This window comes from Peromyscus leucopus, chromosome 16_21 (genome assembly GCF_004664715.2).
Source record: "Peromyscus leucopus breed LL Stock chromosome 16_21, UCI_PerLeu_2.1, whole genome shotgun sequence".
Classification (NCBI taxonomy): Eukaryota; Metazoa; Chordata; class Mammalia; order Rodentia; family Cricetidae; genus Peromyscus; species Peromyscus leucopus.
In genome coordinates this window covers 40,403,842-40,475,930 of record NC_051084.1, presented here as the reverse complement: position 1 = coordinate 40,475,930, position 72,089 = coordinate 40,403,842, and the positions used below count along the sequence as shown (strand labels likewise).

The 72,089-nt window shown below is 45.3% G+C and overlaps 1 protein-coding gene across 1 annotated transcript; it reads right to left on the bottom strand.

Moving 5' to 3' along the window:
• Positions 1-44,540: 44,540 nt before the first annotated feature.
• Positions 44,541-54,687, bottom strand: Pdcl3 (phosducin like 3). The gene is made up of 6 exons (XM_028865752.2): positions 54,581-54,687; positions 51,921-52,053; positions 49,876-49,966; positions 49,459-49,602; positions 48,146-48,354; positions 44,541-45,056 (listed from the first exon to the last, which is right to left on the bottom strand). Exons 1-6 carry the CDS (start codon positions 54,584-54,586, stop codon positions 44,914-44,916), a joined length of 726 nt encoding a protein of 241 aa, XP_028721585.1. The 5' UTR covers positions 54,587-54,687; the 3' UTR covers positions 44,541-44,913.
• Between the last annotated feature and the right edge of the window lie 17,402 nt (positions 54,688-72,089).

The following is a 72,089-nucleotide window of genomic DNA, read 5'->3' as shown; positions in this document are numbered from 1 at the left end:
AACAACCATTGGCAAAGTTTGAATTAAAACTTGCAGCAATGATTTAAGCCAACACCTTTGACAACACCAAAAGCTGGCCAGGGTTGGGGGAAGTGGCTCACTCGTGTGCTGCTGGAGGAAGAAGTGAGGTGGGGCAGCCGCGGTGGAGAACGGCAGGGCAGTAGGTCACAAGGCTAAGCGTGCAGTTACCAGGGTTCTGCAATTACACACTCACCTTTCCGCCTGGAGAAGTGAACATTCGTGTTTACACAGAAGCCTGCATGAGCAAGCATATTTTAGCGTAGTTTTGTTTGCCACAGCCCCAAGCAAGATGTCCTTCAACAGGTTAAACAAAGGCTGGGTTCCTGCTGCATCCCATGGAACGATACTGATACAGGGAACAAGCGACCTGAGCACAAGCCTTAGATGAATCTCCATGGTATGCCAAGTGATGGAAAGCAGTTGCTGATGATGGGTGTGGACCCTGTGACTTCCGTTACAAAATGTCCTTGAAATGACAGACTAGTAGAAGGGAAGGACCAATGCATGGAATTAGGATGGATGTTTAAAGCAGGAGGGAGGCGACAACATGAGAGCAAAGATGACCTTCCAAAACAATTTGGAGTCTTGACTGTGGTGGACTTGACCCTGCTGGAGGGTTGAAGGTGAGAGAGGATGCATACTCAGGCAAAGCAGAAGTCTGAGTTTCAGTGGGCTGTAACGATGCCCCATCCTAGATTTGGGCTTGCCTTTGGCTATCACTAGGAAAGCTGGGAAGAGTGTGTAGGAACCAGAGTTCCACAGAACTAATGTTTACTCATGGTGGAGACTAGGATATCTTCCCACTACTCACAAGACATAATGGCACCCACCCTTTCCTATCAGGGATTCCCAGCTAAGCCTGAGCATTGCCCACTGCAGCTGATAAAGTAGATGTTAAAGATTAGTGGGGGGTTTGTAAAATTCTTGGAAGAGTTTCCATCATTTTTGTGTTTACCTTTTCCAACAACAATTTTCTATGAGACAACATTGGAGTATTCTCTCTATGCATGCTCTGCATTACACACACACACACACACACACACACACACACACACACACACATGCACACCTGCAGTGTTACTGCACTATCGCTATGGTACCACAGAAGTCTCAAATGATAGTTCTCATGGCAACCGTAAGAGCCACTTTTCATGAGTACTTGTAAAAATCTCTGGGCGTGATTCATATTCTGATCCAAGTTCTGCCAGAGAGCCCTTCTTTCTTGTGTTTTTCTTTAAGATTATTATCAAACATGTTGTGGTTATAGTTTGACAAATGATCAATGTTATTTTGTCTGAAAAGTCCCTACACACGGGGCCCTCCTATAACTCTAGATGAGAAATAAACACATTCCATTCAATTCAACAGATGATGAGCATTTTCTATCTACAAGGTTTTAAATGAGTTTCTAGAGAAACAAAGATGAATAGCTCATGGCTGCTGCTCTCTGGCAGATGATAATGGCATTTAGAGTCTTTGTACCAATGCTGTAGCAAAAGTCGACTTTGGAATGTACCATTAGTCAGTACTGAAATGGTACCTTAGGAGTATGGAGGGGACTTTCTGGCCAGCAGACACCTTAGTAGGCACTCAGAAGGTTTATTGAAAGAGCTGGAAGTAAGTACAATTGCTAAGAGCATTCTGGGCATGCCAGCACATCCAATCTAAATCCTCCCTTCACCATTTGCCAGCAAGTGATATCGGGCCAGTTCCTCATCTTCAGAATCAGGAAAATACTGTCAACCACTAAGTGACCTACTTCGCACAAAGCCTGGCACATAGTACTTTGTGAATGTTGAGTAACTCTTATTTGAGCTGGCATAACATTTTTTAAAAGATAAATAAACCATGAGGTCTCTTACTGAACCATCTTCAATATCATGAGTGTGAGAGGTACATATTTAGATGGATCTTGGGACAGTGGGATGAGTGCCTTAACAGACCAGAGGTAAGTCTGGACCTGTCTTGGACGATTTTCTATTGCTCAGAGACTGAGCACTGTATAAAGCAGAAGGCTTATTTAGTTCACAGTACTGAAGGAGCTGGAGCTCTAAAACATGGCACAGGTATCATGGCTGTAGTGAGGCAGTCACAATGATGGGAAATTATGAGAAAATAATGAGAAGCCGTGGGAAGAGAGATTCAGGGGAGATGCCACATTTTCTCAAAATGACTAATCAAGTCCCATGATCCCCTCTTTCATCTCCTCTGAGGTTGGCTCTCCATGGCCTAATTACCTTCTACTGTGCCCTGCCTTCTCAAGGTTCTACAGCCTCAACACTGCCACTCTGAAGACCAAGCAACCAACACATGAACCACTGAGGACAAACCATGTCCTAGTGACCTTATACAAGAGACTACAGGAAACCACCACAGGTACCTCTAGGTTATTAAAATGCCTTCCACTGATGCATAGGACAGATTTCATCTACACCATGACTAGTCAAGTACTTAAGCGATGTGTGCTGAGCATACTAATAATCTCAGTTTACTGTACCATGTTCATCTCTGGTAACTAGCCCATGGCCGGACTCTGTGTGCACTACAGAAAATCCCTTATATATAACAGCATTCGCCCTGCCTCCCATGAACCCCACCAAACCCCTGCCTGGAGAAAGACCTACAAGAGCTCCATCAATATCACAGTCCCTTCGTGAATACTCCTACTCTGATTACTTACGATCCTTTAGGGTGTTTCTTATCTCCTACAGTTTCCCCCATTTCCTGTGAGGTTCCTGTGGGGTCCTGGGAGGCAGAGAGATTGCATCTTATACCTCAAAGCATCTTTTCCTGCTTGACTGACCTGAGTCAGCTCTGTGATGCAGAAATGTGCCTTCTGGGGCCCTGGGGTCCAGATGGCTTCTTAGGTACAAACCAGCTTCATGTCCAGTAGCCCCAACTTTGATCCTGGAGATTGGTAGGATGTGGTATGTTTGGCTGTGATGGCCATCACTTGCTCTTTACACAGAGAACATTTGGGCAGGCAACAAATCATAGCTTAACATGGTGGGAAACATTTAAGCTCGTGGGTTTGAAGCCGTGGGAAATTTTCTAAATAATGAAATGTCTTGTTTCTCCTAAGTAATAATGGAGTGGACCTTGAGTGCCATTGACACTTTCTGGACTAATGTCACCTTCCAGGAAACCTGGATAGCAGTAGGGTACAGGGTCTGGGGCCTCTGCACAGCCCACCCATTCCTGTTGGCCGTGGAAGGTATCTGTAAGTAAAGCAGTTGCCATTGTGAGTAAATCAGATTCATTTTTGCAGCCTGAAATCTAGGAGGAGGGGAAGCCATGTAAACAGCAGGCAGAAGGGAAGGGAAATTAACCAGATAGACCCATAAGAAACCTGCCAAAGATGTACAGGTCTGAGGGTGAGGAGTAAATCAATAGGCCAAGACTGCCCAGGGTGGGGGGCTGAGCACAGGGTGGGCCATCTCTGTTTCTCCCAGAAGGTTACAGTATACATCTGTCCTTAGGGCCAGGCAAGTCAGAGCCAAGTCAGTTGTGACATTTGGGCTCTGATCTCTGAGTCAATATCATATGGGAAGAGAGTCCAGAGTCCCATCCTATCCCTAAGCCATTCTCCTCCCACTGTCCCGGGAATGTGTTTCCCACAGCCCCAGGACAGAGACCTGGAGCACGCGTTTGACAGGACAGTCCTAGTTTATAGGCAGTGGCTACTTAGTCAAAGTGCCCAGACCTTGAATTCTAATAAAAAAGCAGCCCCGGAACATGAGGGTGGAAATTCCTGGCAGGCTTGGCATAGGAAAGTGGCCTCCTTGCCTAAGCAGACCTGGGGCCAGGTGTCTCTACCCCTCCTTGGCTTCCTGACACCACCCAGGAGACCGTCCTCTTCTGAGGGATGAGCTCTCTAGCTTCTGGGGACACTGCCAATCTTTCTCACCCTGTCCTGAAAAAAAAAAAATCCTCCAAACTGCTTACATTATTATTCCAGGCTGAACCCCATTCTGGATCTTTCACATGAATTTTCTGTTAAAAGAAAAAAATCCAACCTCTGGCATTGGACAAATATTAACTGGCTAAGGTGATACCCATCTTTGGCAAAGATCTCTCATTGCCCAGGCAAAGACCATGCTTGAGGAACTGAAGGGCTCTACAGTGACCAGGATGGCCATGGGTCCTGCAGGACAGACCACCGGTGCCGCTGAGTAGCGAGAAAACCAAGGAACCAATGTGAGGGAGCGACGTGCAAGTGAGGACTTGGAGCTTCGGCCTGTGTATCTGAAATAGGGCAGAAATAGGACGACAGGTGTCCTGGGGGGCTGGAGAACAAATGGTAAGGTCACCCAAGTGGCTCCAGAGCCCATCCACAGGGCCCCGCCTTCAACCTCTACACAGGAAAACTGCACAAAGCCACAGGCTGGAAAGCCACACTCCGGAAAGTTTGGGGAGGAAAAAGAGATAGAAAGGTTGGATCCACTGTGGGGTGATCAGATCATTTGCAAGCCCCACCCTGCCCTGAGGCTTCAGTGTGACAGACAGACAGCAATGGATGGAGCCTTCCACCTAAGGGTGCTGGAGGCTGGATGTTTAGGTTTCTGCTTGGGACGAAGGTGGGGGGCAACTCCCACCCTGAGCCTCCCAGCTTCTTCACTATGTGCACAGCTGTGCTTCCCATGATCAGCCTTGTTCTTTGCTAAGTTCCTAAGCCGTGTGCATACAGCCTACAGCCATGAGAGGAAGGCTGCCTCGCATTTGAGCTCCTCACTGCTCTGGGTGCACGGACTGGTTGCTGCTTCAGAGTCACAGATGTCCACAATTACAGTGCACAGATGTCCACAATTACAGTGCACAGATGTCCACAATTACAGTGCACAGATGTCCACAGTTGCAGCACACAGATGTCCACAGTTACAGTGCACAGATGTTCACAATTACAGCGCACAGATGTCCACAATTACAGTGCACAGATGTCCACAGTTGCAGTGCACAGATGTCCACAGTTGCAGCACACAGATGTCCACAATTACAGCACACAGATGTCCACAATTACAGTGCACAGATGTCCACAGTTGCAAGGCACAGATGTCCACAATTACAGTGCACAGATGTCCACAATTACAGTGCACAGATGTCCACAATTACAGTGCACAGATGTCCACAATTACAGTGCACAGATGTCCACAGTTACAGCACACAGATGTCCACAATTACAGCACACAGATGTCCACAATTACAGTGCACAGATGTCCACAATTACAGTGCACAGATGTCCACAATTACAGTGCACAGATGTCCACAGTTGCAGTGCACAGATGTCCACAGTTGCAGCACACAGAAGTCCACAATTACAGTGCACAGATGTCCACAGTTGCAGCACACAGAAGTCCACAATTACAGTGCACAGATGTCCACAATTACAGTGCACAGATGTCCACAGTTGCAGTGCACAGATGTCCACAGTTGCAGCACACAGATGTCCACAGTTACAGTGCACAGATGTCCACAATTACAGTGCACAGATGTTCACAATTACAGTGCACAGATGTCCACAGTTGCAGTGCACAGATGTCCACAGTTGCAGTGCACAGATGTTCACAGTTGCAGTGCACAGATGTTCACAATTACAGTGCACAGATGTCCACAGTTGCAGTGCACAGATGTCCACAGTTGCAGTGCACAGATGTTCACAATTACAGTGCACAGATGTCCACAATTACAGTGCACAGATGTCCACAATTACAGTGCACAGATGTCCACAGTTGCAGTGCACAGATGTCCACAATTACAGTGCACAGATGTCCACAATTACAGTGCACAGATGTCCACAATTACAGTGCACAGATGTCCACAGTTACAGTGCACAGATGTCCACAGTTGCAGTGCACAGATGTCCACAGTTGCAGTGCACAGATGTCCACAATTACAGTGCACAGATGTTCACAATTACAGTGCATAGATGTCCACAGCTGCAGTGCACAGATGTCCACAGTTGCAGGGCACAGATGTCCACAGTTGCAGTGCACAGATGTCCACAATTACAGTGCACAGATGTTCACAATTACAGTGCACAGATGTCCACAGTTGCAGTGCACAGATGTCCACAGTTGCAGTGCACAGATGTTCACAGTTGCAGTGCACAGATGTTCACAATTACAGTGCACAGATGTCCACAGTTGCAGTGCACAGATGTCCACAGTTGCAGTGCACAGATGTTCACAATTACAGTGCACAGATGTCCACAATTACAGTGCACAGATGTTCACAGTTGCAGCGCACAGATGTCCACAGTTCCAGTGCAGAGAGATTTTCCTGACCTATCTCACCCTCTGTCCACATCTTCACCTATAGTTAGCTTACTCTGGTTTTGAGGGGCTCTCTTGCTCCCCAGAATGCAGGTTCTTCATATCTGGCTCCTCTTCCAGGAACTCTGTCAGCACTACCCTGGCTCCTGAAGGGCTGGCCCTTGCTGGCATCAGACCGACTCCCTTTGTACACAGGTTTGCGCGGTGACCCACTGACCTACTTTTCGATGGTGCCTGGCATAACTCAGCATCTTCGCAAGGGAAGTGCCCCCCTCCTCGGATCTGTGATCTTCAGATCGGGTGACAGGAAACATGAGGGCGATGGCCCGGATCGTAAGAACACAGAACATGAGGGCATTAACAGCCGTCAGACTGGCTCTGTTTAATTGCACCATCATTCACTGTGAGAGGCATGATGGATTTATCTTTATTTCTCCCAGCTTACAGCTCTTCCTTTCTTACACACGCCCATGAGGTTCACTTGCCCTTATTTTGTTTTTATAATTAAAGAAAAAAAAAAAACTGGTTCATCGACCCTGAGATGTTGAACTTGGCGGAGATTCTGGGCGCGCGCGCGCGCGCGCGCGCGTGTGTGTGTGTGTGTGTGTGTGTGTGTGTGTGTGTGTGTTTCATTCACAGGGTTAGGATATCTGGGTTGAATGGGTCATTCAAACTGAATGAAATTTCCAGAGTGTCTTCAATCACCTCCACAAAACAGAGCCTGAAATGGCCCAGGAGGGAAAGAAAAATGCTGGTTGAGGAAACAACAATACAGACAAAACCAAATCGATGTGGCAGTCCACTGCAGAGTCCCGGCAGCGCGTGTTCTTTATGCCCTCGCAGAGGGCTGCAATTGTGGAATTGCTTTCTCCTGCTGTATGAATGGGTCTGGAGGAAGGAGACAACTACCAGGAAGCAAGGTGACACATGAGCTGATGATAGAGTCGTGCTGAGGGATCGGAACACACTTAGACATGATCGGGGAGGAGGGAGGAAAGGAAGGCCCCTGTCGATAGCAGGGAGGCACTTCCGAGGGGCGGACAGGAAGCAAGGCAAGGGCATCGGACTCCTCTCTTGTAGTAGTTACTTTGCTGTTGCTGTGATAAAACTCGGACAGAAGCAACTTCGAGGAGAAAAGGAATTATTTGGGCTCACAGTTCGAAAGGGATAGACAGAGTCCATCACGCTAGCTGCTGGCTGATCACGTGTCATCTGTACCCATGAGGAGAGGAGCATGAGCAGGAAGTCAGACAGGGCAAAAACAATCCCCAGAGCCCACCTCCAGTAACGTACTTCCTCCAGCAAGCCTCCACTTCCTAGAGGTCCCGTGACCTCCCCAAACAGCGCCACCTAGTGGAGATCAAGTGTTCAAACATAAGAGCCTATTAGGGACATTTCTCATTCAAACCACCAGGTCTCTGGAAGAGAAACGGAAAAGACAAGAGTAAGTAAGGAGAAAGCCCTTTCTCGGCTGGAAACACTATTAGGAAAAAAAAATGTGAGCCAACATCTATTAACCCAGACTGGGCATTGACACAGACCAAAGAAATTCTACTCACGTCCAGCTTTAGGAACCAGTGGGTTTACTGGGGCTGCCTCCGGGAATATGGAGAAGGGGTTACTTACCGGGCGTGGGTAACTCAACGGCACCTGCATCACCCAAAGGTCTACTGCAGCACGAGTGACAGCTCAAGAAACCTGCATCCCTCCGCTCCCTGCACCATGTCCAGGTGCCTCCACGGGTGGGTTCCTCTCCCAGAAACTGCCCAACCATGTCATAATGCTGGGCACAGATCTAGTTGATGTTGTAAATTTTTTTTTGAGATAACCAGGCCTCCTAAGTTGTGTGTAAGCTCACATCTTCCCTCCAGGAAGGAATGGTTGTTTTTTTTTTGTTTGTTTGTTTGTTTTTTTGGTTTTTCGAGACAGGGTTTCTCTGTGTAGCTTTGCACCTTTCCTGGAACTCACTTGGTAGCCCAGGCTGGCCTCAAACTCACAGAGATCCGCCTGGCTCTGCCTCCCGAGTGCTGGGATTAAAGGCATGCGCCACCACCGCCCGGCCGGGAAGGAATGTTTTAACTCAGGAGAAACAACTGCATAAGGCCCCTCCTTTGTTATATATACTGTTACTTTCCAGTTACACCAATAATGTAGACACCGACTTTACCCCACTCCTTAATCCCAGTCTCAGCTCTGTCCTGCCGCCCCCTTCCAGAACTCTCACTTGCAATGTGTCTGTGTTGGCAGCTGCCTTTTCCACAAATGCTGGCTTGAGCATTCATTGGCATGGCTCTCTCCCTTTCCTGGAACTCCGTTTGCATTGGATTTCAGCCCTCCCCCCCACAAACACACACAAAGACATACATATGTACACACATACAATGTCTATCTCCTTTTTTTGTCGTTATTGCATAGTGTTCCACGACATGGGTTATTCATAGCTTATTCAACTCTTACTGATTAAAAAAAAATGAGTTGACCTATTCTCAGTAGTGGGATTAACAGATGAAAGGGAAAAATCAGTAGCCATCTTGAGAGACACTTCCCCCTCCGCTCCTGTAAAGGTATTTATGGACCAGCAGTTTTAGAAGTGATCAGAAATTGAACTTATAAGGCTGGGATAAGAAATCTATGTATCCTGGACTTGACAAAACAAGATATGAGGAGTAATGGGCTCAACTGACCAGAAGCTGACCTTAGAGGAGAGCAGGACTGGAACAATAAATCTGAATGTGTCAACAAAAGCGGGACATAGGGAATAAAAATTTATGTCTCTATAGATACCCTGAATCCTGTTAGCCATCAGTAACCTCATGCTTATAGTTCAGCCAGTAACTTCAAAGAACTACCTCACCCCTAGCCCCCTGGTCCAATCCCAAGCTGCATGTAAACTTTTCCTATATAAACCCCTTAAAGTGAGTGCCCGGGCGGTCCTCCTCCACCCGCTGGGGTGGATGCTGGACTGCGGACCAAGCTTGCTTGTTTTGTTAATAAAAAGCTCTGTGTGCTTGCATCGGATAATGGCTCTGTGGTGGTCTTGCTTGGTGGGTCTTGCGACCTGGGCACAATAACAGACACAAGGGAACTTTAAGGAGTGGACTCTTTTTCTTACACAGGGAGGCCATGAAAGTGTTTCAAGGCGTCTTGGAGCTGCCAAAGTATGGGGCTTCCTAGGTATGTAAGTGCTTAGCTCAAATGAGGAAACTGAGGTACAGGGATAACTAATTATCTCCCTCCAGAGAGGGAGATCGATAATGAAAGGGAAGTTTGAGGGGTTTTTGTAGCTTGTCTGCCACTGAGTCTCTGAAGGCATGTGTATTTGAACACTTGATCCCCTCTTGGTGGCGCTGTTTGGGAGCGGGGGTATGGAATCTTCAGGAAGTGGAGGCTTGCTGGAGGAAATACGTTGCTGGTCATGGGCTCTGAAGGTTTATTATCTCACCCCACTTTCTGTCCTTGCTCTTTGCTTCACTTGTACAGATGAGTGTGATGAGCCAGCTTCTGGCATGATGGATTCCATCGCTCCCTCTGGACCAGTGAGCCCAAATAATTTCCCAAGTCTATCTATCCCTCGGCATCTGACTCATGCCATGCTGGATTCACAGTATAGCATTATCCTTTGCAGATAATCACGACAGCTCTTCAAACTGCCCACTCTAGCCTTCCACATCTAAGCATCAAAACCACCTGCCGTCAAAAAAGCACCTGCCCATACCTGACCTCGGACTGGAAAAACAATACCGATTTCCTGTCCTTCTAAAAGTTGTAAACCTGTTTAAGATAGCTCCTAAGGCTGCAGCCCTTTCTTACAATTCCTCATGTCGTGGTCACTCCCAATCTTAGCATTATTTCATTGCTACTTCATAATTGTAATTTTGCTACTGTTATGAACTGTAATGTAAATATCTGAAATGTGACCCCCCCAAAGGGGTCTCGGCCTACAGGTTGAGAACCGCTGTTGTAGAGCCAAGCCTGAGGTCCTCCTGGTTCTTGGTGAGCTGGCCACCCCACAGGTCATTGGAGCAGGACGCCCTGCCCAGACACTCCCTTGCCAGCCATCCAGGGCTGATTATGGCTGACATATGTGTGGGTGATACATGTTTCTCAAGTTCAAGGTCATGTATCTGTGAGTCATTTCTTGACAGTGATGTCTGTGGTGCTTAAGCATGAGGGATGGGAGGGCGGGGAGACTGGAAGGTTGTAAAAGACATTGTTGCGGTGAGAACCCAGCACAGCCGAAGTGAGGCGTGGACTCAGATCCAGCGGAGCTAAGAAAGGACCCGAACTTCACTCTATCATCTGTGCTCTAGCGGGAGTTTCTTAATTGTTCCACGTGTCAGTTTCCTCAGCTGAAAAATGTCAGGAAGAAAATGCCATGGTGTCCCCCCCCCCCCGCCCCAAGTTTATATATTGAAACCAACACCACAGGATGATGCATTAGGAGGTAAGACTTTGAAAGTGATTAGGCCACTGGAACAGAGCTCCATGCATGGGATTGGTGCCTTCAGAAAGGGACCTCAGAGGCACCCCTGGACTATACTCATCCCTAGCATGAGTATAGTTAGGAGGCCTTCTATGAACCAGGACAACAGACTCTCACTGGATATCAGATCTGCTGTTGTTTAGGGCTCTCCGGTTTCTAGAACTGAGTTTTTAAAGCACAAATGGAGAGTATATTCTTATGGCATCCTGGGCTGACTAATGTAGATAGCACCTCTCAGGGGAGGAAGTGACCAGCTCTTTCCCCTGCTCCATAAGTAGAATTATGGCCTGCCGGGTGCCATCTGTCTTATATTACAATCCCCAGACTCTCCTGCAGTGAAGATGTAATTAGCCCTGAACACAAGTGCAAATCACTTGTCTTATTCCCAGGCCACACTTCATTTTATAATTTTTGGCAGATTCATTTATGGTGGGTTTTTTTTTTTTTATGTACCAGTGTTTGCCTGCATATATGTGTATGTGCCGCGTGTGTGGTTAATACCTGGGGTGGGGGTGGGAGCAGAAGAGGGTCTCAGATCTCCTGGCACTGGAGGGACAGATAGTTGTGAACCACCACACAGGTGCTGGGATCCTAACGTGGGGCCTCTGGGAGGAGTCTGTGCCCTCAGCCACCGAGCGTCTCTCCAGGCCCCTCCAGGCAATGTCTCTTCACTCATGCTCTCTATTTCTGATTGCTTGAGCAGAAGTGGCCAGCGAGAGTTGGGCGCCACGTGCAGACACAACGGCAGAACAGCTACCAGCCTGACCATGTGGGCTTCCATACTGGCTCTCAGATGGCCACTTAGAGAATGGAAATACACAATATAACAGCACATGGAGTTTGGATGGCATCCTTAGTTATGAAGGTTTTCGTGCTGACTAAAATAGTGCGCCCTGCATCGCAATTTCCCAAAGAGTAATTAGCATCTTATGCCAACAAGAAGGGAATGGAAGGGTAATTAGCAGGTGACTTTTCAGTTACCTAGAATTATAAATGAGAAGACGATGGATGCAACGGCCCTTTCCTAAACTTAATTGTGGTATTTATTTGTGTTTTCTGCTTTTCCACTTCGACAATGACACTTTGGTTAAATGGGTCTTCAGAATGTTCTAGGTGTCTGTGACCACTGCAGAGCACATGGCCCTTACAGCTGTCACTCAGGGATCCAGGAGCTTCCCTGGTTGCCTGGTTACAGGAGCAGAGGAGGAGAGCTACATGGAGAGAAAGGCAGGGAGGAGGCAGCCCCAGAGTTGTATCGAGTGGACTTTAGAACGGTGGAGGTGCCAGAAACTTTCCATTTCAGTCAGCGTACAGGTTTTCCCTAGCTTTAGCATGATAGCCCATGCAGAGGCATTTCCTTGGCTTCCTGTCAACTTTGATGAAATGTAATGCCCAGGAAAGATCACTACAGTCATTTGCACTCATCCCTGGACACAAATGAGCCAAGCCTGAACTATTTCTAGCTCCCCTGACTGGAAGTAGCGAGGGCCCATTCTCCAGTTGCTGACTGAACTGAAACCAGAGGGCTAGATCTAACCCAAGGAGAAAGGGAGCCTGCTGTGCCAAGATTGCCTGCAGCAGCCTGAGGCAGGAGACTGCTCACATCATGGAAGTACGTGTGATTCATCTCTAACTGTTGGGCCAGATAAAGGTCTCTGAGAATTGCTTGACTCCCAATCTAACAACGGACGCCAGGACTCTCTATCACCCTGTCACCTCTGTACCAAATCTAGAGTCATCCATAACATTGATGTTTGATAAAGGGCTGAGTGTGTAAACAGCATGTCACAGAAGGGGTCCTAGGCCCAGGCCCTGAGTCCAGATATCTTCATTCTTCTGTTCAGTTCATGGGAAATACAACCTTGCTCTAGCTCTTTCTTTTCTGCCTACATAGTAGAACTCTGAGAAAACAAAGAGAGAGAGAGAGATAAGATAGGCCAAGTGCTTAGCTTAGAGTCGTCCACACTACATGTTCAATAAATAGGATGATAGTCCTATTGGCCCAGCTATATCAATCTGATTCTCATTGTTATGACACGTGCCTGAGAGAAATGAGAAAAAAACATAGAAAGATTGATTTTGATGGAAGGTTTTAGAGTTTGGAGACTATAGCAAGGCAGAAAATCATGTTAGGGAACAGGAGTCGACCATAGGTACTCACCTCACAGTGGCCAGGAGGCAAAGTAAGAAACAAGAAGAGACCAAGATCCCAACACTGCCTTCAACGGTACATCCCAATGACCTACAGTCCTCCCTCCCATTAGGCTCTACCCACTAAGGGTGCTGCTAACTCCTGATAAGTCCAAGGGCCAAACCTTCAGAACATAGGCCTTTGGAGAACATTCTAGGTCAAATCATAACACAGGATTTAGGACACTTAGAAGGACAGCGTTGCAGAGTGTCAGTCTGAGATTTCCCAAGTCCAGCCCCCAAGTCTGCCCACTGTTTGGATTCTGAGCCAGGCTGTGGCTTTCTTAGCAGTCACAGTACCAATATACTCACCATCATTTGTTGAGTGGGCATCATTTGTGGGCACATGCAATGTGATGTGCCCAACTCTGGATTAGATGCTTCATTTGGACTATTTTTTTTTTTTCATTTTACCAGAACTCCAAGATGTGGGTCTATCTGAAAGCAGGTACTGGCCATCTCTACATAGGACCCAGAGGTTTCTGGAATACAGAATGTGCCCCAGGTCAGGGCAACAATTTCACCTGCTCCAAAAACAAACTGAGACAATCTCCCTTTGCCAGGGCAGATCAGTTGTCACAGCATTCAGAGCTTTGAGTGAGTACTAAGAAAAACAAACCACCCTGGTCAATGTGTTCCCTGGCTTCTGTGTGTGTGTGTGTGTGTGTGTGTGTGTGTGTGTGTGTGTGTGTGTGTACATGCATGTGCATGATGTGAGCTTTCAATTTTTATATAGGAAATCACAAAATTTAGGAGTTCATTTTCTTGGGTGTGTGTGTGTGAGTGTGTGTGTACATGCATGTGCATGATGTGAGCTTTGAACTTTTACATAGGAAATCACAAAATTTGGGAGTTCATTTTTCTCTACAGGAGGAAAGCACAGGAACTTACAAGGTGTATAAGTGACTTAATGAGTAAGGAAGAAGTCGTTGCTGGCTTTAGCATTGGGTTGTAAGACGTGGTGAGAATAAAAATGTCCCAATAAGCATCCCAGCACAGACAGAAGTCAGAGTGTGTGTGCTGTGGGGTGAAGTTCATGGTCCCCAGAAAAAGTGGCACAGGAGTGGATGACAGTGTGTTTCCTGTTACTGTCATGAAATACTTGTGCTCAATTGATTTACACAGACCAGAGTCTCTATGGCTCATGTCTGGGGGAAGCCGGGAAGTTGAGCGGTGTGGGATGGCATCTGGAAAGGACCTTCTTGCCGCATGGCAGCCTGGGAGGGAGCAAGGCATGGCGAGACAGAGCAAGTGTCAAGCTCGGGTCTCTCTTCCTTTTCTTGGTAAGTCATTGGTGCCATTGTAGATATGATCTCATCTAAGCCCAATCACCTCTCCAAACCCCACTTCTACATGGAATCACTATGTGAATTTGGGGACTAGGCTTCCAACCGTGACATTTTGGAGACACATCCTGGATCATGAAACACAGACAAGAGCAGGGCAGGGGGAACCTCAGGGGAACAGATGGTACAGGCATGAGTCAGAGCACTACACCAAGTTGCACCATTGGCAGCAAGCAGGAACTTGGTGGAGAAGGACAGGGCCTAAGCCCCCCGGCTCCAGGAGCTCCCCTACGATGTGGATATTCAGAACCAAAGCCTGTGCTGAAGATTCGGGCCAGTGGGCAGCGGAGCACAAGGCTGGAGGAGAATGTTTTTTTGGCATCCTACCCCAGGATCACTGTGTCGGTGTGGATGTGGGGGACATGCAGCAAAGCATTGGCTTAGACACAACTGCTCATGTACAGACTTTTGGAGGGAGCCCAGAGAAGGCAGCTCTTCCGTGCCTCTAACAGCATATCTCAGAATCCTTTGGAAGGATCTTTCGCTCATACTTCCATCAAGAATTCCTTTCTCCAAAAGTAGGTCAGAAGATCCAGAGAAACTTGCAGACTTTGCATTTGACTTTTTTTTTTCATCTTTGAGTTCAAAGAACATGAATAAGTTTGTTGGAAGGAAGAAATCGATTTAAAAAAATAAATCTATAATACTCTTGGCACAATAGAAACTGAGAGCTGATAGAATTTGGGAAAGCCTTGCAGCCCAACAAACATTCCTTGCGAGGTCCCACGTTTTGCTCAGGGATGGTTCTCTGGCTGTGTTAAGGCAGGGTATGGCCTTGATCACAGAGACAATTGGACCAGAAGAGCTTCCTGACCCTCTGTGTTGCCACTTTGCACCTGGCCCCAATTATCACAAACTCTTATCACTGAATCTGCCTTTCTACATTGATCACAGAACAATTTACTTTCTCGGTGAACATCATAAGCCTCCTGTATATTCCACAGTCTCCCTTACTAGAAGAAGGGGTTCCGGGAGAGGTAAGGTGTCACTATTCCAATGTGGTGTAAGAGTGTTAAGAACCAGGGTCACGTGGCATCTTACTCCGTATCTTTGGCAGTTCAGGACCTTGTCCACAGTCGGACCCTGATGAATGGCTGCTGGAAAAATGACCAACTTCAGACTTGGGGTAACAGCAGATAGCTGGGAGGCTTTGGGTGAGAGGTGAGCGATGAATCCCATCCCGCTTCTTCACTGCCTCGGGGGTACCCATTGCCTTGTCCGCCCGCATCCCCACTGCCTTGAGGCATCAGCATCTTTTGCACCGACACACCATCTTTTTCTCATTCTCAACCCATCTGCTGTGGGTGAACTTGAACGGCTCCTGTGGGCAGGTGGCCAAACCTGGGAAAATCTAGTGCACAGAATCTAGCGAATGACTTATCATGTTTTGTATTCTGGAGGCAAAGGACACCTACGTTAGAAAATGATTTTATCCAAATACGCCCAGATGGTGATATTCATAATAAACTGCCTTCAGTGGCCCTGGTCTCTCCTTGAAGAGGATGGCAGATGACTATAGCATAGGTTACCTTGTCCTCAGATGCTGGAGAACATTTATTTGGATGACTAATTGAGAACAAATTAGAGATCTCATCTCAGGTTGGTACAGCTTCCGTGGGAACAAATAGCCCTTTGATCTGACACCTGGACCCAGCTCTGCTGCGGGAGGCTACGTTTCCAAGTTTGCAAAGAGTCAGGATGGAAGTCATAATGCACCCTGAAATCTGAAGCTGCAGGCAAAGCCGAGAAGAAGCACACCCACTGCTTGGCCAGCATGTTGACTTGGGAATGAGACTTTCTCATGGTACCTCTCTGCCTATAAAATCCCTTAACTCATGGTCAGGTCCAAACTTCTGCTTTGGGGAGTGTCAGTAGCTGTGGTGGCTTGGATGAGAATGCTCCACCCATTGGGCTCATATAGGTGCATGCTTAGTCCCCAGTTGATGAGCTGTTGGGAAGGATTAGGAGGTGTGTCCTTGTTGAAGGAGGTGTGTGTTGCTGGTGGTGGGCTCCATTCTCTCTCTCTCTCTCTCTCTCTCTCTCTCTCTCTCTCTCTCTCTCTCTCTCTCTCTCCCTGCCCCCTGCAGATCAGGATGTAACTCTCAATTACTTCTCCAGCACCACGTCTACCATGCTGCCCACCATGATGATAATGGACTAACCCCATGAAACTGTAAGCCAGCCCTCAATTAAATGCTCTCTTGTATAAGAATCGCCTTGGTCATGATGTCTCCCTATAACAATAGAACAGTGACTAATACTGTAGTCAACTTCAATTTCTGCTCAACTAGACATGGCCTCTGTTTGGTTTGGAAGATCCTGATAAATGCCCACAAGGTACTGCTACCGTCTACGCTTGTCTATGATGATCCAAGTCAGGTAGTATCCAATTCTCAGCTCTCTACTTTTGTTCCACAGTGCTTGTATGAGTCATCCAGCCCACCTGAGGATCATATGTGCTCCTCAAGAGAAGGGTTTAAGAAGGATCACCTACTTGGGACTGAGATGTTCTGTACCCCCTTTTTTTTGTTTTGTTTTGTTTTTCAAGACAGGGTTTCTCTTGTGTAGCTTTGTGCCTTTTCCTGGAACTTACTTGGTAGCCCAGGCTGGCCTCGAACTCACAGAGATCCGCCTGTCTCTGCCTCCCGAGTGCTGGGATTAAAGGTGTGCGCCACCACCGCCCGGCTTTGTTCTGTACCCCTTATGTTGGGCCCTGGACAGGGTAAATGAAGAGTGTCCTCAGAACGTCTTTTTCACAGCTGTTGGCTTTATGTGAAGCCTCCATGAAGAGGACTCCATCCTAAGGAGGAAAAGAGGGAGGGGGGGCAAAAGTAGGAAAAGAGGGGGGTGGGCAAGCAGTGGAGGACATAATGGAAACCACTCTCATTCTTCAAGAATGTTTCCCAGACTAATCTGGAGCCTGAGGGGATCTAGTCTCATAGAGAGCTGGACCTTTTGATTTGCCAAACTCAGAGATGATGCAGTGAGCTTTGCCTCAGGAATTCTTTTTTATTCTTTTATTGCACCGGAAGTCTTACCTTACTGTATCTGAAATGGAGAGTGAGAGTACAAATATCATCACTTTAATTATTGATAAAGCAAAATACAGGGAGTATGTGTCAGCTCTACCAGGGGCATGGCCCCATGTCCTGCATGCATACAGGGGATGATGGTGGCAGGACCCTCCCTTTCTCTGGGAGGAAGCTGCAGCCATGAATGCTTATGGTTGTAATTTCAGAGTACTGAGGTTTCCATCCTCTTTGCTTTCATATGAAATGCCCCTTCCCAACAGGACATCTCTCTTCTCCTTGAAGCTTAAAAACAAACAAACAAACAAAAAACCACTTTACTCATGGGAATTCTAGAATCCAGTCAGTCCCAGCTCCTGGGTACCCTTCATCGTTAGCATGTCTTGCGCTCTCTCCTCACGTCTTGCTTTATGAGGGCTGCTTCCATCATTAGCTCTGATCTGCGATTCCACCGACATCATTCGGCTCCTCGATGACCCATGGCTTGTCAGGTGCTGCAGTCTGGCGATGAGTGGCCATGTGACAGGCTGGGGATGATGTTGGGGAGGGGCTTACATGAGCACTGTTCTAGTAGGGGCAGGAGCACCCAGAGGGTCTCACAATGGCTCCTTGTTGCCACGCTTTCAGATGCTGTTACATAGCCATGCACAACCTGCAAAGCCTCCTGACTTTCTCTGAGTGTGCGCAGAACACCCCAGGAGCTCCCGCCTGGCCAGGCCCTCTCCAGGGAAAGGCTTTGTAGGGGATAAAGAGGCAGAGGCTGCTCTGAACATGCCAGTACACTAACTACTCAGTGGCAAGACATCAGGGCCGACGGAGTTCTAATCTATTTCAAATGAGAGGGAAAACTGAGAAGGATGCTATGAGCTGCACTTGGGACATATCCATCTTCATAGTAACCCAGTCAGGAAATCGAATTTTTAACACAATTCTGTGGAAAGAGGGAGCCACAGAGATAAAAAAATGCCCAGGCACAGAAAGCCATCTGAGACCCTGAAAACCAACTACAGAAAATAAAAAAATAGTAGAGAGATGGAAAACCAAAGCATAGACATAGCTATTGCACACACACACACACACACACACACACACACAGTGTTAACTCCTTTTCTGGTGGCTGTGATCAAAGACCTAACCGAAAGCAACTTAAGGAGGATGGGTTTATGTTGGTGGCTCACTGTTCAGAGCAACACAGTCCATCACTGTAGGTCATCACCCAGGAAGCCGAGACAGGGGAAATGCCTGTTCTCAGCTGCCTTCCTACCTTTCCCTCTGTCTTCTGTACCACATTCAGAAAGGTGTTCGCTCAACTCTCTCTGGAGACCTCTCTCTCGAGGCTCACACACAGTAAGGTGTATCTCCTTGGTGCCCCAGGGGAGGCTGGGGAGATGACTCAGTCCATGCACCAGGGACCTGAATTTGATCCTAAAAACCTACTCAAGTCAGGCTTTGAGGCCTGCTCCTAATCCCAGCAAAGGGAAGAAAGGAAAGGCAGGTTCCTGGGACTCACAGGTTAGCCAGCCTATTCTTCTTCTTGGCAAGTTCCAGCCTGGTAAGAGACCACCTCTCAGTCAATCAGTCAATGTAGATGGTACCTGAAGAAGAACACTGAAGTTGTCCTCTGGCTTCCACACACATATGCACACATGAATACACACTACCCCTGACACACACACACACACACACACACACACACACACACACACACACGTAAGTATTTCTTAATCCTATAAAGTTGACAGTTAAAATTAATTACTGTAGTCTCCCCTCCTGTCATGTGTCCATAAAATGTGTGTTTGAAGCAGGGTCAGGACAGCATGTGGCACTGAGGGATATTTACGTGAAGGTACTTATTCCAAGTCCTGTGACCAGAAAAGCCTGTGTGATGCCCCGGAAGACCCCGTGTGTCATTTGACTCACAGTGCCCAGGGACAGTCTGGGATAGAGCGCATGGACTGGTCTTGGTGCTTACACCCTTTCCATCGTGTGTGTGTGTGTGTGTGTGTGTGTGTGTGTGTGTGTGTGTGTGTTCACACCAACTCTGCGCAGGTCAAAGACCTTCCACATCCTCTCTTGGCTGTGAGGGACAGCAAAGCTCACAGGCAAGGACCTGCAGTGTGACACACACAGTAAATGCCACTGCTCTGGCGTGGGGAGAGGAGAGAGTGAGCTCCAGAGCCCAGTGTACAAGGGCAGGGAGGGTCTGAGTGTGCAGGTGAGTGATGTGATGGAGTTCCTATTTCAGAAGCGTCACTCCGTGGCCTGCAGAGGATGGAGTGTGAAGGGAACACAGTGGAAGCAGGATGGCAATTAGAGAAGCAGCAGCAAACCACGGGAACACGGGGATCTAAATGCATCTGGAGGCGTGGTGATTGACAGGCCAGTCACGTGAGCAATGGTGAACTAAGATCACTGAACCCGGAGGTAGGGGTACAGACTCCCTAGATCACAGGAAAAAAGAGAAGGTCAGAGAGAGGCAAGAAGGGGTAGGGAGGAAAATGTAGGCTCTCTGGGTGTGCGTTATTTTAGGGTGCCATAAGACACTTGAGAGAGTGATGGACATAAGAACTGGGGGGGGGGTTACCCATTCCCCACATTACTAAAGGCACCAGAACAAATACGCCGAATTCTGTTCACTTATTGCTTTTTACAGTGTGTTGATATAGATTTGTTGCAGAATGGCTTCCTAGGCCCCTCAACAGAGAGACCATAATAAAAGCCATGGGTGACAGTAGCAGTCTGTGTTTATTGACTGACTTAATGTTTCCGAAACCCCTGTACCAAAGGTCTTAGTCCCCCAGGATCCTCCTCTTCATCCATCTGTCCCCAGTGGGCACCTATAGGGGGTGGCCCTGAGAGTACAGGGTGGCAATCAGGCATCCAATATACTAACCACTTTCGTCACTATGACAGAAGAATACCCAACATAAACTATGTGAAGAAGAAAGGCATATTCCGGCTCATGGTTTCAGGAGTTCCAGCCCATGGTTGGCTGGCTCCGTTGGTATGGCCTGTGGGGAGACAGAATTTCATGGTGATGGGATCACTTGTCAGGAGGCTGCATGCCTGAGAGAATGGATGGGATTCCTGCTTCTTCCTCTCCGGTCCCATGTGGACCTTCACATTCAGGGTTCAGAGTAGGGTCTCCCTTCCTTAATTAATCATCTCTTGAGATGTCCTCACAGACTCCCAGAAGAGGGCTTTGCTAATCTAGGTGTCTCTTAAGCCAACAGTCAAAGTTAACCATCACACAGAGGTAAGGTTGAAAGGAGAGTGGAAGGGAGACCAGGATGTGTGATATTTTGCTTTCTGATCTAACAAAGCTTGCCTGAAGATCAGAGTGCAGAGTTAAGCCGCTAGTTAGCCATAGAGGTCAGGTATTGGTGGCACACACCTTTAATCCCAGCACTCAGAAGGCAGAGGAAGACGGGTCTCTGTGAGTTCAAGGCCACCCTGGGCTACACAAGACTGATCCAGTCTAAAAGAGAAACAGAACCAGGCAGTGGTGGCACACACCTTTGATCCTAGCCCTTGGGATCTCATGCCTTTAATCCCAGCACTAGGGAGGTGGAGACAGGAAGTGATACGGCTGGGTGGAGAGAGAAATTAAAAGATGGGAGTAGACAGGAGCTCAGTCCCTTTCGGCTGAGGACTTGGTGAGATGAGAGGTGGTTGTCGCTTGTTTCTTTGTCTCTCTGATCTTTCAGCATTTACCCCAATATCTGGCTCCAGGCTTTTATTAAGACCAATTAAGATTCATGCTACACCAGGAGTCTTGATTTCTACCCCTGGCTAAACCTTTGTGACCTTGGGAAAGTCACTGACCTGTCTGATGATACAGTGCCCCCCCCCCCACTGTTGGTATATTGAGAGTCCAGGGATGGGGAGAATCTGGGCCTCGGGCATGCACTGGCTTTCCTGGATGTGGAGAAGAACTTATTCTTCATCCTTCACCCTTTCTACAGCCTTCTGGACCAAAGGGGAAAGAGGTTACAGCCAGTCCTGCCTTCAGCTAGGGCCTCCCTTTGCCATGTGGGGCAGCCCTGGATCCTACCCAATATCCCTTTCTAGTATAGCTCGTGTGGTGGATGAAGGTCCAGGGGACATCTCAGTTTCTAAACATCAGTGGGACGATAAGCGTTCCCCTCTCTGCCACCTTTCACACCTCATCAAGCACATAGCCCCACTTCTAAAAGCTGCTATGGAGCTGGGACAAGCATCCCTCGGTCCCCATCCTCACTCACAGACTTGTTAGTACTGTTTAAACAAGGATCCCAACCTTTGACAGCCTGAGCCTCAAGGTCGGGCCCCTGCACTGAGGAGGAGGGATGTGCACACAGGGTGGGTAGTCTCTGGGGCTTGGGAGGCTCAGAATCAGCCACAGCAACCCGAAGAACAAAGTCCTCCCACAGCAGCGATTCCCCGGAGACGTTGCCATGGTAAAGGAGGATGGTGGAGCAGCTGGTGCTCAAAGAACCACTAGCACTAACAGAGGCTCCTGGCGGTGCACACAGATCCACCCAGCTTCACTTCATCCGAATAGCGTGAGGCAGCAAAGGCTTTTTTGCCAAAGGGTTTTGTGTGTGTGTGTGTGTGTGTGTGTGTGTGTGTGTGTGTGTGTGTGTGTAAGAACTCAATCATGCACTCAATCACTGAGCTATACATCCAGCCCCCCGGATGTGTTTTATGATGACCAAGAATCCAAGTTTGGCTTGGATAATTCTGAAGCTTCTTGTTTACTTGTGAACTCAGTGGGCTTTTGAAGAAACCAGCAAAATCAAGTGACTACCGTCACTCAAAACATAAAATTGGATTACCAAGAGGCAAAACAGCAATAGAAGAGATTCTCGCCCCTAGGACCTGTCATCAGGATGAGGAGAGGACAGTGGAGAGCTTCATGGCCAAGTGCCAGGCAGAGGTTTTGAGTGCGGAAGTCCTGAGTGGTCATTTTTTCCACCTGCAACTCCTGCCTGAGGATGAATGAATGCAGAGCCTGCCTCTCCTCATACATCCTCATTGGTGGAAACCTGCATGTCGAGGTTCTGATTGGCGGAAACCTAGATAATGCAGCTTCTGATTGGTAGGAGCCTGCCTAGTTGCGGGATTCTATTGACGAATTCATGTACAGTGCAGATTTTGATCAGTGGGAGAGTTGGAATATCTGGCCTGTTGTTAACTATCTCAAACCATCATGCTGCCTATATATAGACACATCATTTCCATGTACAGGCTTTTACTTTTGGACCACCAACCAGCTCCCAAAGCATGACATGGAGACTTCTTATTAGTTATGAATGCTGGGCCTAGCTTAGGCTCGTTTCTGGCTAGCTCTTTTAACTTAAATTAATCTGTTTCTCTTTACCTACCTTTTGCAGTGGGGCTTTCACCTTTCTTTCTTCTGTGTATCTTACTTTCACTGCGTCTCAGGTCTGGCTGGCCTGCAGCTGCCTGGCTTCTTGCCCCAGGGATATACCTCTCTTTCTCCCTTGTTCTCTTCATTCCTCTCTCTCGAGCCTAGATGTCTCCTCCTATTTATTCTCTCTGTCTTCCAGCCCTACCTATCCCTCTTCTGTCTAGCTACTGGCCATTCATCTTTTTATTAGACCAATCAGATGCCTTAGGCAGGCAAGGTGAAACAAATGCAACACATCCTTACATAACTAAACACACATCCTTACATCATTAAACAAATGCAACATAAACAAATGCAACACACCTTTACACTGTTAAAGTAATATCCCACACCATAAACAAATATAACACATCATTGCATAGTTAAAATAATATTCCACAACATTTCCATATCTCACCAAAGAAGAGAGACATACAGCCAAGGACAGAGCGCTGATTCACACACCCTCTTCATGTTCCTAAGCCTGTGAGAATGGGATGGGTACAAGGCAGATCATCTCAGAAGAGTCATAATTTAATAATCCAATAGGAGGCAAATATTCCAAGCAAGGGGGAAGAAAAGAAAGAAGATTCTGCAAGATTTAAATTCATTGTGAGAAACTGTTTGTAATTCAAGTAACTCTGTGTTCTAAACCTTTGCTACTACAAGTAGCCTAACTTCTCTGAAGTTTGATTCTCCCCTTTGCAAAATGTGGCCTGGTGACTCCAGAGTGACATTGTGCTAAGTGTCATAACAGCCATGAAATCACTTTTAGGGGGCCTACAAGGAACACAGAATAGCATTGTTCAGGAGATTAAGATTATGGTGAGTAATGTGTTATGAGCAATGTGCGTGGGAGATGATGGAGTGGATCCAGAGCTGGGAGAAAGAGGATGCATGAAAAAGCTTGGGTGATGCTGTGCCTCGCCCCCAGCTTCTGTCAAGTGCACTACCGACCTTCTTCAGACAGGTTGCTTCTGGCTGCAGAGACACAAGGCAGAGAGATGGAGAAGGCAGCAGTGGCCTGATGGATCATAATTGTGAGTGTGTGTGTGTGTGTGTGTGTGTGTGTGTGTGTGTGTGTGTGTGTGTTTTCCTGACAGCTCAGCACACAGGTATTGGCCATTAGTGGAAGACGTTGTCTACGCTGGTCCAAGGGGACACATGGTAGGTGATGCCAAGGCTGGAGGAAACCTGCAGCTTGAGGAACCCCATGTGTATCATCCCTGATCTTTGTGCCCTTGTCTATCTTGGTGTCCCCCATTCCTGAAGACTTCCCATCTCCCTACTCCCGGGACATCCCCAGAGATCCCAGGCCTCCAGACTTTCACCACAGCCCCACTGATACTGCATGTGGAAAGACTTTTCTTTCAACCACCGTGTTCCCAGAGTCAGAAGTTATTCATATAAAACTCTTAAAATAATTGTGTTCTTACATTCCGGCAATCAAAGCACTAGGAAGGTGGGAGTAGAAACTCAAGGTCATCCTTGCCTACATACTGAATTCAAGGTTATCCTGTGATAGAGATCCCGGAGGTGGGAGAGGGAAGAAGAGTCAATAGTAAATTGCCCAATAAACCAGCAACAAGAAAAATCTTTTTTTAAAAAAAAAAAATAATAATAATATTTAGGAGAATTCTATTCAATTCCATTCAAAATGCTTCCAAAACCTACCAGAAAAAAAATAGACTTAGGAAAATAAGTAATATTTTGGTAAACATTCAAGACAGTCAATTCAGTATTTTGTTGAACTTCCATATGAAGAAAAGAAACCAAAAAGACAAACAAGGTCTGGTTGAATTTTTTTTTCCTTTTGTTTTAAGCCGGTAGCTTTGGATTTATTCTGATATGACACAATATTTCAAACACACAATAAAGAGGGGTGTGGTGGGTTCGTCAATCAGTGACAACATAGACTCACCTAAGAAGAGAGTCTCAAGGGAGGATGAGCTACATGAGACTGCCCTGTGGGTGTGGCTGTGGGAGATTGTCCTGACTGTACTAACTGATGTGGGAAACCCAGCTCACTGTGGGCAGCACCATTCCATAGGCAGGGGATTAAATGGGAAAAGTGGGCTGCGCAGTAAGCATGCAAGCGTTCATCCCTGTCTGCTTTTGACTGTGGACGTATGACCAGCTGTTTCTACTCCCTGCTTTGACTTCTCCACAGTGACGGGCTGTCGCCTGGAATTGCACACTCAGGTCAGCCCTTTCTCCCCTGTGTGGCTTTAATCCCAGAAACAGAAACAAAATGAGGACAAAGAGTAAATAATCAAACGACCTTATATTTATCTACTACCATCCATCAACAAATATGAACTTGCCCGTGGGTGGAGATGCCTTTTGTTTCTGCTTTGTGATGGGAATTTTCATGATCAAGGGATTGATTAATCCAAGTATACTTGTAGGCAGAACTTCCCCACTGGCTAGACTCCAATTCTTATGCTACTTGAGGAATTTAATGCCTGGCCCGGAACACTCATTTTCTTCTGTTATTTGGTATCCAAGAGGTTCATCTTCCTATCATTCTTATTGTGGGGAAAGAGAAACTCAGTGGCAGAGCCACTACAAATGCAGGTCTGTTGGTTATCAACACCTGGGCATGGAAGATCACTTCTAAAATGCTGTGGGGCCCAGCATGGTGGCATGTGTCTGTAATCCCAGCCCTTGGAAAGTTGAGGCAGGGGGATTATCACAAATCAAGGTCAGTTTGCAATACATAGTAAGATCCTGTCTCCAAAAGGCAAAATAAGCAAACAAGTAAACAACAGACTCTGGAGCTCATAAAAGAGGCCCAGGTCCTTGTTTCAACAAAGTAAAATAAAATAAAAAACCTACTAAAGAATATTCCAAGGCCAACTAGAGACATCTAGTTGTTCCATCATCCCAAGCAAAATGAGAGAAAATTCTTTCTTCCTGATTGGGAACTGTTCCTACCATTAGCCAAAGTGTTTGGGTAAAACATCTTTTAGAAAATAATGGAGCCTGAACCTGGTTTGTTGGTGTCTCTTTATCCCAACCTCAGCCCCTCATAGTGAATCGCACCACTACTATTTGAGCAAACCCAGTAGGTCATGAATCTTAGCCACAAATGAAAAATTATTGTATGAATGAAGTTATGAATATTAGCCACAAAGGAGAGCATTTTGTTCTTCTTTGTGTTGTGATTTGATTTGGAGATAAGGTCTCACTGTGTAGCCTCGGCTTTCCTAGAGTTCACTACGTAGACCAGACTAGCCTGGAACTCACAGAGACCCTACCTGCCTCTGCTGGCATTAAAGGTGTGTGCCACCACACCTGATGAATGAGAGCATTTTTAAGAACTAAAAAGTTGATGGTGATAAAGAGATCATCGTTTTTACAATAACAACTGAAGTTAGGGCAATGATAAGTAAGTTTCTCTAGAGACCTTAGACCTTTAGGCAGCTGCAGGAGCTAAAGCATCCTAAAGGCCTGGTCTAGATTCAAGGCATGGGCACAGAGGCCACAAGATGAGCTGGTCTGACACCCTAGGGTCAGCATACCTGCTGCCATCAGCTACAGCCCCTTCATCAAGTTTGGCTTCATCAGCTGGACACCAATGGATCCAGGGAGGGATTGCATTCACCCGGTGCAGACCAGACATGGAAACCACGCTGTATAATCATTTGAGTAGGGAGAAACACAGCATAAGGATGTGTTAACTATTCCCAAGAGGCTCTCTACTGAGAAGAGGGGACGACTCCAAAGAGTAGCCTAGGCCTCCTAGGAAGGAACAATCATGGCTGGCATTGAAACTCAGATAGAGAAAGCACTCGCTGCTGTGGGGTAACATCCAGGCCTCAGTCAGGGCCCCACCTAGCACGCAGGAGGCATCTCCAGCTAAGAGCCTGAGAGTGCGCACACTCCTCCAGTTTATGTTCCACAGAAGCCGTCAGTGGGTGTGGGAACACTCAGAAGCAGGAACAAAAGCCTGTTCCTTCTGACATGTTCCCCCCCAAGCCCCACCCCCGAGCCTTCTAGTAAGAAATCTGACAAGGGAAGTTTCCAGGGTCCAGCCCCAACACTGCAAAGCAGAACGAAGAAGCATGGATTTCAGAGTTGAGCAGCAAATCGCAGTATTACTTACAGGCTTTCCAAATGGGAGACATCTCAGATGGCCACTTCTAAAACTCAGTGAGTTAGCAGAGGTGACAGGGTTGTGCCTTGGAATAAGAGTGAAAAAGCAGAGTCTTCCAGAATGCATGATCACATGGGTTCAGGGAGAAAGAGTTGCCAACGACTTCAATGTGAGTCCACGTTTACAGAGCTCCAAACCAGCAAACTGACACGAGAGATTGTTTAACTATGCATATATATGATATATAATATGTAATATATCATGTATAATATAGTATATAACTTCTTAAGTGGATAAATTTTAATAGGCCGTTCTTTTAAAAACTTTATTTTATGTGCATGAGTGGTCTGTCTGCATGTCTATATGGGTACCATGTGCATTCCTGGGTTTTTCAGATGTCAGAAGAGGGTGGGAGCCCCTGGAACTGGAGTTATGGATGGTTATGAGCCACCATGCAGGTGCTGGAAACCAAACCTGGATCGTCTGCAAGAGTAGTCAGTACCCTTAACCACTGAGTCATCTTTCCAGCCTCATTAATAAGCAATTCTTAAATGATCAAGGTAATAAAGACGACATCAAGGAAATGGTATCTTCTGGGTGGGATGGGACCAGAGGGGAGAGCACATTAGTACACTAACAATGGTCTAGTTCCCATACTTATGGCAGTTCACGGACCTAGGCCAAATATAACTCAGACTAAAATAAAAGGAACCAAATTATCAAAGATGGTTTGCAGGGTGCCATGGTGGGAAGGTGAAATGGCTGCCTTGTTAGCATAATGTCTTGAAACTTACTGAAGCTGGAGCATGTGTTTGAATTTCTTCCCTTTGAATAAGCTGCTGGGAAAAGCATCATCGAGACTCCTCAAAAAAAAAAAAAAAAAATGAACCACAACATGAACGTATGATCCCACCCTCCTTCTTCCTGGTCCACCCAAAAGAATTGAAATCAGGGATTCTAATAGGCATTTCTTTTTTAAAACACTTAAAAATATTTATCAGTGTGTGTGTGTGTGTGTGTGTGTGTGTACATGTGATACAACATGCATGTGTGAGTGGGTGTGCATGCGTGAGTGTAGGTGCATGCATGTCATAATGCCCCCGTGGAAGTCTGAGGACACCTTTCAGGAGTCAATTGTTTCCTTCCACTGTGGGATCTGAGGATGCCACTCAGGTGGTCAGGCTTGTGTGGCAAGCATATTCACCACACAAATATGGCTCCTCTGACAAATATCTCTATGTGTCATTCATTGCAAATGTTGTTCACAATAAACAAGAGTTGAAACCTACCCAACTGTCTTCCAGTGAATGAAAGGATGGATAGACGATCAACACTATACAAAGGGGGAAATTCAAACATATGCTGCAGCTTGAGTCAGTTTTGGAATAATACGCTAATCAGACAGCCATGGAAGGACAGATCCTGTAGAAGTCTACTTAGCAAGGAGAGTCACACCAACACACAGATGTACAGTCAGCAGGGGGTGCCATGGCTGATAACTGTCCCACAAGATGATGTCACCTAGTGTGACACTGTAGCCATTTTAATGTGTGCAAGTAGAGTCTATGACATCCACACGGAGATGAAATTACCTACATGTTTCTCAGAACTTACCTCCAGTCTTAAACACAACATGATTAAACTCAAGAGTCCTCAAATGCTAAGAAATGGTAAGTACAAGGGTGGTTGTCAGGGCTTGGGAGGAAGGAGGGGTGGGGGTGTTTAAGGAGGACAGACTTTCTGTTTGGGAACATAAAGAAGGCCTGGAGATGGATGGTGGTAACAGCTGCACAAGACTGTGAACGCCACACAATGGTACACTGTTTAGGGTCCACAATGCTAGGGGTGTGACTCTATACTCAGCACTATGAATGAATGAATGGACACTTAAGAATGCAGTGCTGAGTTCTATGCCATATATATTTATATATGTGTATATTTATCTACCATTTAAAAGTGAACACACGGTGCCTACTGGAAGGGCTGAGAAGGTTCATTCAAGGACCCTGAGTTACCTCACTGGGAACAGTTACCTCATTGGGAACACTGGGAGCTCATGAGATCTAGTCCAAATCTTTACTTGGTGAAGAGTTTTCAGAGGGATACAGTACAATGATAGAGTACTTGTCTAACATGTATGACATGCTAGGGTCAATTTATAGTATCACAAAAATTGAAGAAACAATCCCCCCCAAAAAAGCAGTATCTCAATAGAATAGGCGAAGAATAGTCGATTCTTTTCAGTGCCGGGATTGTGCCTAGGGCTTCCCACACAAGGCGAGATCTAACATAAGTTACAACTCAAGCCTCTTCTTACTTTTTTTTTTTTTAATCTTGAGATAGAGACTCATCTTGTTGTCCAAGCTGGCCTTGAACACACTGTGTATCCCAGGCTGTCCTTGAATTTGAGATCCTCCTGCCTCAGCGTTGCAAATGCCTAGGACTACAGACCTGCACCACCAGGCTAGGCTAAGAACAAGCCATTCTTCAAAACATCTCTGACCCCCTCCCCTGACCCCCTGACCCCCTGACCCTCACCCCCATCCCGCTCCCACCAAAGTTTCCTGCCATATTGGAAAAGCTCACTCTGGGGCAAGAGCCATCACTGGACCGGATTTCAGGCTGCCACCCAGAGAGGACGACTGAATGCCCCGCCCATCCTGCTCCTTTACACACACTGCAGAAGGCATCTCCCGCAGGAAGCTTCAGCCTCCTCCGCCATCCTCAGTCCCACCAGGGTCTTGCCTCACTGCCCAGCGCTGTGTTTTCCTTAACCAGCCAGGAGGCTCAGCCAGGACAGGCTCCAGTGGCCCCATATGCTCAACAGGTGCTCCAGAAAAAGGGTGGGGCTGAATGCGTCACATGCCTCTAACTTTTTCCGCCCCAAGGCAGACTTTAACTTGACTCATCATGACACCTAGTGGTGACTTCTCTCCACTTCTCTCCAACAGGATCCATAAGATAAGCGCAGTTTCCCACTTGTAGCAAAGGTCCCTGCTGTGAGCCAGGGACCACTGGATGCCTTGGATGGCCGCTGCCTGACCTCTGTGGGTTTACAGGCCAGTGGCACTCACAGCTCCTCAGGGTCAGCGCAGCACTGACCTTGCCCCGTGGCAGGAAGCGGCCCAGGAACCTGAGGCACTCATGTTTTCAAACTGGCATGGAGAAAGATAGCTGAGCCATGGAAACTGCCTCTACTACATGGCGTTACCAATCCATATCCTGCTTATCGTCCCCTTCGAAGATGACCTGGTCCCACGTTTCAAGGTGATATCCCAATTTTACTCTCCAGCAAATATTCCCAGAAAGATCATAAGCAAAGCCAGGTTGGATTCCTTTATTCCTCCCCCTCGGCAGAGGAGGAATCGAGATACACAAGGGAGGCCCTGTCCTACCCTCAACCTTCTTTTTCTCCAGTGTCTGTTTCCTCCTTACCTCTTTAAGCAAATTTTAAAAACCAAATCTTAGTGAGATAACATTTTGGGAAGCAAAATAGACCTGGGCTCCTCACAGTACAAGCAGGACCAAGCAAATGAAAACTCCAAATGGCAGAGAAAGCCAGGTGATATTTTTACCAGAGCCTGTGGACGTGCTGTGCGGAGGAGGCCTCAGCTTCTAATGGAGTGACATCCCAAAAGCCCACTGTGGGCTGAACATGCATTTGCTGCATCTAACTTGCATCACAGTGTGGCCCAGCCCGCCTTAAACATGCTAGGGCACTTGCATTGGCCTACAGTTGGGCAGCCTTCTAACCCAAAGCCCATTTTGTAACAGCATGTGGAGTATTTCCCCTAATTTAATGAATGCCGCACTGAACCTGAGAATCAGGATGGGTCGATGGCATGGGAAACTAGAGAAATGATTTTGCACAATTGCGAAGTCTAAAAACCAGGAACCACGCATCGTAGGTCCAATCTTACCAGGAGACAGACATACGAGACAATGGAGAAACATTTAACTCCGTATTACTTCCATGTGGCCAAAGTGGAATACAAGAGAAAAAAGAAAAAAGAAAAAAAGAATAAACAAGCTGTGCTGACTAATCCTGGTTGTCAACTTGATTGGATCTGAGATCGGCTAAGGCTTGCACCTGGCCAGGTTTGTGGGGGCATTTCTTTCTAGAAGGATCAGCTAAAAAGGGAAGACGTCCCCAGAGTGGGCAGCACCTTCTGGTCCAGATGTGAGTGGTCTGGGGGGAATCGGTGCTGATTCCTCTGCCCACCTTCGCTCTTTGCTTTGGAGAGCATCCACCCTGCCGTTGCCACTGCTACTGTTATCCTTCGCAGACCACAAAACCCCGTTTCTTTGGCCTTCCAATGTGGAGTGAAAACCAGAGGCTCTCCAAGAATCATCTAGGCTTTTGTTACCAGACTAGGACTGCCGGGGCATCCAGAATTATGAACTAAGTAGCTACCAGATTCTCAGGCTCTCTAACAGGCCATATGCCGAGGGCTAGTACCCTTAATAAGTAAATTATGGCTATAAACTAATAAAAAAAATAAAGGCACACCTCAATAAAATAGGTTTGAAAAAGAAACAGTTCTTCAAAAGACATGCAAATTAGGGTTGGGGTATAGCTAAATGGTAGAGCTTTTATATATACACATAAGACCCTGAGTTTTATACTTGGTACCTCACAAAAAAAGGAGACACAAATCACCAGTTATATGACAATTTAAAATAAAATTATTTGGTATAAGTCAAGACATTGAAGATTTGCAATGTTTAATGTTGACTAAAGTATCTGTAGAGGTGTTAAAGTGGTATGTTTTCAGAGAAAATGTTCATATAAGATGTAAAAACAGTATATGCATTCATCTTTTACCCTGTAAACCACTTCTAGGAATAAACTCTAAGAAAGCAGTTATCAGATAAAGAGACAACCTGCAGAATGGGAGAAAATCTCGATGGACATGACAGGATTAGTATCTAGACTATATAAAGAACTCAAAAACTAAACAAACAGTCAAAGAACTCAGTTGATAAATAGACTAATGAAATCAGTAAGCAGTTTCCAAAAGATGAAATACAAATAATCAATAAGTGTATTTTAAAAAAAAAAACCCTGGAGGCTCACTTGCCATCTGAAAAACACAAAACAGAATTACTTTGAGATTCCGTCTTACCCCAGTCACAACGGCAGTCAATAACAAACAAGTAACCAGAAATGCTGGCGAAGATAGAGGAACCCTTATACACTTCTGATGGGAATGTAAACTTGTCCTGCCACTATGGAAGCTAGTAGGCAGGTTTCTCAGAAAGCTACACAGACCCAAGATATGACCCAGTGATGCCTACCACTCCTAAATACTCACCTGAAGGCCTCTAGGTCACCACATCCCAGAGACACCTGCACACATGTTCACAATAGCCAAGTTATAGAACCAGCCTAGGTGACCAATCATAGGGGAATGGATTCAGGAAGTGTGATATATATACAAGAAGATCTGTTTCAGCTAGAAAGAACAACCAAGTTTTATTGTCTGTAGGAAAATAGACACTGCTGGAGATAATTGGATTAAGCAGAGGAAGCTCGTCTCGGTGATTCCAAGATTGTATACATTAATAGATGCATAAAATTATGAGTGCCGTGAAAGGATGAGCAGAACTGTCTAGGGATGAATCAACAGGAACTAACAGGAGGGGGAAAGTCAGGACAAGGGCAGGTAGGAAGTATGTGTGGGTGTGCTCAACGTACAATATGTACTCCAGTACAAAAACGTCCTTATGTACAATGTTCAATGAAAAACAATAAAGCAACTAAGAGCACAAAGGCGCAACAACATACCATCAAAGCAAAAGCACGCATATGTGTGTGTGTACTTAAATTAATTTGCTTCCCATAGAGTAATAACTCTTATTTATGAAGCCAATAACTTGACTAAATACTGACCTAGCAGATCATTGATCCTGTAGTATCCTATCTCAGTTTCAGATGTGATAATGCAACGCTATGTTTATTAACATAACCCTGCCCCGGAATACGCCGCTGAGCCTTATCAGCTGGGAAAATGGGAGAGTTGTCTGCAAACCCCATACGGACTACACCCATTCACTGCACATTCCCTGTTCAAGCTGCCCACTGAGCTCTCCCTTCCCCTCTACTGTGTCTTTCTTTAGCTCCTTGCCAGAATCCTGAGCCTGCTCGTCCTGACGCCCCGGGCATTCTTACTCTTTCTGAAGGCACCAACCCTGTCTCCACACAGCTGCTTGCAGACCCCCACTGCTGGACCCTAATTCAAAGAGCATTATTTCCTCTCCGTCTTCCCCAGTAGCTACCAAGATTTACAACTTGCTTGCCTTGTTTTTGTTTTTTTTCTCTCAAACTCTAATAAAATAGTTTTTAAGCTTAAAAGAGGGGGAGAGAGGTGGGGGGGCAGCTGGTTTTATCTATGGCTGGATGTAGGATGTTTATTTTCTTCGTAGAGATTTTTAAATCTAGACAACAAGAATGCATTGTTTTAACATGTGAAGATGCAAACTAGCTTCATAAGGACAGAATAAGCCCTATCTTGTCCAACTCAGTTTCGATGCCTGGCAGCTGAGGAACATATAGGGGAACGAGGAACCACAGAGAAGTTGCATTCTGGGACTCAGGGTGCACTCCATGGTTCCTAATTCCCTTTAGGGGAGCATGGTCTTTACAAGGACCTCCTGCCAGGCCCAGGGCACCAGGGCAACACTGCACACCCCATAGGCGATGCTGATTCAGACTGCACAGAGCCGGCAGCAAGTGGCCTTGCTGGGTTTCCTGTGTCACGGGTTTTCCTGCCCAGAATAGCTCCTTCCCTGGGCTCCCATTTACAGTAAATGTAATTACATCTTAATGGCATCCATCTCGATCTGTCACTTTTTCCACGGCTCCTATTTTTAACCCGCACAACGGGAACATTTGTCCTCTCATTCACTGATGAGTTTTCAGGCCACGGCTTGGCTTTTAAGATGACAGTACCCTTAATCTTGTTGTGGATTCTTGAAATAACAGCCTGTAATTAAGACCATGGAGCACAGGCAACCTCATTCGGGAAGCAACGGTAGCTCAGTACCGAGCGCAGGAAACGGGACTCAGCAGCTGGGCTAGAATGGAGGGCATGCCCTGGTGTTTAGAAGCCTTTGGTCAGGCTGCCCAGCTGAAACAGAAAGGCAGCCTGGGCTATTTCCTCCTCAGGACAAGCCCCCGGAAGTAGATCCGCCCCTTGCACAGTGGCATGGGGCTGAAGGGGCAGCTGAGCTCTCTACCAATCCAAGTGCAATGGAGAAGTGCGTTTGCTCTATCTATCCCCTTGGACCTTGACTTGGATCTTGAGAGCTTTAAGCCCTAGAAGGTCACAGAGCCACACAACTTCCACTTGGGACACTCCCTTTTGTAGTCCATGATAGGCAAATCTGTCCAAGAATCCCCATCGTGCATCTAGCCTTCTAACCACCTCAGCCGGGCTCAAGCATTGGAAGGATGATTCAGGCCTGGCCCTTGAGTCCCCAACACCCTCTTGTGTCTTTCCCTTACTGAGGTGCCTACACTGTAGAGCGTGGACAAGCCACACCCACGGCGTCTTGGTCCATGAAATTTATAGCAATGATGGCAGCCATAGAGTTCATGGGTTGTTGGGCACCTGGTCTCCACGCTTGATGTATGACTTTACTAGTACTTTCCTGAACTAGAGACCCTGTTCTAAGCAAGATACAGCATTAGCTTGCAGTATAATGCTAACACATCTTTTTCTCACAGCGCCGTGGAATCCACACAAAGATGTCTGGATTTTTACAGTAGAGTAAATCAGAACTCGGCCAAAGCATGTCATGGGAGATGGAAGCCGGCAACTGAGCCAGGCAGGAGAGAGCCTTAAAATTGAGGGCACAGCGCTCCAGAGCACAAGCCTTCAACCCCTGGACAGTTCATTTGCTCAAACCTTTCTGCCCAAAGCTATTCATGGCCTCAGGGATCTACTCAGCACCCTTTGTTCTTGGTCTTGACTTAGTGGGACAGAGATCTGAGGCCCTGGGGAAATCTACCTATTTTGCATACCTTGACATAAATCTCCCACGTGCCTCACTATTGTCTCCCTGGGAGAGGCCAGCCTCATTATGCATCTTTCAGACCAGCCTCAGGAAGACTCCTGATTCTGACCTGATTTCGTGCAGGCCCGGGGCAAGCAGGCACTAATTTACACCATGCGGCCAATGATACAGCCTTCAGCTGTGAGCCCCTTGGCAGCCATTGTATTTGGGTACACATTTGAGCCGCCCCCCCCCCCCCCCCCGCCCCCATGCTCCATATTCTTGTGTGCTTACTCAGCAGGCCTGCTGTCTCCAAAAGAGGACACTGCCAGAGAGTGGCCATCAAGGACCGCCAGGAGCTCTTAGGAGCTGAATTTCTCTGCTTCCTGAAGCACCTGCACCCCCGCTGGTTCATTCGACCAAGGATAAAGCTTGTAAGCTTCAGTACAACCTCTTTTTCCTAACACTCTTCTGCTGCCTCGAGTTTTTCCCTAGAGTAGGTCCAACCCTGACGGGCGTGCCATTAGATCAAGTTAAAAATCTCTTCCTCTCTGGGTATCAATCAGAAATCAATGACGCCTTCCATCTGGCTGATCCTTTCCAAATGAAAGAAAGTCGGAACAGAAACGGCCTCTTTACACACCTCCAGTGTCCCGTCCCGTCCCGTGTCCCCCCCCCCCCTCCGCCTCTCCCTCTCTCTCTTCTCTTTCTCTTTTTTCCTATGATGTTCCTGTGGGTCTAGGGTTAGGTTAGCAGCGGGTCATACAAGCATAGACAGGGCAAGTCCTAGGAGAACTGCATCTATTTGAAATAAGACATTGTCTTAGGCGGGCGGCGGCGGTGGCGCACACCTTTAATCCCAGCACTTAGGAGGCAGAGCCAGGCGGATCTCTGTGAGTTCAAGGCCAGCCTGATCTACAGAGTGAGATCCAGGACAGGTACCAAAACTACACCGAGAAACCCTGTCTCAAAAAACCAGTATTGTCTTAGGGTTTCTATTGCTGTGATGAAACACCATAACCAAAAACCAAGTTGGGGACGAAAAGGTTTATTTGACTTATACTTACATATTGCTGTTCATCACTGAAGGGAGTCAGGACAGGAACTCAAACAGGGCAGGAACTTGGAGGCAGGAGCTGATGCAGAGGCCATGGACGGTTGCTGCTTACAGGCTTGCTCCTCATAGTTTGCTCAGCCTGCTTTCTTATAGAACCCAGGACCACCAGCTCAGGGATGTGATCACCCATCGTGGGCTGGGCCCTCCCACATCAATCACTAATTAAGAAAATGCCCTACAGCCAGATTTTATGGAGGTGTTTTCTCAATTGAGATTCTCTCCTTTCAGATAACTCTAGCTTGTGTCCAGTTGACATAAAACTAGCCAGCACAGCTGTATAGCTTCCACGCCATGGAAAGGACATCCCTACATGGCTTAGAACTCATTTCAAAGGTATTCTCTCCCAACCCACTGGCACCGATTGCAATGTAAACATATATCCACCAACACTGTAAGTTCATTCTTCCAAGACTAGTCACCAGCAGGAACAGAGGCAGAACAGAGCTTGGGAGAAGGCTTGGGGGATGATGGGAAAAATGGAACGAGAAGCTGTGAGGGTCACTCCCCTACACTACAAAATGTCCCTTCTGCTTCGTGTTCTGCCCATGTCTTCTCTCAAGCCCGTTCTAATGCAAGAAATAGAGAATGCGCCTTGGACCCCAGTGGCCTTCATCCTGCTGAGTGTGAAAACCACATGCCTCTACCGAGGACCCACATCTTGAGGCTGGAGAGATGGTTAAGAGAATCCACACCTTAAAATTCTCCAGAGATAAATGGAAAGTCCAGATGGCCCAACCATGCTCCAACCTCCTGACTCCTATTGATACCATTCCAACCTTCAGAGGCTGAGCCTCCTCACACTGGTGAATGGCTGGGTAAAACTCAAGACAGTGATGCCATGGTGGGTATGAGAAGTCAGTGAGGGAAAAATGATAAAATAGCAATTTCATCGCTTGAAGAATCGTCCTGGAAGTGATGAAGTCAGGTATGACAACTGAAAGGCTTCATGCTTTCTACAGAAAGGCTTCTTCTAGCTCGGACAAGGAAAGCAAAAAAAAAAAAAAAAAAAAAAAAAAAAAAAGCCCTAGAGAGATGAGTACTTCTTAACACACTAAGAAAAACATGGAAGAACACAGGAATAAATACGTTATACGAGAAATACTGTGTGCAATGGCAGCCACATAAGACATAAGGAAAATGGCATGAAGTTTCCTAAGTGAGAAAGTTAAAAGATGCCATTAAGAACTTATCCCCTTAAGTTTTACTGATGTACTTACAAGTTTCCAGGTCATATGAGGCCCAACTGAGCATCAAAAGCAGTAGACCAGGAAGCTAAGTCCACATCGAAAATCTTTCCCGTGCTAACGTCTCAAAATGAAATAAAATAGGATGATGATGATGATGATGATGATGATGATGATGATAACAGCAAGACCATAGGCACCCACCAAACCTACATCTTGACTTAATTCCCACAATGAGGACGCAGGCTGGCTTCTCTGTGTAGACAGGAAACCAAGGCCCAGGAAAGTTATGCTTCCCCTAATAGCACTATGAGAGGCTCACAAGCTCTATGCATGAGACAAAGATAGCCAGGGGGCCATGTATTTCAGGAAGGTTGGTGCCTTTCGAGTTCCCTCAGGTCTCAGCCTGGCATATTCAACAAGATCCTCATTTGGGCGCCCAGTCAATTCTCAGGGAAGGATCTGGACCCAACCAACAGAGCTTCAGACCCACTTATAAACCAGAGAGCCAACGTCCTGTTTCAGAAGGTCCTACATTTCCATCAGGTCAGCTCATGGTTCACTATTTTGTTTTGTTTTATTTTGTTTTCACTGTGCAATTAAACTGAAAGAAATACCGACCCACTTCTTGGGCTGGGCTGGAGCTCAGCAGAAGGGTGCTGTCCTAGTGTGCACAGGGTCCTGAGTTCAGCATCACACTTTGGGGTGGGGGGTTAAGTACTGACAACAGTTCCTTTTATTAAGTATTACAAGAGCCAAGCAACTTAATAAATTTATGACCAAACATGCTTAGCTATTTGAAAATATAGAGATAGATAGATAGATAGATAGATGATAGATAGATGATAGATAGATAGATAGATAGATAGATAGATAGATAGATAGATAGATGAAAACTGGAAGAAAATTAATGTACATGTTCTGCTTCTTATTGACGCCAAGGGAGTGAATGATGAGCACCCACACAATGCCTTCAGCTCGGAGCTGGAGGCTAATGTCACCTCACTTCCTGTCCCACCCAGTTCACAGCTGTACCTGCTATTGACACAGAAAACACAGCTCGTACCTTAAAGCAAATAAGAGATAGTTTATTCTGGAGCCACCTTCAGTAATCAGGCCCTGGGAACACAGATTTAGGCTACCCCCAAATTCCACGCTCCAGTGTGGAATCAGTTTCATGAAGTTTTTATAGATTTTAAGAACAAAGAAGGTCATAAATGAAGGTCAGTTTAAAATACATTGGTGGATACATCAGAGAGGTAGGTAGATGGAGGAAGCTTTTCTATAGGCCTCAGATACTATTTGATCACATTTTTAGCTTTTGGTTTGGTGGAAGCTAATAGTCTGCTAAGCTAATAGATTCCAAGAATTTCTATCTATTAGTCACAGGATGTTAGTTCTGACACAGAGGTGGGCAAGGAATGGCTGGCTACTCAGGGGACCAAAGTTAGCCCAAGATAATGTTATCAGCCTCTGGACCTGTTAACATTCCAACCTCTCCACATCACTCTGAATTCAATCAGCCAGTCTTTGCAGACATAGCTTCTTTTTAGGAATTCTGGTTTACATTACTTATCAAAAGGAAAACAGCCAAGGAACCTGCTTTGGAAAGATGTGACATAGTCCAAAGTGGTACAAACTTGTGTTGAAACTGTTGCCCACCTACATGAAAACATGTAGCATGGCTGCCCTTGAAACCTAGAATGTCTCCAGAAAACTTGCTGCAGGGATTTGGGGCAGTTTGGGAGCCAAACCATTAATTTCTCACATCAGGTTCCCAAGAGCACTGAGACAGAGTCAGTGAAGGAGAGGGCCTGGAGGTGCCGGGTCTACTGACCCTGGTGAGATGCTCTCAAAAGGATATTCAGTACAGGTGCATGCTATGGGTGAGAATAACTTATGCTGTAGACGTCTCAAATGCCACCAGGAAGAAAAAGTTGTGCTGAGACAAACATTTATTTCTGCTAGTCAACTTTTTCCGGCACACGTACATTCATATAATAGATACTGTGGCCGGGTGGTGGTGGCCCATGCCTTTAATCCCAGCACTCGGGAGGCAGAGCCAGGCGGATCTCTGTGAGTTCAAGGCCAGCCTGGGCTACCAAGTGAGTTCTAGGAAAGGCACAAAGCTACACAGAGAAACCCTGTCTCGAAAAACCAAAAAAAAAAAATAGATACTGTGTAATTACTCCATGCATCAGGTGATAATAGAATATCTGCTGCATGGCTCTAATCATTCCAGCCATCAAGAGATCTGATCATTGGCTTCTACCTCTCTTTGATGCATCCCCGTTGTTACGGTGATAGATCTTTATAACTGCAAGAAGCCGTCTCAGAAAGTTACCTACCTAAAGTTAGTTACTCTTTCTTTAGGAGATTGCACTCACTTTAACAAGTACTCAAGGGCTTGTAACAGCATCACTCATATTAGGAAGCTGGTATTCTCAGCAAGTTAAATTTTAATAAAGAAACGTAATAAACAGACATGGAGAGTTGAAGTTTAAAAGCTGGAGTGGTCAAGTTAAACTCAAATAACCTGATACATCTTTACCACTCTGGGCTCAGTCTACATCATCACTCATTCAAAGCACATTCGCTCCTCATTTTTAACATCTGTGAAGTCAGGGTACCTTTAAAAGGTTTCCTTGGCTGTAGCCATTGTGATTAAGTTGTCGGCATGTGCCACCTGCTGGTGGGATCTGGAAAGCACCAGCATCTTAACTGGCGGAATTGGTTCAGAAGTTGGTGTCAGGGATTGGGGGCTGTGATAGGCCTGACCATGTTTTTGTTTAGAGGAATTTTGACTTTGGTACTTTGGGTTATGAAAGCAGTGGAATGTTTTAATTGCTGCTTAATGGGCCTTACTAGTGGGAGCATGAAAGACAGTGGTGCTGAGTTATTTGAAGCGTTGGGGGCTCACTCAAGAAGTTCCAGAGAAAATGTTAGTATGTGGCCTAGAGACTGGTCTTGTAATATTTTGGTGAGGAAACTGGCTGCTTTTTGCTCTTGTCTGAAGAGTCTGCTTTAGGCTAAAGTGAAGAGTTTTGGATTAATTCCATTGGCAGAAGAAATCTCATAACAGCCTAGTATAGACTCTGTCCAGTAGTTATCAGTGGTAACTCTAATGAGGATTTATAATGAAAAAAGAGCAAGCTGAGCAGGGTTAAATTACAAACTGTAAATTTTGAGGAGAAAAGGGGCAGAAGGAAGTGGAATGGAGCTAAGTCCTGTGTTCAAGGAGATAAATGAATTAAAAAACGGAAATAAAGGGAGCGGTGACCTCTGGGCAAGATCCCATCCAGCTAGGTTTCCAACTTGTGGAAAGAAACTAAAGAAACACTTAGATTGGGGTTATGGGGTGCGGTGGGGCACACCTTTAGTACCAGCACTGGGAAGGCTGGCAGATCTCTGAGTTTGAGGCCAACCTGATCTAGAGATCCAGTTTCAGGACAGCCAAGCTTAGGCAGTAAAGGAAACCATGGAAAACAGAAATCTGGTGAAGATATAATTGAACTAGCGGGCCGTGTTCCAGCCCCAGAAAGCAGAACTTGGGAGCTTCAGCCACATGGTTCTGGCTTTAGAGTTAAGGATAAAAGAAATGGGTTATGGAATTTGCCTCCACGCCTAGCCTGATAGAGAGGCCATTGCATGAAGCTGTGAAGTTGAAGCCTGGATTGCCTTGGAGACCCCAAGATGTTGGAGATGCCAGAGCTGTGGGATACCTGCTGAGGAGAGCTGCTAACAGGGAGTGGAACCAGCCCACAAGAAAGAAGTGTGTTGCAGTCAACAAAGCTGAATGGAGTTGGAGATCTGAAGAGCATTTTGACATCAGACATGGAGATGCAGAGTTTGGAGTTTGCCCAGCTGTTTTTCAGTCTTGGTTTGGTCCAGTATTTCTTCCCCATGCTCCCTTCCCTGCATTTTGGAATGGTAAAGTATATCCTGGGCCATTATATGTTGGAAGTATGTGATCTGCCTTTTTATTTTGATTTTTACAGGTGATTACAGTGAAGAGATTGCATGAATCTCAGAAGAGACTGAACTTTGGCATTTTTAAACATTGTTGAGACTGTGATAGACTAGGAGAACATGTGAAGTTGGACTAAATGAATTTTGCATTATGATATTGTTACGAGCTTATGGGGGCCAGGGAGTGGAATGTGGTGGTCTGAATGTAATTGGCCCCCATTATAGGTAGTAACACTATTAGGAGGTGTGGCCTTGTTGGAGTGGGTGTGGCCTTGCTGGAGGAAGTGTGTCACTGTAGGGGAGGGCTTTAAGGTTTCCTATGCTCAGGATACTGCCCAGTGTCTCAGTTGACTTCCTCTTGCCTGAAAGCTGTAGGACTCTCAGCTACCTCTCCAGTATCACATCTACCTGCATGCCACCATGATCCCCACCATGATAATGGACTGAACCTCTGAAACTGTAAGCAAGCCACCCCAATTAAGTTTTCTTTTTTAAGAGCTGCTGTGGTCATAGTGTCTCTTCACAGCAACAAAAACCCTAAGACAGAGCTACTCAATCAAAGGACACTTTAAGAATATTGTACCCAGTTCCTTTCACTTGCTTTCCTTCAAATGTATGCACGAGAAGGATAAACAACAAGAACTCATGCCTGGCTAGCCAAGCAATCTCTTCTAAATGAGGAAAGCAGAACCAGGAGCATGCAAGCTCAGAACCATGTTGACCTACAGCTGTCTTCTCCCAAGGCACGGACACTTGCTCTGCTCTGGAGCAAGCACAGCTCCAGAGAAACGACATCCCCAGAGAGCAGCCCTCACCCATGGGAGCCAGGAATGGGGAACCCCAAACCCAGGCTCCCATCTGTGGGTGGGCTACACTGGAGGGTGTCTGCACTATCCAGTGATTGTCTTTCTTATCCTCCAGCCTGGTCCTCAATCTTCCCCAATCCCACCCTGACTTCCTCTCTCAGCCTTCTCTTCTACAGCCTGGGGATTCCTTCCAATCACAGCTCCCAAGTGCTGGCTCAGGCCCTACCTTTGGGCAGATCAAAACTAAGACTTGGGTAGCCCTCCAGCTACAACATATTCTTACAGACACAGGACAGTCAAGCTTTCCCATGTGAGTTTCCATTTGTGATGTGATTCATGGGCCACCATCTTTTAAAAATAAACTTCTAGTATAGCTTTTTCTTTAACTAGGAAGCTAACAGGGAGCCCTACATCTCCTCTCCAGTTTCTTGACTGATACCATTTCTCAATATTGGCAGTTATAGCTTTTCGGAAGGACCACGGAGGTAAGATGCCCTTTTCGTCACATCATGAAGCAGGCCCCATTGTCACCCTGGCTTGGCATGGATTTTGACCTTTGCCCCTGCAACCTCCCACCTCCACTGCACTTTGGAAACCACCCGTTAAGAGTGCCTTAGGGGTTAAGAAACTACATTAAGCTACTTGGGGGCTCTTCGTGCAGCTCGCTCCCTTCCTCCCCTCTGTACTCAGTCATTTATCAGCATGGTTCACGGGTATGATGTCAGCTTTACTGCATTGCTCCAAAGACCTGTCCAGCAACATATGCCCATCACTGTAGTCTGGGTATTCTTTCCCTGATGTCTAGTGTAATGACAAGACCCTCCAGACTCATCAGCATCTCTTGCTGTGCAATTAGATGAACCCTGTGTTTAAGAAGCAAGTTTCTGGGCTAAGGAGATGGCTCAGTGGTCAACAGGGCTTTCTGCTCTTGCAGAGGACATGGGTTTGGTCCTCAGCACCCACACGGCAGCTCATAACTGCCCGTAACTCCAGTTCCAGAGGATCCAATGACCTCTGTGGGCTCGCTCCTGCACCCCTGTGATGCGCATAAACTCACGCAGGCAGGCACACATACACTTAAGTAAAAAGGGTAAGTTACATTTTTTTTTTTAAATGAAAAACGAACCAAGTCTCTTCACCTCTGTCTCATCTAAACGTAAGAAAGGTGGCAGAGGGGCGTGGCAAATGCCATGGGCACATCCCCCAGAATCAGCTGAACTACAGACACTAGCAGCTCAGGCTCCAATCACAATCCCAGTTTTGGATGATGATGATAATGATGATGATGATGATGCCGGTGTCTGCAGCAAGTGCAGACAGATGCTGAACAGCTGCTTGAGGGCCAGCACCGTGTTAGTAAGCGGAGCTCACTGGCCAAGGCCACAGGCACCAGAGCTGTTGCTGTGTACCAATCCCTGCCACCACTGTATCCATCAGTCAACAAGGTCGTGATCTGGCATGGAGGAGGCAGTGTTCTCATTTAGATCAACGTGATACAGTGACTGTTAGCATTAGGTCCTGCTTGGGCTCCTCAGAAGCGCCAAGCCTGCAGCTCCCCACCACTGCGCACACTGCCTGCGTCTGGGTACAGCCCAGATGTAGTGTAAAAATTAGTGTAAAAAAATTCAGTCTCTAAGGCAGTGGTTCCCAACCCTCCTAATGCTGCGACCCTTTATTACAGTTCCTCATGCTGTGAAGACCCCAACCATAAAATGATTTCATTGCTACTTCATACCTGTAATTTTGCTGTGACGAATCATAATGTAAATATCTGATATGCAGGATATCTGAAATGAGACCCCCCCCCTCAAAGGAGTCGTGACCCACAGGTTGAGAATTCAATCACTATGGAGATCCTAAGGCAGCAGCATTCAGACAAGCCACGCTGGGTCTTTACAAGTGAAAACACTCCTGAGATTGCTCCAACCTTGCCATTAAAACTTCACGAGCACCTCTGCCGCTAACCACCTCAAAAGGTGTGCTTTAATTCAGCAGTGTGGGCTCTCACCTAACAGAAAACAAGACATTCTCACATACAAAGTGGGTCCCTGCTCACTCTCGGCCTTTGAATTACCCACAAAAAATAAAATGTACAATATAATCTGAACAAACTCTGTTCTTAGCCTCTTATCTCTAAGATTGTAAACCTTATTTCCAGAAAGCAAATCTAACCAGGACCTGATAGTCAAAATAAAGCTTCTATCTTTTTAGATATCTTGACTTTGCTTTTATGACAGGGTCTTGGTGGTGTAGCCTTGGCTAGCTTGGAACTTTGTAAACTAGGCTGGTCTTGAACAAGACCTGCTTGCCCCCAGCCCCTCAGTAATGGGGTTAAAGGTGTACGCCACCACCACAAAGAATAGCTGGCATCTTAACAGCCTGAGATACACATTAGCTTAATTAGAAGAAAGACTTCACTGAAAACAAACACAGCAATAAGTTGATATCTGTCAGCTAATTTGATAAAAACAGTATTTGTCTCAAAAATATTTTCAGCCATTTCTTCAAACAGGACACACATTAAGATTTTTCCCCCACTTGGAGATTATTCCTATATATATTTTAGCTGATGGTTCTTTTGCTAGCTTTATAAAATGAAAATAACACAGTATAGCTATAAAGCTTCTCATTTTTTGCAGTTATTCTTTAAACAGTTAATTTATTCATATTATTAACAAACAAACAAAAAAAACCAACTCCATATTCTTTTCTACACAGTTGCATGTCAAAAAATACTAAACAGTTTCATGGTTTGCTGAAATACATGTAGGAAAACAGATATTTGGCATAAAGCTTGTTTAAATTTTTCTTAAAGAAACATTATTAATTTAAAAAGAGTTCCAAGAAATTTAATAAAATTTCCAGCGATGATTTCTGAATGTATAAAATTTAAATAATTATAAAAAGGTTAAAAACCAAAATACGATAAATTTTTGCTTTTTCCTCCTTATTATAAATCCAGACAATACGTCCTATCAAGAAAGTTCAAAAAGGAACAGTGGCTGTTATCTTAGTCGCCCTCGGAATCGCTGTCCCTTCTCATGGGGACAGAGCCTCGCACTGAGGACAGCAAGACATCTTCCACCGGCTTCCTGGGGTTCTCCTCCAGGTCTGTCTTGATTGCTCCTGACTCCGATAGTTTCCACTCCAACTCTGCGAGACAAAGAAAAAGCAAATGGTGTAAGGCACCAGGTCCCCTCAAAGGCGTCCTCACCCAAAGCCCATAAGACAATTTAAATTTTTCCTGAGAGGGTTAAAAAAAAAAAAAGAAGAAAAGACCAGCTGGGCGGTGGTGGTGCACACCTTTAATTCCAGCACTCGGGAGGCAGAGCCAGGCAGATCTCTGTGAGTTCAAGGCCAGCCTGGGCTACCGAGTGAGATCCAGGACAGGCTCCAAAGCTACACAGAGAAACCCTGTCTCAAAAAAAGAAAAAAAAAAAAAAGACCATCAAAATTTGGTGACCATTTTAGTGCTGTCTGAAAGAAGAGAAAGGAGGGGGAAAAATTAAACTCTTAGGAAGGAAAACTTGAAGTGCCTTTTCAAGTGAAGAGCAAACGACATACTGTATAAACTGGAACCTGCGTGAAAATGACAGGACGATACAAAGAACAGCGTGTCGGCCAGTGCTACCGCCTCTCAGCTTCCTCATGGCGCATTCAGAGGAAACACCCCTACAGTGCAGCTGAACCCAGCAGTGAGATCTCATTTTCATTAATAAAAGGACAATTTCCAGCTTCATGGGGTCTGATATCCTATCCATTCAACTCAAAACATGCGTGTAAATCAAAATAGATGCCCACAAACACGTTCCTGTATTATAAACTCCACTCTTACCATCAGTGAAACGCCACACGGCGGGAGACCTGGGGAGCAAAGTCAGGTGCCGTCGAAGACCCCAGGTAGCTCGGCTTTCTTAACTGGACAGTCCCACTACAACCGACAGCCGGCTCTAGTTTATCAAACTTTATTATCTAAAGTCCTCCAGGAAACAGGGTTTGAGGGGTGGCTGCCAGGGGCCGGAGATATAACCAGACGGTCCGATGGTTAAAAAGCCTTCCAATGTAAGATGAAAAACTCTGAGGGCCTAAGGGGCAGCCTGGTGACCACAGCTAATAAGGAACTACATACCTGAAACATGTTTAGAAAGTAGACGTAATGCTGTCACCAGTGGGAGGGGGCAAGGGAGTCAGGTGACAAGTGAGCTCAACTGACTTGCGGTAAACGTGTGGTACCCCTTAATAACCTTAAGCTTTTTTTTTTTTTTAAATGAGCCACACCTCAATAATGCTGGGGGCAGTGTGCACCTCCAAGATGCCTCGAGTATTTTTAGCTCCAGGTATTATGGTTGAATGCTGTGAAAACAGGCCCTTTACGGGGGAAAAAAATAAGGTTTCTGATTCTTGACTCAAGACTGTATTTATTTATACACGCACACACGCACGCACGCACGCACGCCCACTCAACATTACTATTCACTTAGTCATTATATATACAGATGTACTAACCCTCAAAGTAAGAACTTTTCTGGAAATAAAGACAGTAGCACCAACTGTACACTGGTAGTTAGAACTGGTGTGCCTCACTAGGACTGCTAGCTAGACCTGGCATGCCTCACCAGAACTGCTAGTTACACATGGTGTACCTCACTAGAGCTGCTAGTTACACATGGTGTGCCTCACCAGGACTGCTAGTTACACATGACATGCCTCACCAGGACTGCTAGTTACACATGACATGCCTCACCAGGACTGCTAGTTACACATGGCATGCCTCACCAGGACTGCTAGTTACACACAGTGTGCCTTGAGTCACCAGAACTGATGTTGACTTCAGTTGTCCCTACAGTAGTCAGGCGCTGGGGCATTTAAGAGGGACTAATGTCACAGACTACACTGATTCTCAAGAAAGTGGGTTGCAGGTGGCCGTTAATCCCAGAAGTCGGGAGGCAGAGGCAGGCGGATCTCTGTGAATTTAAGGCCAGCCTGGGCTACAGAGAGTTCCAGTATAGCCAGGCACCCAGGGCTACAGAGAAACCCAGTCTCAACAAAACAAAACAAACAAAAAACAAAAAGGCAAAGAAACAGGATGTGACTACACAGCAAGCTTGCCACGCCCTCTCAGTCGCTCCCACACATCCTCCTTCCGCATTGCCTCCCCCTTCTCCACCAGGACACAACACAAGGCCTTCCCCGGAAGCCAACAGAAGTCCACGCTGCGCCTCTGACATCCCAGCCTTCAGAAGCAGAAGCCAAAGTAAACCTCCTTCAGGTGTTTTTTGCTTTCATAAGAGAAAACGGACTAAGGCATAACCTCGTCTCACAGTATAACCACAAGAACACAAAATCAGGTATGTATTAATTCGGAACACCGTATGCCTCTGAACACTGGAACATAACTGACATGTCTTATGTATGTGCCCATGTCTGTACTTTCTAGGCTGAATAACTGAGTTTGAAAGTACATAAAACCATGTTTAAAAAGTATATTTTTGAAGAGAAGTAAAGCAGTTGGATAAATTATATTTCAACAAAGAGATAAAGAATTTCACTTGACAGAGATGCCTCTAGCCTCAGATTCTGAGTCACGTGTCATATATATGGGTAGCAGGTATAAAGGAATACGTTAAAGATAGAATTAAATGAAATTTAAAATTAAAAACTACTGGGGCTGGAGAGATGGCTCAGCGGTTAAGAGCACTGACTGTTCTTCCAAAGGTCCTGAGTTCAATTCCCAGCAACCACATGGTGGCTCACAACCATCTGTAATGAGATCTGGTGCCCTCTTCTGGCCTGCAGGGACACATGTAAGCAGAACACTGTATACATAATAAATAAATAAATCTTAAAAAAAAATTAAAAACTCCTGGGAGTCAACTAAGACTACAGAAAACACAAACACACATATAAGCAAGTGTCATTATCATGTAAGCTAAACTAAAAAAAAAAAAACCTGTAATCTTAAGCTCTACCTGAAAACAACATTCAACCGGATAAGGGAAATATACTTGATGTTAATCTGAAGTAAAGGTGAGTCCAGAGTGCCTCCTCTCACCGAGAACAAGAGAGCCCAGCTCACTGCTCCTGGTGACTCTGCAGGAGTGAGAAATTCAATGCGCTCGGCCATACAGAAGCAGAGGTAAACTGGACAAATCATGACACCTCTCTAGGAAGCTGGCACTCCCTGTCAGGGGGTGTCCCTGCCCACCTCTCACCAGACCCTCAAGCCGTCAAGAGCCCCTCACCATCTCTCGTCAGGTTCATGCCGCCGAACACCAGAGGGCCAATGAACTGGGCCTTGATGTCCCCCTCCAGGTAGACGAACACCGTGGGCAGATTCCTGTCGGGGTAATTGGGGATGCAGGTCGTTGAAATGGCTTTGACAAATTTCACATCGGGAAACTTCCTGGCCAGTCCGCTCAAGTGCTGGTTTATCAAGGAACAGAGGGGAATCCTAGAACGCAAGAAGAGAAAACAGGGCAGCTGTGATCTATGAGCAGACAGGGCAGAGCCAACACAGAAACCCCAGAAGGGCTTCACAGGGTGTTTTCGACAGCAGGATGAACTCACATTTCTAAAAAAAAAAAAATAATAATAATAATATCCATTCTAGTGTGTTCAGGGAAAGTGAGTAATTCCAAATCCAAATTCAATTTAACAATAAGTTTGAGAACACAGCTTTGATAGTTTTGAAGACTGCTATGTCTTTCTGTGAGGGTCATTTAGAAAACACTGGAGAGAACACGTGATGTGTGTCAAACCGGCCAGAGAGCACTTCCTGCCTTGAAGTGATTTCCAAGCGAGCACCCCGGGCACAGACAGGTGAAGGACGAGAGAACACAGGCGGCCACAGCATCTCTGGCAGTTCCCACCTCAAGGTCACCCTGGCCATCTGTAAGTCAGCGGTTTCATAGAATTCTCAGATGCCAATTCCTCTCCAGGGAAGGGTAACCTGAACTGAGCTTTCGTGGGTTTTGTTTTTTAAGATTTGGGTTTTGCCATGTAACCCACGCTGTTCTCGATTCTGTTATGTAGCCCAGGCTAGACTTGAACTCTGTCACAGTCCTCTGGCCTCAGTCTCTCATGCTGGGAGTGCTAGTGTGTACTACCGTACTTGGCAGAATTCTTTTTTTTTTAACAAAAGAAATTTAAGTCCTTGCTCTACGCTTTTAATAGACACACATTACTCACAAATATTAATTTAAACGTCTTGAGATTAAAAACTGAGCACTAAGCCACAAAACAAAGAACACAAGTGCAGGTAAAACACACAAACAAAACATAAAAACCAAACCTCCCGCCGGGCGTTGGTGGCGCACGCCTTTAATCCCAGCACTCGGGAGGCAGAGCCAGGCGGATCTCTGTGAGTTCGAGGCCAGCCTGGGCTACCAAGTGAGTCCCAGGAAAGGCGCAAAGCTACACAGAGAAACCCTGTCTCGAAAAACCAAAAAAAGAAAAAAAAAAAAAAAAAACCAAACCTCCCATATAGGTTAAGCCCCATATGGACTGAACAGAAATTCAACCCAACGCTTTACAGACCCTGTGGAGATCAGCTCACCCTTGCTTGTACAGGTGTAAGATCACCCACAAGCCCTCGCCGGCTCTGGTGACTTCCTGAACGTAGTCCTTTCCTGAGATCTCTAACACTTCTCCAAATTTGTTCTTCAGCTGAGTCGCCTTCCACTCAGCCAGCCTTTGCTGCCTGCACAACAGGGAGACCGCACTTAAGTACACAGCCGGACACTTGTACACAAGCACGCACGCACATCTTTCAGAGGACAATCCCTGTGTTCGGGCTGACGGATTGGCCTCATGATAAAGAACACACATCTCAGTGCCCCCCAAACCCCACGCCGCCCCTATGGATGGCACTAACCGGTAGGTACATCTTGATGGCATGTTCATTCCCGATGTTCAAAGAACACACATCTCAGCACCCCGCAAACCCCACGTCGTCCCCGAAGATGGCACTAACCGGTACATCTCGATGGCACGTTCGTCCTCCTCGTTGAACTCATCCTCATTCTCCTCCAGCTCCTCCAAAGTCATGTCTTCATAAGTTTTCACTGAATTTCGTTTCATTGACAGGAGCATAAAAATGAAAAGCACACACACACACACATCTTCATGTTTTCGCTGTTCTCCTACATATGTGCACACCACTCCTGAAGGCCCAGCCCACTGAGACAAAGACTAAGGTACTGTTTAAAAAGACGGTCCCGGGCTGGAGAGATGGCTCAGTGGTTAAGAGCATTGGCTGCTCTTCCAGAGGTCCTGGGTTCAACTCCCAGCAACCACATGGAGGCTCACAACCATCTATAGTGGGATCTGATGCCCTCTTCTGAAATAAAGGTGTACTCATATACATAAAATAAATAAACCTTTAAAAAATAAAAATAAAAATAAAAATAAAAAAGATGGTCCCACCATCGCCCTTCTTACTGTCACATTACTCTGTGTGAATACAAATGACAAGTTTCCCAGATTCATGAAACAGGAGTCACCTTTGCCTGATGCTGCCTGCTCTCGTCTCCAGGAACACGCTCATGGGCCACATGTCCTAACATTTCTCATGTCACCTACACTGTACGTGACACTGGCAAACTGTCCTGTGCTATGTGAGCTCGCTGAGAGGCTGGCTCTGGAAGTGGGGTTGTCTCCCAGCTTATCTCAGACCCAAGCACCGCGGCCTGGCTCTTTCAGCCTTCTTCACTCATGCCGGGAGCAGACCTCTCTACCCCTCAGACTACTCAAGCCTGGCAGGCTTCCTTGCCTTTTCTCTCTCACACAACACTGGGATCCATCAGCAACTTCTGCCGGCCCTCCTTCACATTATGCCCAGCTCTAACCACTGGTCCTCTCCTCCACCGCCACACCGGTCCAAGCCAACTGTGTCTCTTGCCTGAATGACTGCATTAGACTGCTCTCCCCGCTCCTTGACTTTGCACATCCAGGCACTGTCTATGCTCAGTAAGATGGTGCTGTTAAAATACAGGGCATGCCATTCTGTTTCAACCTCCAGTAACTTGCAAGCTGGGCTCTTTACTAGGCAATTCAGGGTCCAATGGGCAGGCTCCGGGAGGCTTCTGTAAACTTTCTACTGCTTTCCCTGTCATGAAGACCTCCTCATGGATTCTCTAGGATCCCAAGCCAGCTTTCGACTTGAAGTAGCTTACCTCACCTCGCCTCCTTCAGGTCTACTCAAATGTCATCTCAGTGAGGTCCCCTCTGCCCAACTGAAAACCCTATCTATCCCACTGTCCAACCTTCCTAACCCAGCCCAGCCTTATTCCTTTTACTTCTGAAATATAAAGACATATGACTTTTGTCCAGCCTGTGTGCCACTAAATCTCCATTATTCAGAACAGCACTCAACACACAAAAATCATTCAATAAACAAGATTCATCTTACGACATCTTCCTCAAAACAAGCGTTCACATCTGAACAGGGCAAAAGTACCAGCTCTGTCGATCAACATCTCTCAGCTGGGAAGTATCCGAAACCTCCGAAGGCACCTGTCTACCATTCGGATGCCTTGGCCTCACACACACACACATTCTGAATCAGCAGGGATCAGACACCTCTGGCCCAACGCCGGGGGAAGCTGATGCAGGTGGGGAGACCTTTGAGAAATCCCCTCTGTCAGACATCAGGCATCATCTCAAATATCTTCTGCTTCCTCAAGTTAAGTAAGCTACTCTATGTCAATATTCTTAACCAAGCCACGAAGATTAATAAAACACAGCCTCAAAAGAACACAAACACTAAAAAGCTGAACAAATCTCGATGGCATTGTCCAAAGCCACGTGCTCCTGTGAGAGACAAGGGCCGCGGGCCGCAGGGTGGCTCACTCTCTGCTCTGCGGGGTTACCTATCTAGCCATCACTGACAAGGTTGATGCCAGGGCTCCAGCGCTGCCTCCTGGCTGTTGCCCCGAAGGTCCCTTCTACTACAGCGGTTGGTGGCTTGTTTCCAAAGCCAGCCAGCCACAGAGCAAAGGGAGAAATGAGCAAGCTCACCCACTGACTGCTGAAGGAGTCGCTGCTCCTCCTTCTCTGCTTCTTCCTTTTCCAGTTCCTTCAGGCTCTCCTTCGGGGGCAGGATGCCCTTCTTGCGTAAGATGTCATTCCACTCGGTGTCTGCATTGGGGTCCTGGGACAGCAAAGACGAGGACTCGGTGAGGGCAGAGTCCAGGAGAGAAGGCATAATGTGGGGTGAAGTGATACATGGGAAAGATGGAGAACAGGAGGGATTCAAGCTAAATTACTCCGTGGCCTACTCCTGAGAGCATCGAAAGATCTACTGCCCCTGCGGTAGTCTCCCTGAGGAGCCAGCTTTGGGGTAAAACTCAGGAAATGATGCACAGATTGGCATCAAGATTGAAACCCAGGCTTTGATCTACCTTCTGGTTAGTATGTTCATTCATAATTTAAACAAATTTTATTTAAAACTATAATGAATTTCTATGACATTATTCAAAGTGAATCTGACCAAAGATAGGGACTGTGGGGATGCAGGGCGCCTCTGAAGTCTCCTAGTTCTGAGGTCCAGGGAGGTGATGACAGGAGATGCCCCCTGACTTTCTAAGATCTCGCAGTGACGTGATTCCTGCAATAGATTTTAAGTGGCTACTTGGATTGGTTGATGTTTTTGTCCACTTGACACAAACTGGTCATGTGAGAAGAGGGAACCTCAAATGTCACATCAGCCTGGCCTATAGACAAGCCGGGGGGCGGGGCATGTTCTTGATTGATGGCAGATGTGGAAGGGCCCAGTTCACTGTGGGCGGTGCCCCCTCCCCCCCCCCAGAGAAGGCAGTCCTGAAATACATGAGCAAGCGAACTGAGCAAGCCAAGGGGAACAAGCCAGTAAGCAACACTCCTCCAAAGGTCCCTGGCTCCTCAAACCTGCCTCAAGATTCCTGTCTGGGGTCCTGTCATGATGTCTTTTAATGATGAACCTGAGAGTTGTTTTACCACAGCAATAGAAATCTAACAAAGCCACGACAGCAGGCAAATTACTGAACTGGGCGGGAACCAAGAAGGATGTGCAAGTGGCCATGATGGACAGAGGAGCCACTACAGCCAAGGTGAAGAGGTAGGCTGCAAACGAGCACATATGCAAACTACATGCTGTTATGGAAACAAGCTGTGTCAAGTGCGATGATGACAAACAGTTGTTGGTCCACAGCAGTGGTTCTCAACCGGTGGATTGCGACGTACACGCAGACACCCTGCATATCAGATACTTACACTGCAATGTGACAGTAGCACAATTAGTTATGATGTAGCAACAAAATTATTTTATAGTTGGGGGCCACCACAACATGAGGAACTGTATTAAAGGGTCGCAGCATTTAGGAGGGTTGAGGACCACTGGTCTGGAGTTAAAGGGGACCACATTTCACACAACGGGCAAACCCCACCCCGCAAGTCACTCATGATGGCTAATGTTTATTAAAGACTAAATGCTAGGCACTTCCCTTCAGCTGAGCCAACTCTTGCCTCCCAAGTGCAGTGAAGTATGGCACTCAGAAAGACATTGCCATGTCTGACCATACCACCCTGAACCTACCCCATCTTCTCCGGTCGGAAGCTTAGTAGGGTGGGTTTGATTAGTATTTGGATGGGAGTTGATACTGCCACAAGGAACAGTTAGCCAAAGTGACTAGGATCGAAGTGGTCTCAGACCTGGAACTCAGATGCCCCATTATTCTGGGTTGGCACGGTTTAACAGAACACTGATAACAGGGCTCAGAACTTGGTTCATTTTATGAACTCAAAGGAAGGACTGTGGGCCAACCAGGCTCCAACCTCAGTTCTGCGTCACAATCTGGCTGAGACAGATCACAAGAAAGGTGAAGTTTCCTTTTAGCAAATGAAGAGTGACATTTTTAAGCAGGGACCTGAAGAATCAACAATGCAGAGGAGTCCAGAGAAGTTTCTCAACTTTCTCTTTACCTTCCAGGGGTACCTGGCTTGTGGTGGGCTTGCTGGATGAATAGACGGCAAGCCCCTCCAGTCCCCAATGCCGGAGCCCACAACGGTATGCCCCATCTACCCTCCATCTAGACTCTTCAGAATTCTTAAACACAGCGACACAGAAGGGCTAAGTCCTTGGACAGTGACAAATGCGGCCGTCACAGATTTTTGCTCTTAAAAGATTCTTATTTCTATGGCGTTTTCTAGCACTTTCTCTGAACTTTTGTCAAATACTATTAGCAAATTACAGCTCAGAAAGAGAAGAAGAAAAAAAAAAAAACAATAACTCAGAGGTTCTGATTTTCTTCATTTCGGAAATTAACTCTTGTAGTTGGCCCTGGGCTCAGCTCTGGAAACCAGAAAGCGCCCCCAGAAACACTAGCGTTGGGTAAAGAGTCAACTCTAGATGGCAGAAGAGTCGAGGCCTTCATCAGACCTAGAAGAGGACGACCCCAGGCTCAGGGGCCCCCAAAGGACAGAGATTTGCTGGGCGGGACACACCCGAGCAGGAGCACCCAGCCTGGAGTCTAGCGAGACTACACCCGCCCTCTCTCAGTGCGCCTGCGCAGGCTCTTTTTGCGCGGCCTCACCGCAGTCGGCCGAACCGGGGCAATTCGTGTAGACCTGGTTCTAGGTCTGGCGCGAGCCCACCAGACCAAACGACCCTAGCCTTGGGGTCCCGACCACGCCACGCTCACCTGCATCTTGCCTCCAGTCACTTAGATCGGCGCGCCGCGTCCCAGACCCTGGAAGCCTCTCCGCGCAGGCGCAGCACCGCCCTCCCTCCGTCCTTCGCCCCGCCCCCAGGAGCGAGCTGGGTGAAGCCAAGGAGGAAGTGAGGGCTTGGAGTCTGCGCCGGGTCTTCGGGAAACTGGAGCGACTCGTGTGCACCGGTGAATGACAGGACACGCCTCCGGTGGGTGGGACCACGGGGTTGACGTCACCCAGGGCTGATCCCGAGCGCTACCTTGTTAGGGAAAGTGTCTGGTGAATGGGGGCTGGCCTGCGGAGGTACCCGTAGGTCCTGCGACTTCCCGGCAGCCAACCCGAGCCTGTCCAGACGCCTCTTCTCTACCGACTGGTCAGAAGCAGAATTGGCTATCAGTGATCCGATGCTAGATTAAAAATAACACTTGGTCACCTGGAAGTCAGCCACCGCCTTTACTGTGTTGGATGAGGTTTAGTTGCTCATAAGGCTGTTTAGTGAGAGCATATTCTAGCCTATATCTGCGGATACAGCAGTAATCAATGGGTTCCATGCCCATCTGGTTGAACGCCAGAGCTGTATGTCAATGAACAGAAACACAGGCGGTAGGGTCCAGGGCCTGTCCTTATCATTCCAAACTGGAGGTGAGAGCACTAGTCTTCCCTGGTGTTAAAAGATGTATCCTGGGCTGGAGAGACGGCTCAGAGGTTAAGAGCACTGGCTGTTCTTCGAGAGGTCATGAGTTCAATTCCCAGCAACCACATGGTGGCTTACAACCATCCATAATGAGATCTGGTGCCCTCTTCTGACATGCAGGTGTATATGCAGACAGAAGACTGTACACATAATAAATAAATAAATCCTACACATCTGGACTGACTTATTGCCTCTGGCTTCAAGAAGACTCTAAGCACATCGCGTGGCTCCCTATTTTAGAGTTATGCTTTGTAATTACCCAAGAGCCTTCAAAACAGCAGCTCACATCTATAATCCCAATGCTCAGGAGACTGAGGCAAGAGGATCACTGAATTCATCAGTTTTGGATGATTTACCTAGGGGTGAATTTGATCTTAAGCTTCTCTCCATCCTGTACATCCTGTACAGTCTGCTTTAGGTCACAGTGGGGTTTTTTGTTTTTATTTGTTTGTTTTGGTTTTTCAAGACAGGGTTTCTCTGTGTAGTTTTGCACCTTTCCTGGAACTCACTCTGTAGCCCAGGCTGGCCTCGAAATCACAAAGATCCGCCTGGCTCTGCCTCCCGAGTGCTGGGATTAAAGGCGTGCGCCGCCGCCGCCGCCGCCGCCGCCGCCGCCGCCGCCGCCGCCGCCACCACCACCACCACCACCACCACCCCCCAGCAAGGTCACAGTATTTTACCACAGCAACAGAAACCCCAATTAAGACACACAAAAACAGCAGAGAACCACACATATCTCCAATAGCAACGATACCCCCAATTCATCTTTCCTTTAGCACCCCCCCACACACCGACTGATTAATCATTCATAATGTATTTACATTTTTCTTCCTTTTGAGGAAAGCTTTGGAATGGCTTTCACCAGCTTTCCCCTCACTCTTCTTAGTTCTGCAAGTGTGTATAATAAGGCCAAGTTCTCATAAAAATATTTTGATGTGTGTATGTGTGGTATGTATGTGTATATATGTATATTCACATATGTGAATATGTGTGTACAAGTGTGCAGAGGCCTGAAGTTCATCTTGAGTGTTTTTCTTGATAGCTTTCCACTGTATTAATTTAGAGAAGGTCTTTCAATAAGCCCAGAGCTCTGCTTCCCTGCTAGGATGGCATGAGCTGTCATGCCTGTTCTGGTCTTATGTTGGTTCTGGGGATCCAAACTCTGCTGCACATGCTTGCATAGCAAGTGACTTATCTACTGAACCATCTCCCCAGCTCTTTCTTGATGTTTTACACACATATTCTCATTGGCCTGCCTGCCCTTCCAAGCAGTGCCCAGATATTCCCCTTATTTCTGGGATGGCTATTTATAAGTCCTTATAAATAATAAGTGGGTTTTATAAGAGAAAGAAAGACAGACAGAGACAGAGAGAAATTCTGTAGTGATACATAGTGTATTGACTTGTTAACAGGGAAATTTCTCCATCCAGCTTAGGCACCCATAGGAATGGGACTCAGTTATCTCACAAGGACTTTCCTATGATTCATGATTACATAGGGTATTATCTTTAGTTTACAAAAGCAATTCTTTGCATGAAATACCTGGTAATTATGCCGCTTCTAAAACCTGCTGAAAAGCTGCTGCAGCTGGCACTGGGGTCCAGTGACTGCAAGTCTTTACCTTTCAGGAGTCCAAGTATAGAAATGATTCTGCTCACTCATGGCTCCTCCTCCTTCAAGGGAGAGCAGATGAGTTGATTCACACAGCATGCTGAACTCAAAATGTCAGTCCGATCTAAGACTGACATAAGGTGGATCTGTATGTAAAGATCCACCTGAGTGGAAGTGGTGGCGTGAGCAATTAAAATGCAGGCTCTTGAACTATCATGAAAGGTGGGATTCTATGGCTACTGCCAAATAACCTGGAACTCCATGGCCAAACGTGATTTGTATTCGCTAGTTAGGTAACCATCGTCTCAAGACTCCTTTGTGTATGGTTTCCCAGTTGATGAAAAACCATACTCCTTTTTCCTCTTCTCATTGTCTCTCATCCATGCTTATTTGTCTTTAAAGAGCATTGTGGGAAAAAAGTGTGTGCTGTGTTGCTATAGACGGTTGCCCACTGCCTCCCTCTATCCATTTGGAGTCTAGAGGAATTCAAAATCCTTAATGGTGGCAGTGGGTGATGACTAGTTGCTAAGAGGATGTCTGCAGTGAAAATGTTTGAGAGTCTAGGAACCATAGGGACAACTGAATACAAAAAGGCAAATACTGTGAAAGAAATATCCAGGAGAAAGTTCCAGCAGCCCATGACCATGGAAAGAGCTATTTTCCCAGAAGGCTGACTGACTGTTGGAAATCAGCAATAATTTCCCAGTGTAAGGAATAAAATGAAAAGATTGTACAGCTTTTGATTTTAAGAATAGCTTTTGCAGTTTCATAAGGAGTGATTCACAGCTTTGTTTTATATGCCAAAATTGCTAGTTCTGGGACATCTGGTTCTACAGGTATGAATAAAGCTCGGCAATATGCTCTTTGGATAACTACATCAGTCAATTATGATATTGGTGGCCTTTGGGCACCACTTTGTTGAAATGGAAAGAAAATAAAAAAACATCATAAGAACTTTTGTACCATTCTATAAATGTCAAACAGGGAAAAAAAAGTTAGGCGCAATTAGGTAATGTAGGTTCTTTGTCAACCAACCATGAACTGAAAATATTCAAAAATGGATTGTGCTGGTACTAAACAACATAAGCATCTTGCTATTAGTCCCTAAATTTAGTATAGTAATTATTTACTTTGCATTAAGGCTTTTAAGTAACCCAGAAGTTGGTAACGGCATTGTGGAGTATTGCTGTGATACAACTGACCATGTTTTGGGGAGGATTATGAAAGGGCTTTGGTGGTCGGGGATTTAGCTCAGTGGTAGAGCACTTGCCTAGCTAAGTGCAGGGTCCTTTCATAGAAAGAAAGAAAGAAAGAAAGAAAGAAAGAAAGAAAGAAAGAAAGAAAGAAAGAAAGAAAGAAAGAAAGAAAGAAAGAAAGAAAGCCGGGCGGTTGTGGCTCACGCCTTTAATCCCAGCAGGCAGATCTCTGTGAGTTCGAGGCCAGCCTGGTCTACAAAGTGAGTTCCAGGAAAGGCGCAAAGCTATCCAGAGAAACCCTGTCTCGGGGGGGAAAAAAAAGGGAAAGGACTTTGGAACTTTGGGCTAGAAAAGCTTTTGAGTCTTGAGAGCTAAGTGGAGCTTGGGAGACAGAATGATGAGAGTAGAACAGAAGAAGGAGGCCTGACTTCTGAAGTATCAGAAGAAAGTTCAATGATTCCATCAGGACTGTTTGCTATTTTAAATTAAGGTTCTGCCATTCTGGTTAGCTGAGACTGAAGAGTCAGCCATGACCAACAAGAGACTGACTGAGGTGAAACCTTCACGTTACTGGGACAATTGATGCTGGATAACTGGAGCTAAGAAATTAGTAATGGTTAAGAAGAGACCTGCATCACCGAGGTGAAATCTTCTGGGAAGTGTTTCCTCAGGGTTCCAGAAGTGGCTGAGGTTGTGCCTTGTGCTGACAGCTGAACTTGATAGTTGACAAGGGGTCAGTTGTGCTGGCTAGATTTATGTCAATTTGACACAAACTATAGTCATCCGAGAGGAGGGAACCTCAATTGAGAAAATGCCTCCATAATATCTGGCTGTAGGGCATTTTCTTGATTAGTGATTGATGAGGGAGGGCCCAGCCCATTGTGGGTGGTGCTATCCCTGGGCTGGTGATCCTAGGTTCTATAATGCAGGCTGAGCAAGCCATGGTGAGCAAGCCAGTAAGCTCCTCTCCATGGCCTCTGCATCGGCTTTTGCCTCCAGGTTCCTGCCCTATTTGAGTTCCTGTCCTGACTTCCTTCAGTGATGGACAGCAATGTGGAAGTATAAGCCAAATAAACCTCTTTCCTCTCCAACTTGCTTTTTGGTCATGGTGTTTCATTGCAGCAATGGAAATCCTAACTAAGACACCAGAGATGCCTTAAATATATAGTATAAATTAAAAGAGAGAAAAAAAGAAGTCAATTTACCAAGTAAATGGAAGCCAAACATGTGAGCTGCCGTGGAGATTCTGATAACTGATGAAGTAGACATAAAGGTATTTTGAGGAGAGAAAGTCAGTGTTAAACCTATCAAGAAAATATATATTTACCAAATATTAAAAAAAAAAAACTTCCACGAAAGTTTGGGGTCCCCAGTTTCATAAACACCAACGAGCATAAAAGGACAGATATGCCCTGATATTATAATAGTGTATTTCTCCAACCCTCCACTTCCAGCAACCAATGGATTATCCAGACTTGCAAATCAACAAAGAAACTATTAAATTAATCTGCACTGTAGACCAAATGGACTGAACAGACATTTACAGGATATTTCAACTAACAGCTGCAGAATACATATTCTTCTCAGGAGCCCATGCAACCCTCTCTTCTAAAATAAATCACATGTTAGGCTATTAAGAAACACTTAAACAAAGAATTAAAACAATTTACTGTATCTCACCAGATCATCATGGAATAAAACAATAAAAATTGATAACAAGAGAAAAACATAAAATAATACCAGAAAAATGGAGATTGATCAATACACTCTTGAATGACTAGTAGGTCTCTGATAAAATTGGAGAGGAAATTAAAATTTTTCTAGAATTAATTGAAAATGCAAATACAATGTGTCAGAAGCTTTGCAATACAGCAACAGTATTCCTTTGAGAAGTCTTACTCATCAATGCTCTCATTTAAAAATGAAGAGAAGGAACAGACTTCCATATGATGTCTGAATATAAAAAAAGCTATAGGTTTCAGATCTACAGCTAATGTTATACTAAATGGGAGAAAACCAGAAGTAGTTCTGCAATGTGACAAGTATACCCATTTTCTCTTCTCTAATTGACTCGAATACTTGAAGTTCTCAGCCAAAGCAATAAAATAGGAGAAAGAAAGAAAGTAATATTGATAGAAAAGGAAAATAATCAAAGTATCTCTATTCATAAATGGTGCGATCCTATAATTAAACAACCCTAAGGACTTCACCAGAAAACTCCTAGATCTGAAAAATACTTTCAGCAAAGTAACAGGCTATAAAATCCACACACAGGAAGCGGTAGCATTTCTATATAGCAACAATGAACCTAGAGACAATGAATAGGAGGGGAAAAGGAGAATCCCATTCACAACAGTTTCAAAAACTTAAATTAAATGATTAGGGATAAACTTAACCTAGGAAGTGAAGAAATATACAATGAAAACTTCCAAACACTGAAAAAAGAAACTGGGGTAGACATTAGAAGATGGAAAGAATCATCATGCCTATGTGTTAGCAAAATTAATATTGTGAAAATGGATATATTACCAAGAGTGACCTACAGATTCAATACAGTCTTCATTAAACTTCCAATGATATTCTTCACAGAAATAGATTTTTTAAAAGGTCCAAAAATGTATATGGAAGCACATTAACATCTCCAAATTGATCTTGTCGTACATTGTTCAGGTCTTGTTCAGACAGATAAGCTTTGTTTCATAACATGGCTTTGATACACTCCTATGTCCAGGTAATCCTCGTTTAATTGACAAATGCATAGATGATAATATTTTATATTTTATTTTAATTTATATAAACTATTTGTCAGTCTGTGCCACATGATGTGCACCAAGAAGACGGAGGTTGTTTACCTGCTGGGCCCAGACGCATAGCCATTCTTCAGTTACGCTCAAGAAAGCGAAAACTGTTGTCTTGTAAAATGAAGCCACCCAAGGCATGAAGCCTGAGAGTGACTGCTCCATTACAAACCGAGTGGCTTGGAGCAGGGTGTGAGACCAAAATGAGCCATCTTAGAAATAAGACCAAAATGCTTTCACCCTAAAATTAAGGCCTAAGATTTCTCCTTTTGGGAATAGGCCATTAGTTACTGAAACCAGTCAGTTCAGATTCCAGAAACCAGGAAGTGTAAAAGTACAGAGTCACAAGATAGTCAGGAGGTAATGCCTGCCGGACTATGGAATGTCCTCTCCCTGGTTTCCAGGGTAACTGATCACAGAAATGCCTCCACCTGAGGGCAGCCAATGAGAAATGGTGGCGGGCAACCACTCCCTTAGAAGTAATTTCTAGAAGTCCCTAGAAGCGAGCCAATCAGAATTGTACCTGTACTAGCACCCCTAAATGATGTAACCTTGTGATTTTTTCCCTTTAAAAACTGAGCTTGCAGATAGGTGGGCACTTCCTCCAGCCTCCATTGCGTTGGATGTATTAGACAAAGTCCCTGCCTAGGCTTGTATTGCTTTTGGATATCCCGAAATTAAACCTTGCTTTTGCATTCCGGCATGCTCGTCTTTGGTGGTCTCTCTGGGGGTCGATCTGGGCACAACACAGGGCACAGCCATAGCTTCACAGAGGCCCTGGGGAAGCAGCCCTGCTGCTCCCTGTTCCCGTAGTTCTACGGCACCTCCAACTCTGAGTTCCAGCAGCCTAGCTAGTCTTTCGTGGGAATGTCCCTCGCAATATTTGCCATTGCTTAGGTTCTCTCTATGCAAACAGACTCCCAGGACAGTTGTCAGTTCAGCCCCCTGACCTGGTGTCCACCACACTGTGCTTCTCATCCTCATGCATCCTGGTACACATCTGTGGTTCACACTGTGGTTCTCAGCCTCATGCATCCTGGTACACATCTGTGGTTCACACTGCTTCTCAGCCTCATGCATCTTGGTACACATCTGTGGTACACACTGTGCTTCTCAGCCTCATGCATCCTGGTACACATCTGTGGTACACACTGTGCTTCTCAGCCTCATGCATGCTGGTACACATCTGTGGAACACACTGTGCTTCTCAGCCTCATGCATCCTGGTACACATCTGTGGTACACACTGTAGTTCTCAGCCTCATGCATCTTGGTGTACATCTGTGCCTCTCAACCTCATGCATCTTAGATACAAGCACCATGCACATTCTGTTAGTTATTTAGCTGCGTTGTGTTCTTACCCTGCAAGGAAGTGTCACGAAACACAACAGAATCCGCTTATAAGAGTTTATTAGAGATACAGGGATAGAGAGTGCAGGCCTGTGGGAGAGACACGTGCGTGGAGAAGAGGAAGAGGAGAAGAGGGCCGGGAATATGGCGCTCCGCTTTAAAAACCGGCTGGGGGCGTGGCCAGGTCACGTCACTACTCCACGCATGTGCGTTGATCACATGGTCACGTTGCACGCTTACGTAGCCATGTAACGTCACGGATTCTGGTCACGCGAGATGCCTTGGCCGGAACTTGCTAGGCGGAGGTGTCCGGCCTGACCGGAATTGGCTAGGCGGAAGTGTCCGCCTGGTAAATGCGACCGTTGTGGGGGGGAGGCGTGTTGTGAACCCTTCACATTCTCTCTAACATTCTGAAATAAAGTTTACAAGGTGTATTTTTTTAATAGAACAGTTTTTACATAAGAAACGGTCTTTACTGGACATTTTTAAGGTTGAAGTCTGGCAACACTAATCCGCTAGGCTCATCCAGCCATCTCAATAGGACAATTAAAGAGTGAAATGCAGAGCAAGGACTTTGTTCAGGGAGGTATGCATAATTAAGCAGTCAGGCTAAGGTGTGGTCCCACCCACCATTGACCAGCATTGTCTCAGCTCTGGGCTCTCCTACAAGGTGGTCTGGCGAGTTGTCAGAACTGTGCAATTGCTCCTGCTGCCACCGAGACTCTAATCTTTGCCTTCCCCTAGCACCAGATCAGAAACTCTACTTCCTCGAAGTCTGTTGTTTTAATAGACAAGCAGCTAAAGGGAGGCCATGAGCATCTCCAGCCAGCACGGTTACAGTTCCCTTCTCGTTGCTCTTTGACCTGGATCTTGAAGAATTTCATGTGAAAATTCCTGAAATATGCCTGTGCCCAAAACAAAAATCATAAACACAATGCAAGTAGGAGACAAGGTTGGAAGACAGCCATTTAGTGGATGTCTTTGGGTAGCCACGCTTAAGCCATGCATTAGGTAGCCATGCATAAGCCATGCATTAGGTAGCCATGCATAAGCCATGCATTAGGTAGCCATGCATAAGCCATGCATTAGGTAGCCATGCATATGCCATGCATTAGGTAGCCATGCATAAGAACCATCTCTCCATAACCTCTCAGCTTTAGTTGCTTTCAGAAGGGGTGGCCCAGGTGACTCCATTTGTGTTGATGGCTTTGAGACAGGGCCCTATGATGAAACCCAGAGACATTACACGGAAATTCTTTATATATCAGCACACTCAGTATTTTGAAACAAAGTTTAGCATCCTTGGCTCAGTCAGAAAATGGGCTTACAGCACTATCAAAAATTGAAACTTCGGGCCTCTTAAAAATTCAGGGAATGGTGCCAGCGACCATAGCAGGCTTGTTTCTGATATACAAGTACATCTCACAATGCAGTAGCAGAATGCTTGTTCAGTGAAGGAAGCAGAGGCCAGGCAGGGTTTCAAGCAGCGGGACTGCCCACACGGCAGAGCTTTGCTGCCGCCGCCATTGTTTCATCTGAATAGGAGTGATTTTTTTAAATAGCAGAAATAGAACCTAGGAAGGAACGTCAAGAGACTCTGAATCCAGCCATCAAAACAGTTTTCATATCCCATCTCCCTGCACAGCTCCCTCTCTCTCCCACCTCTGTGTCTATTTCTTTTATGTAATGTCCAATATTAGCTTAGCAGGCTGAATTGGTCCTTCTCAGTAATTACCCTATATTATGCTCTCCAGCTCTTACTCTTTTCTCTTTTGGAAAAAAGTTTTTTCTCCCAAAGAGCATAGACTGGTCTGGTGTATAAAGTTCCTATGGCTCGGCCGGCTGAGATATGGGACTGTTGTTCTTTGCCATTTGATAATGCGTCTTTTCAGTCCACCTTTCTTCCAAACTCCTTCGTTCCCTGACCTTTGTTTGGCTTCTACAGTTCCCCCTTTTATTGGAATCCCATACCTCTACTTCCTACCTAGTAACAAAATACTAATCATGAGTTTTGCTTTGCTTTTTTTCCTTTTCTTTCCCTTCACATTCAGACCCCACAGTAATGTATAGCACACACAGTAATGTATAGCACACACAGAAATGTATATCACACAGTAATATATATCACACACAGTGATGATAGCACACACAGTAATGTATAGCACACAAGGTAATGTATAGCACACACAGTAATGTATAGCACACACAGTAATGATAGCACACACAGAAATGTATATCACACACAGTAATGTATATCACACACAGTAATGTATAGCACACACAGTAATGTATAGCACACACATTAATGTATAGCACACAGTAATGTATAGCACACACAGTAATGTATAGCACACACAGTAATGATAGCACACACAGAAATGTATAGCACACATAGAAATGTATAGCACACACAGTAATGTATAGCACACACAGAAATGTATAGCACACACAGTAATGTATAGCACACAGTAATGTATAGCACACACAGTAATGATAGCACACACAGTAATGTATAGCACACACAGTAATGTATAGCACACACAGTAATGTATAGCACACACAGAAATGTATAGCACACACAGTAATGTATAGCACACACAGTAATGTATAGCACACACAGTAATGTATAGCACACATAGAAATGTATATCACACAGTAATATATATCACACACAGTGATGATAGCACACACAGTAATGTATAGCACACACAGTAATGTATAGCACACACAGTAATGTATAGCACACACAGAAATGTATAGCACACACAGTAATGTATATCACACACAGTAATGTATAGCACACACAGTAATGTATAGCACACACAGTAATGTATAGCACACACAGAAATGTATAGCACACACAGTAATGATAGCACACACAGAAATGTATAGCACACACAGAAATGTATATCACACACAGAAATGTATAGCACACACAGTAATGTATAGCACACACAGTAATGTATAGCACACAGTAATGTATAGCACACAGTAATGTATATCACACACAGTAATGTATAGCACACACAGAAATGTATATCACACACATTAATGATAACACACACAGAAATGTATATCACACACAGTAATGTATAGCACACAGTAATGTATAGCACACACAGAAATGTATAGCACACACAGAAATGTATAGCACACACAGTAATGTATAGCACACACAAAAAATGTATAGCACACACAGTAATGTATAGCACACACAGTAATGTATAGCACACACAGTAATGTATAGCACACACAGTAATGTATAGCACACACAGTAATGTATAGCACACACAGAAATGTATATCACACAGAAATGTATATCACACACAGTGATGATAGCACACACAGTAATGTATAGCACACACAGTAATGTATATCACACACAGTGATGATAGCACACACAGAAATGTATAGCACACACAGTAATGTATAGCACACACAGTAATGTATAGCACACAGTAATGTATAGCACACACAGTAATGTATAGCACACACAGAAATGTATAGCACACACAGTAATGTATAGCACACACAGTAATGTATATCACACACAGTGATGATAGCACACACAGAAATGTATAGCACACACAGTAATGTATAGCACACACAGTAATGTATAGCACACACAGTAATGTATATCACACACAGTGATGATAGCACACACAGTAATGTATAGCACACACAGTAATGTATATCACACACAGTGATGATAGCACACACAGAAATGTATAGCACACACAGTAATGTATAGCACACACAGTAATGTATAGCACACAGTAATGTATAGCACACACAGTAATGTATAGCACACACAGAAATGTATAGCACACACAGTAATGTATAGCACACACAGTAATGTATATCACACACAGTGATGATAGCACACACAGAAATGTATAGCACACACAGTAATGTATAGCACACACAGTAATGTATAGCACACACAGTAATGTATAGCACACACAGAAATGTATAGCACACACAGTAATGTATAGCAACACACAGTAATGTATAGCACACACAGAAATGTATATCACACAGTAATGTATAGCACACACAGAAATGTATAGCACACACAGTAATGATAGCACACACAGAAATGTATATCACACACAGTAATGTATAGCACACACAGAAATGTATAGCACACACAGTAATGATAGCACACACAGAAATGTATATCACACACAGTAATGTATAGCACACACAGTAATGTATAGCACACACAGAAATGTATAGCACACACAGAAATGTATAGCACACACAGAAATGTATAGCACACACAGTAATGTATAGCACACACAGTAATGTATAGCACACACAGTAATGTATATCACACACAGTGATGATAGCACACACAGAAATGTATAGCACACACAGTAATGTATAGCACACACAGTAATGTATAGCACACACAGTAATGTATAGCACACAGTAATGTATAGCACACACAGTAATGTATAGCACACACAGAAATGTATAGCACACACAGTAATGTATAGCACACACAGTAATGTATATCACACACAGTGATGATAGCACACACAGAAATGTATAGCACACACAGTAATGTATAGCACACACAGTAATGTATAGCACACACAGTAATGTATAGCACACACAGTAATGTATAGCACACACAGAAATGTATAGCACACACAGTAATGTATAGCACACACAGAAATGTATAGCACACACAGAAATGTATATCACACAGTAATGTATAGCACACACAGTAATGTATAGCACACACAGAAATGTATAGCACACACAGTAATGTATAGCACACACAGTAATGTATAGCACACACAGTAATGTATAGCACACACAGAAATGTATAGCACACACAGTAATGTATATCACACACAGTAATGTATAGCACACACAGTAATGTATAGCACACACAGTAATGTATAGCACACACAGAAATGTATAGCACACACAGTAATGATAGCACACACAGAAATGTATAGCACACACAGAAATGTATATCACACACAGAAATGTATAGCACACACAGTAATGTATAGCACACACAGTAATGTATAGCACACACAGTAATGTATATCACACACAGTGATGATAGCACACACAGTAATGTATAGCACACACAGTAATGTATATCACACACAGTGATGATAGCACACACAGAAATGTATAGCACACACAGTAATGTATAGCACACACAGTAATGTATAGCACACAGTAATGTATAGCACACACAGTAATGTATAGCACACACAGAAATGTATAGCACACACAGTAATGTATAGCACACACAGTAATGTATATCACACACAGTGATGATAGCACACACAGAAATGTATAGCACACACAGTAATGTATAGCACACACAGTAATGTATAGCACACACAGTAATGTATAGCACACACAGAAATGTATAGCACACACAGTAATGTATAGCACACACAGTAATGTATAGCACACACAGAAATGTATATCACACAGTAATGTATAGCACACACAGAAATGTATAGCACACACAGTAATGATAGCACACACAGAAATGTATATCACACACAGTAATGTATAGCACACACAGAAATGTATAGCACACACAGTAATGATAGCACACACAGAAATGTATATCACACACAGTAATGTATAGCACACACAGTAATGTATAGCACACACAGAAATGTATAGCACACACAGAAATGTATAGCACACACAGAAATGTATAGCACACACAGTAATGTATAGCACACACAGTAATGTATAGCACACACAGTAATGTATATCACACACAGTGATGATAGCACACACAGAAATGTATAGCACACACAGTAATGTATAGCACACACAGTAATGTATAGCACACACAGTAATGTATAGCACACAGTAATGTATAGCACACACAGTAATGTATAGCACACACAGAAATGTATAGCACACACAGTAATGTATAGCACACACAGTAATGTATATCACACACAGTGATGATAGCACACACAGAAATGTATAGCACACACAGTAATGTATAGCACACACAGTAATGTATAGCACACACAGTAATGTATAGCACACACAGTAATGTATAGCACACACAGAAATGTATAGCACACACAGTAATGTATAGCACACACAGAAATGTATAGCACACACAGAAATGTATATCACACAGTAATGTATAGCACACACAGTAATGTATAGCACACACAGAAATGTATAGCACACACAGTAATGTATAGCACACACAGTAATGTATAGCACACACAGTAATGTATAGCACACACAGAAATGTATAGCACACACAGTAATGTATATCACACACAGTAATGTATAGCACACACAGTAATGTATAGCACACACAGTAATGTATAGCACACACAGAAATGTATAGCACACACAGTAATGATAGCACACACAGAAATGTATAGCACACACAGAAATGTATATCACACACAGAAATGTATAGCACACACAGTAATGTATAGCACACACAGTAATGTATAGCACACAGTAATGTATAGCACACAGTAATGTATATCACACACAGTAATGTATAGCACACACAGAAATGTATATCACACACATTAATGATAACACACACAGAAATGTATATCACACACAGTAATGTATAGCACACAGTAATGTATAGCACACAGTAATGTATAGCACACACAGAAATGTATAGCACACACAGAAATGTATAGCACACACAGTAATGTATAGCACACACAAAAATGTATAGCACACACAGTAATGTATAGCACACACAGTAATGTATAGCACACACAGTAATGTATAGCACACACAGTAATGTATAGCACACACAGTAATGTATAGCACACACAGAAATGTATATCACACAGAAATGTATATCACACACAGTGATGATAGCACACACAGTAATGTATAGCACACACAGTAATGTATATCACACACAGTGATGATAGCACACACAGAAATGTATAGCACACACAGTAATGTATAGCACACACAGTAATGTATAGCACACAGTAATGTATAGCACACACAGTAATGTATAGCACACACAGAAATGTATAGCACACACAGTAATGTATAGCACACACAGTAATGTATATCACACACAGTGATGATAGCACACACAGAAATGTATAGCACACACAGTAATGTATAGCACACACAGTAATGTATAGCACACACAGTAATGTATAGCACACACAGAAATGTATAGCACACACAGTAATGTATAGCACACACAGTAATGTATAGCACACACAGAAATGTATATCACACAGTAATGTATAGCACACACAGTAATGTATAGCACACACAGTAATGTATAGCACACACAGAAATGTATATCACACAGTAATGTATAGCACACACAGTAATGTATAGCACACACAGAAATGTATATCACACAGTAATGTATATCACACACAGTGATGATAGCACACACAGTAATGTATAGCACACACAGAAATGTATAGCACACACAGTAATGATAGCACACACAGAAATGTATAGCACACACAGTAATGTATAGCACACACAGTAATGTATAGCACACACAGTAATGTATAGCACACACAGTAATGTATAGCACACAGTAATGTATATCACACACAGTAATGATAGCACACACAGTAATGATAGCACACACAGTAATGTATAGCACACACAGTAATGTATAGCACACACAGTAATGTATATCACACAGTAATGTATATCACACACAGTAATGATAGCACACACAGTAATGATAGCACACACAGAAATGTATATCACACAGTAATGTATATCACACACAGTAATGATAGCACACACAGTAATGTATAGCACACACAGAAATGTATAGCACACACAGTAATGTATAGCACACACAGAAATGTATATCACACAGTAATGTATATCACACACAGTAATAATAGCACACACAGTACTATCAGTGTCCATTTACTCCCTACGATTACTGGCCCTTAAGTGGCGATTGTAGTTTAGTTGACTGTTGCTCTACTTCTACATTTAGGTAGGTAGGTAGGTAGGCAGGCAGGCCAGCAGGCAGGCAGGCAGGCAGGTAGGTAGGTAGGTAGGTAGGTAGGTAGGTAGGTAGGCAGGTAGGAAGAGGAGAGAAGAAGGGGACACAAGTCACAGTCCAGGTGTGGAGGTCAACCTGTGAGTCAGTCTCTTCTTTCACCATGTGGCTTCCATGAATAGAACTCACGTCGTCAGGCTTAACAGCAAGTGCCTTTCCCCATGAGTCACCTCACTGGCCCTCGTACTCTATTTTTATAGTGGCATATGGATGGTGCCTGTTGCTGCAGGCAGTATTCCACACTCAGGAGAATGCTGACGGTAGAGCCTGAAAGCCTAAACTAGTAGGGGAAGATGTACCACAACCCTACCACAAGCTAGACCCTCCTAAATATTGCCAACAACCCTACTACAATCTAGACTCTCCTAGCAATATTAGCTACCATACATCTACATGGCTCAAAGGAGCCTCCAAACCAATAGGAAAGCCAAGGCCAAGGTGCTCCAATCGGGGAGCGTTTACCAACTGTCAGACTCTCTTAAAGTCTAAAGCAAAAGTCCCAACATTGGGTTCTCTGTCCCACCAAATAGAGGTGAAGGCAGCCGAGGCTGTCAGAAGTGAAGATAATAGAAAGTCCTGGAATAAGATGATTCCAGCAGCTCTCTATCTGGGGTCAACTTGCTCCAAGTGACTAACACTAAAAATGTATACTTTCTTCAGGCTCGGCAAGCCAAAAATTCTTACTGGAGTTTTTAGGGTCCAAGCCTGACCCTTGGCAGCCCTATAAGCTAAGCTCGGCCACTTGTCCTGAATATGCCAATTAGACAGGTAAGTGGTTGCTGTGGATATCGGAGCTCAGTTCATGAAACAAGACCTGGAGCCGCAATGTGACTCCTCGGCAGAGGAGGCTGAGGACATAAAGAGCATGGGAGAAGCTCTAAGAACCCAGAGTGCCTCCTGCACTGAACTTTTATCGGGAACAATACATGCAAAGCTATTACACAATCATTAAACTGGTTACAAGGAATAGAAGGCTCTGGTTAATAGATTGCCAGGGAGAACAATAAAACCAAAAATATATGGGGAGAGAACGAGCCCATACATCTCCAGAAAAACACATTCCAGCCTCCTGAACGGGAAAGCCTCAGGTACAGATCATTTCCTGACAGCCCTGCTGTGCCCAGGGTCACAATGCTCTTAGATACAGAATGTGGTTTTCTCAGACAAGGCCGTTGGCATCAATAGTGCAAAGCGGAGAAAGGAGGTGTATTCTGTGTGACCACACTGGGAACGGGAACAAATAAAGAGGTCTAGTGACCCCCATGTCCATCGTTGGGGGTCCCCGACATGAGGATTAAGTTTAAAAAGAGAGCACGAGGTATTCATAAGAAGCAGTCCTGGTCAGGATGTGGTCCTACCCATCATTGACCCATCCTTGTCTCAGGTTCAGTCTCTCCTACAAAGTGGCTTGACAAGTTGTCAGAACCCTGTGAAATCTATCTCTGGGAGGCAAAGTCCTCTGGCTGGTATCAGGAGTCCCAGCCTTTCCCTCCCTCAGCTCTGTGATTCCTTGAGAGATTTCAATTTCTTTCTCTCTCTCTCTCTCTCTCTCTCTCTCTCTCTCTCTCTCTCTCTCTCTCTCTCTCTCTCTCTCTCTCCTCAAAACAGGGTTTCTCTCTGTAACAGCCCTAGTCATCCTGGAACTAGCTCTATAGACCGGGCTGGCCTAAAATGCACAGAGATCCACCTGTCTCTGCCTCCTGAGTGCTGGGATTAAAGGTGTGCACCACCACCACCACCACCACCACCACCCAGTGGGAGATTTCAGTTTCTCAGAGCCCCTTGTTTTAATAGTCCAGTGGGA

Excerpts from the sequence above, each read along its gene's own strand:
- Pdcl3 (XM_028865752.2), bottom strand. Across the intron at positions 48,355-49,458 it reads TTACACCTGTACAAGCAAGG|GATTCCCCTCTGTTCCTTGA; the intron begins GTGAGCTGATCT and ends CTTGCGTTCTAG. Across the intron at positions 45,057-48,145 it reads CATGAACCTGACGAGAGATG|AGTTGGAGTGGAAACTATCG; the intron begins GTGAGGGGCTCT and ends TTTGTCTCGCAG.